The 72,089-nt window shown below is 40.4% G+C and overlaps 3 protein-coding genes and 1 long non-coding RNA gene across 4 annotated transcripts; 3 read left to right on the plus strand and 1 right to left on the minus strand.

Moving 5' to 3' along the window:
- Nucleotides 1-4,033: 4,033 nt before the first annotated feature.
- LOC146673761 (uncharacterized) lies at nucleotides 4,034-5,333 on the minus strand. Its single transcript, XM_085391196.1, has 2 exons — nucleotides 4,864-5,333; nucleotides 4,034-4,548 (listed from the first exon to the last, which is right to left on the minus strand). Exons 1-2 carry the CDS (start codon nucleotides 4,943-4,945, stop codon nucleotides 4,157-4,159), a joined length of 474 nt encoding a protein of 157 aa, XP_085247322.1. The 5' UTR covers nucleotides 4,946-5,333; the 3' UTR covers nucleotides 4,034-4,156.
- Nucleotides 5,334-9,467: 4,134 nt separating this feature from the next.
- LOC146673762 (ladderlectin-like) lies at nucleotides 9,468-36,941 on the plus strand. The gene is made up of 6 exons (XM_085401014.1): nucleotides 9,468-9,564; nucleotides 34,716-34,793; nucleotides 35,067-35,176; nucleotides 35,972-36,106; nucleotides 36,380-36,491; nucleotides 36,635-36,941. Exons 1-6 carry the CDS (start codon nucleotides 9,468-9,470, stop codon nucleotides 36,700-36,702), a joined length of 600 nt encoding a protein of 199 aa, XP_085257140.1. The 3' UTR covers nucleotides 36,703-36,941.
- Nucleotides 36,942-57,736: 20,795 nt separating this feature from the next.
- LOC146673763 (uncharacterized) lies at nucleotides 57,737-58,705 on the plus strand. The gene is made up of 2 exons (XR_014910610.1): nucleotides 57,737-57,833; nucleotides 58,448-58,705. It is a non-coding gene; the product is annotated as an uncharacterized LOC146673763 (long non-coding RNA).
- Nucleotides 58,706-59,072: 367 nt separating this feature from the next.
- On the plus strand, nucleotides 59,073-61,426 carry LOC146673764 (ladderlectin-like). The gene is made up of 6 exons (XM_085402326.1): nucleotides 59,073-59,092; nucleotides 59,173-59,250; nucleotides 59,524-59,630; nucleotides 60,426-60,560; nucleotides 60,834-60,945; nucleotides 61,089-61,426. Exons 2-6 carry the CDS (start codon nucleotides 59,190-59,192, stop codon nucleotides 61,157-61,159), a joined length of 486 nt encoding a protein of 161 aa, XP_085258452.1. The 5' UTR covers nucleotides 59,073-59,092; nucleotides 59,173-59,189; the 3' UTR covers nucleotides 61,160-61,426.
- The last annotated feature ends 10,663 nt before the right edge of the window (nucleotides 61,427-72,089 follow it).

Below are 72,089 nucleotides of genomic sequence, written 5' to 3' on the forward strand. Positions count from 1 at the left end.
GGTCATTTGTTCTGATACGAGCCGTTGGGGAATTGTATAATATTCTTATCCAGTTTATGAAAGAGTTTCCAAAACCAAATTTGTGTAAAGTTGCGAATAAAAATTTCCAATTAACTCTGTCAAATGCTTTTTCTGCATCTAGAGATAATATTATGGTTTCGATGTTTTTATCGTATGAGTAGTCTATTAAATTAAGTAATCTACGAGTGTTTGTTGAGGAGTGCCGACCTTTTATGAAACCAGTTTGGTCAGGATGAATTAAGAGGGGGGTCATTTTCTCTAATCTCTTTGAGAGAGCTTTGCAGATTATTTTAAGGTCTACATTTAAAAGAGAAATTGGACGATAGCTTGAGGGAAATAAAGGGTCTTTGCCTGGTTTTAGCAGGAGACTAATGTTGGCAGAATTCATATTTGGTGGTAGTCTGCCCTTTTCCTCGATTTCCTGCAACATGCTGTGGAATACTGGTGCCAAAATTGTCCAGAATTCTTTGTAGAATTCTGCAGGGAAGCCGTCTGGACCTGGAGCCTTATTATTGGGCATACTTATCAGGGCTTCCTGGAGTTCACTTGGCGTCAGTGGCGAATCCAGTTCCATTGCTTGACTGTCTAGTAATTTTGGAAGAGTTACGTTGTCAAGAAACAGATCAATTTCATTTTTAGATGGGTTTATTTGTGGTGAGTATAAAGTTTCATAGAAATCCCTAAAAATGTTGTTTATTCCTCCAGGATCATATATTGTGTTCCCCGATAAATCTTTAGCAGCACATATAGTTATTTTTTCTTTATTTATTTTTAGCTGGTTAGCTAGAAATCGACCTGATTTGTTACTGTGTTCAAAATTCTGCAAGCGAAGTCTTTGTATAAGGAATTGTGTTTTTTTATTAATAGTTTCATTTAATTCTAGTTTTGTTTTGCATATTTTGTTCAATGTTTCCTGATCTTGGTGGGACGCGTAGGCTTCTTCTAGTGATTTGATGTTTTTTTCTAATTCCTGAATATTTTTGTTTTCTTCTTTCTTTTTGTGTGATGAGAAAGAAATTATTTTACCTCTCATCACAGCTTTCCCTGCTTCCCATAGAACAGAAGCAGATATTCCGGGAGTGTCATTAAAGTCTAAATATGAAGTCCATTCCTTTTTAAAGTATTTAATAAAGTCTTCATCTTTAAGTAGTGATATATTAAATCTCCAGTTTTTACTTGGCGTAGTATTATTCTTGTGCATTAGTGTTAAAGATACAGGAGCATGATCGCTGACAGCTATAGGGTGAATCTCAGTGTCTGAAATGTCACACAGCAGTGAGCTGCTGACCAAAAAATAATCCAGACGAGAGTAAGAGTGATGAACATGCGAGAAAAAAGTATATTCCTTACTGGTGGGGTGAAGAGAGCGCCATGCATCGCAAAGACCAAAGTCGTTCATATACTGTTTGACAGAGGTGTGGACTCGAGTCACATGACTTGGACTCGAGTCAGACTCGAGTCATTAATTTTATGACTTTAGACTTGACTTGAAAAAATGTTCTAAGACTTGTGACTTGACTTGGACTTTTACACCAATGACTTGGGACTTGAATTGGACTTGAACCGGTTTACTTGAAAAGACTTGATATTTTACCCCAAATATAAAATTTAACATGCATATTATATAGAGATTGAAAATGTGACGTCATTCACGGGTAGAACCGCAAAGGATTCTGGGAACTCGTGGCAAGCGGTCAAGCGGTACTAGCGCACGCAGGCTTTCAATTAAAATCAGTTATACAGCGATAAAAAGAAACACAAAAATGTCAAGAAGCTGTTGTATTATTAACTGCAATAGCCGGTCGCATGACAGCCACGCGAAGCCGACGGGTAAAGAGATCGGTTGTTATCGGATTACGTCGTTGAGGAGAAATTGTTCAAGCCATGTTTCCGAAGTAACAAAGACACGACTGGATTGCAGCCATTCAAAGACCAATTATAACGTCCCAGAACACTCCAGCTCACAGGTTAGTCTGCTCCAAGCATTTACACGAAGGTCAGTGTTTTTTAGTAGTTAATACGTCATTTTCATAACATAATTGGTGATATAGGTTACAAGCAAGTCTGGCGCTGAACAGAAATTGTCGCGCTATGCTCCTTTATTTATTGTGCATAAATAGTGAATTGTCCTGACACAATATTGCGTTTCGCTTCTGTTATTATGGTGCATTGACAAAAACATATACTTTTATTCACAGGATAAAACAGTTGTTTTGTATCACTAATTGTCCAGTACGATTACAGCATATATTATTGTCACTGCTACATTTCTGTGACGGGTACCAGAAATTATTTCCACTGCTAATTAATTACCATTGAGCTCAAAGGTCCTATTAATAAACGGTTAACGAATGTGTATTTATGACGACGATTTGTGAGACTGGTAAACTTATGATACGTACGATGGTCTTTACTTTCTACACGGTGCATTTCAAGGTCCTGCACCCATCCGGCGGTAAACTGTACCTGGGCTTGTTGCAGTGACCTGAAGTTACTAAACTTCATGAGTGTATGCACTCACTCCAAGAACCGTATAATTATAAATATGCATATAAATATGCTACGATGAGATAGCTGACTTCATCTAACTAGCAAATGTTGTCCAGGCTACGTTGGTGATACAGTTTTTTTAATGTGTATGATATTTTTGTCATGCGATTTTAAAGCCGGTCCTACAACCGCATCCAAGAATAACATGCAGCTTATCTCAGAACTGTCGGTGAAAATTATTCTTGGAGCTAGGTTTAATTGAGCTGCATTTTAAAGAGGTGCAATTTCACAATTTGTGTATATTTTCTAAGTTCACTATTTTGTCATGTGTTGAGAAAAACACAGATTTTAAAATTACATGGTCTAATATTTACATTTAGCATAACTGCAACATTATTTTTTCATTTTTTTTTTTTTAAAGACTCGAAAGGACTTGAAATTCAAAGTTTCAGACTTGTGACTTGACTCGGACTTTTACACCAGTGACTTGAGACTCGACTCTGACTTGCCTGACATTACTTGAGACTTGACTTGAGACTTGAGGATAAAGACTTGAGACTTACTTGAGACTTGCAAAACAATGACTTGGTCCCACCTCTGCTGTTTGATTATATTTGTGGACTGCCAATTACGCTGAGTTCCTGTTGTGTTGAGCCTATCCATTTCTTCATTTAGTCCAAGGTTGAGGTCACCGCCAAGAATGAGTGTGCAATCAAGGTGTTCAGAGAGTGCACTAAAAAAACCGTGGAAGAATGAGGGTTCATCAACATTTGGACCATATATACTAACAATACATAGTTTTTTGTTCAATATTGATAGTTTAATAATTAGAAATCTACCCTCTGGATCTATAACTGTATCGAGTACTGTAAAATTAACATTTTTATGTATTAAAATTGCTACTCCCCGTTGTCTAGAATTATAACCGGCTGCAAACACGTTAGGAAACTCAGGTGTTTTAAGTTTATTTAAACCTGTGACAGGTTTGTGAGTTTCTTGTAATAAAACAACATCTGCCTGTAGTTTTTTAAGCTGGTTAAATATTTTTAACCTCTTTCCTCTGGTGCCAGCTCCATTTACATTCCATGTGACAAACCTCAGCATGCCCTTAATTGTGCGTGTATGTCTGATGATGTATGCTGGGTGTTTCGTTTAGACAGGTGGAGAGAATATGGAAACATCCCTTGTTTGTAAATAGAAAGAGAAAAAGAAGTGTGGTGAGAGACTCCATAAGTCTGACTATGTGTGTGAATATTCACTAATATGAACAAGCGTGGCTTGCTTATGTGTCCTGCAAGTCTGTGCGTGCTGTGAGGTTGTTGTGAATGTGCTGCCGTTGAGCTGATGTGTTTGCGTGATCGTGTTGTGAAAATATGGAGAAATAGAGGGTGTTGTTTGTAGGTGAGTGGGGAAGTAGGTGACCACAGCAGTGAAAGACAAGAGAAAGAAAGAAACCACATGAACTGTGAGCGACAAAAAAAAAAAAAGAAACGAAACGGAAACATTCCAATTAAAGCAATGACGGAGGGTGACGGTGTTATATCTGCTATGACATCATATTGATATTACTAGCTTAAACTCATGTTAAAGGAGAGAGTGTGAATGAATAAGAAAAGAGTGTAGCGGGTTCTTATCTGGAGTGCAGTTAATATAACCACGGTGTGGTGCCGAGGTCGCGGTAAAGCTGTCCGTCCACGTAGAGCCGTTCCACGGCGATGACAGCACGGGAGCCTTTCTGGATGAAGCTGCGTCGAACTGGGAACAGGACCTTGCGTCGTTCCAGGATCTCTTTGGGGAACTGGTCGTTCACGCTGAAGTCCGTTCCTTTCAGCTCTCTGCCGCGACTCTTCACCTGTTCCTTCTGTTTGAATTGACTGAATTTGGCCACAATAGGCCGTGGTCTCCCGGTCCGCGACCGCGCGCCCCCCAAGCGATGTACTCTATCGAAGTCGATGTTCTTTACGGTGTCCTCCGGCAGCTTCAGGTGGATTTTAATGAAGTTTTTCACCGTTGCCTCTGCGTCCTCTCCGGCAGTTTCTGGAATACCAGAAAACACAAGATTATCTCTCATGCTACGGGCTTGTAGATCGATAACGGACTCTTTTATTTTTTTATTTTCAATCTTTAGCTGGGTCACGTTATCGGTGAGAGATTTAACCGACTCCCATAGCGTGGCATTTTCAGCGGCAAGCGTTTCCACCTGCCGCTGGCTGAATTCCAGGGATTCTCTCAGAGATTTAAATTCCCGGTGTAAAATCTCCACCAGGGACAGCCTCGCATCGAAACTGGACAATCGCTTGTCGATTGACTCCAGGATTTCTGCGATGTCTTTGCCGGCAGGCGATGTTGTACCGGGGGAGTCTGCCTGGCGACTTCTCTTCGATGACGGCGTCTCGATTTTGGACGGGGAAGATGCACTCTGGGCCTTATGCATTACTAAATCTTGAAAACAGCGGTCGATGTAATCTTGGAGAGCGTCTAAACTCTCCCCGTTGTCCTCCAGGGTGTTAGAGATGATAAAACAGATGTTGTTAGTTATATGACAATTGATTAGTATATTTGGTAATACTGAAGCTTGGAAAACCTTTGTTAAACTCTATGCTACCATTTGCTTTTTCTCCGCCAAAATCTCCGGCGTCTGATGTCACCTACAACATCACTTCCCGTCTCTGACTACACCAGGGAATATGCATACATATTATTAAAATTTGGGCTATACTGGTTGTATTGATGTATAGCAACTTGAAATGCTCCCAAAAATGGCACTACAGCATGTAAAAATATAAAGATAAGCTCTGGCGTACTTGGTTCTATGGTAGGTCTTAAAGGGTTAATAGAAACAGAAACATAACGTAATGATTTAAAAAAGTACCTCAGATGCATCAGTTCCTCCTATCCAAGTTTCTTTGTAGCCATGATCACCAGTCAGCTTCAGAATGTGATGGTACTCGCTGTTGCTGTGCACAGATGCAAGGTTTGCACCCATGGACAAGCAGTTTCTCTTCAGTGAAGAGTGACAGAGAGAGGTTTTTAAAGTCACAACGAGGCTACGATGTGTTTTAATCAAGTTTTGAAGACAATACAAATAAGAGAAACTTACCTCAGCTTGAGCCCAACTGATGGATCGTGGAACGTAGACAAAGCAGCGTTGATTGAAAAGAGTCCAACCATAAGGACAACCAGAGGACATGTTGAACCGGTAACTCTTTGCTGGGAACAAATAAATAGCTGTATGTATGTATCTCCAGCTGATATTGTACTGTTTGATTTTTTATTATGACATGTACAATATTGAAAAAAACAAAACAACCATACAAATACCAGCTTGACAATTAAATATTACATTGTGGCGGGGCGTGGCCTGCGGTGCCGTGCAGAGGAGGCGGACGCACCTGCACGGCATCCGCAATCACGCCCCGCCGAATTAAATATTGTACTGGGTCCTGTGGTTGGGTTGTTGTTGTGATAGTGTTGAGCGGGCAGCGGGAGAGCTGCAGCTCTGTGAGTATTGTGGACAGCAACCGTCAAAGCTTTAATAAAAAGCATCAAAATGCCACTGGGTCTGCCGTGGTCGTTTACAGTGGTGCCGAAACCCAGGACGGGAGGCACGGCAGATCCAGGAGTGGGCCAGCAGAGGGAGGACCTGGCGAGAATGGTGGCCGAGCTGGCGGCCACGCAGCAGGAGCAGGCGGCGGTGTGGCGCCGCAGGCGGGAAGAGCTGCAGGACCAGACCGAACGCCACCTGCAGAGGATGGAGAATCTGGCGGCGCTGATCCGGTCCTGCCCGACACCACCGCCACCCCCACCGGCGCTCCCCAATGGCGCTGGAGTGGAGGAGATCCAGTCCGTGCAGGCGCCCGTGCCGGCCCCCAGGTTGCGACCAACTAGCACGCAGCCTGCCACAGCGCCTGTCCCCACACCTCGCGTGGGAGCCGCAGGGGCTCTGCAGGGCCCGGTGCCCGTTCCTGCGCCTCGGAAGAAGGCGGCGGAGCCGGCAGCGGTGGAGGCGGCGCCCGAGGAGCCGCTCCAGCCGGGAGAGACAACAGTGGAGGCGGCGCCCGAGGAGCTGCTCCAGCCGGTAGAGGCAGTGCCGGAGGCGCAGCGAGGGGAGCTGCTCCAGCCGGCAGCGGTGGAGGTGCAGCGTGAGCTGCTCCCACCGGGAGGGGCGGAGAAGCCGCGGGATAAGTCGGTGGTGCACGTGCTAAGGGAGTCCGCGCCACCGAAGCCCGAGGTTAGCGGGGTGAGCAGAGCGGCCTCACCTCCACCAGAGGCCAGTGCCTGCCGGACATCTGCCCAGCCGCCTGCGAGCTGGGGCGCACGACCGTACCAACAGCGCCGCGTCCACCTGCCACGCGGCCGACCTCCGGACCAGCTTCGCCGACGCTGCTGGGTTCGCAGGCGGCCACCTGAACTTACAACTCCCCGTCGCTTGGCCAGGGCCCGGGGGCGCCGACGGTCCGGGCTGATCCCCTCTCCCGCTCGCGGTGGGGGGAGTACGTTCGGCCGGATGGTTCCCCGGCCTCAGTCGGGCGATGGGGGTATGTGGCGGGGCGTGGCCTGCGGTGCCGTGCAGAGGAGGCGGACGCACCTGCACGGCATCCGCAATCACGCCCCGCCGAATTAAATATTGTACTGGGTCCTGTGGTTGGGTTGTTGTTGTGATAGTGTTGAGCGGGCAGCGGGAGAGCTGCAGCTCTGTGAGTATTGTGGACAGCAACCGTCAAAGCTTTAATAAAAAGCATCAAAATGCCACTGGGTCTGCCGTGGTCGTTTACATACATATTTAAGTGATTGACAATATACAGGGCACTTTGACTACCTCACAATTATATATTGTAATTATATCAATGCAGCTGTAAGCTTTTTTTTATTGATTATTAATCATTTTCATCATATTAATTATTTCAAGTAATAGGCAGTTAATTTCAAAACACAAAGTTTCATTAAAAATTGTTATTAATTTTATGATTATTAGTATATTTACAAAGAGAACTGAACAGAACAAAACATGATCACTTAAATACAAGTCAATGCAGATGTGTTTTAGCAGCTGATTCTGCAAGTCTTATCTCTAGTCATTCTAAAGCTGAGGGGACATGATGGCAAAGTATGGTCACCTTTGGATTTCAACGTTCAACTTTTTAATAGCCAGAAGGGCTGATATGAGGCTGACATTTTTGGTATTTAACTTGTGTTCAGACTTAGACAGCTGTGAGAAACCAATATGATTATACAATTTATATTCAATGAACAAGTTTAATGTATTTAAAAGGTCTTTAAATTGGCTTGTGACTGTTTTTATTTTCGTTTTCTTTGGACACCATTTCTACGTCAAAGTTAAATTTCACAATCTCTCTCTCTCTCTCTCTCTCTCTCCCACTCTGTGATATATAAATATACATTTTAAAATGCATTTTTGTTTTTCTTTCATTCCTTAAAATGTGTTCTCTACATTCTAAACTGAGAGTCGCATCATGCATGACACAATTGATTTTCTTTTCTTTATAAATGTGATTAACTCTGGTGAAAATATGGAAATGTCCACTGACCAGTTGGAATTAAACCTCCTGCACCACCGCTGACGTCTTCACGTGGCAGAAATGAACACAGCAAAACAATAGATGGTGACTGATTATTTACACATGTACATACTGACATATATTTACATACTTTACATTATACGGCAATACTCACAAGCAGTGGTCAGAAACATCGATCCACAAAGAAGTGCAGCCACAACCAGGAGCTTCATGGTGTCTCTGTGAAAAAACAGAAGACAATAAGTACTGACAAATCTTTAAAGAAAGGAGAAAATATAATTTAAGAGTTTGTACCAGACCTTTTGTAGAAGGTCTTCTTTCTTTTCAGTGTGAGCCAGTAGCTTCAGTCTTCCACCATAGAGGTGAGAAACAGCTCTGAGACTAGTGTTTATATACTCTTACATTTGTATACTTGCAAAATCAGGAAACAACTTATTTCTTAACCAAAAAAACAACAACAACCAAACAAACAAAAACCCAATTGCCTCATCCCTAATTTGATTTCATGCTGACTTGGTTTCAGATATTTACTGATAGTCAACAGAGAGGTTTCAAAGATTACAAGGATCAAGGATATTAAAATACATTGTAATTAGTGTCATTATCAGTATTTAAAAAGATACAATGCATAACGTCTTCCTCCTGTTCTAAAAGTTAAGAATGTATTGCCACCCCTTGATAACGTAATTGTGACTGAAAATATTGTTGCAGTTAGTTAAATATAAACTGGAAGAAATATCATGTTGTCCTTTGAGATAAAACTGAAGATTTAAACAGTTTTAAATCCATTACACTAACAGAGAACTCTACAACCTGGTAACATGGACTTTAAATACTTACAACTTTAAATAAAGACAGTAGCTGCAGGTTTCATAGATGTGTAATTTATTCTTTTCATTTAATAGAGTAGTAAGGTCTATTATACTATAATATAATAGTGCGCATGTGCCAACCAGCATGTAGCCTGTTACAGTTAGTCCTGCTTTTTCTCATTAGTTTAGCTTTTTTTCCTTACTTGTACTTTTATCTGTTTATTATCTTTCCTTCAATCATGTGGATTGAGAGAGTTTCTGTTCTGCTGGTGGACGCAGAAGTGCTACTTTTGTCGAGGAACGGGACAACACCTATATACTGCATGGACTGTTTACTCGCTGGCCAGACCTGCAGACGTACCAGCTGAAATTTGGAGAAAAACACATCGGGGATGCAGAGGTCAAGGACAGAAGAGAAGGAAGAAGGAGACGGTGAGACAGCGGAGGCTCGAAGCAAGGAGGAGGTATAAACCGTGTCTGCAGTCTATCTTATGGGAAATGATACGATAAATAAATAATAAATAAAATTGATGAGCTCTCAGTGCTTGTACGGAGTCAGAGGGAATACCAGGAGTGTAGTCTTATGTCTTTCACTAAATCATGGATGCACCAGGACATTCCCAACGATAACACATCCTTGGAAGGCTTCCATACTGTTCGGGCAGACAGGGACAGCATCAGTAGTGGTAAGAAGAAAGGAGGTGGGCTTGCTGATTTTGTTATACATAACAATAAAAGAAAGGTTTTGTTGCCCGGATATTGAACTGTGTGCTGTTGGACTCGGGCCGTATCATTTGCCCAGGGAATTTACTCACGTCAGATTGCTGGCTGTTTACGTTCCTCCCTCGGATAACCCCAGAGCTGCATGTGACACTACCCACTCAGCACCCAAGTGCCTTCATTCTGATCTTGGGTGACTTCAACCATGTTACATGGACAATACATTACCACCAGGGGGAGAGAATCTTAGACCTACTGTATGCTAATGCTAAGGATGCATACAGCTCCTCCTCCCTCCCCCCACTTGGAAGGTCAGATCACAACCTGATTCACCTCACCCCCCACTATGTGCCAATGGTGAGGAGGGAACCTGTCACCACGAGGAGCATTACCCACATCACCCACTGCGTGAGTATGTGAGTGGGCTGAGCAGCTCCTTTAGTCAGAGACTGAAACACCCTCGCTGCAGGAAGGAGCGCTTTCGCAGATCATTCATCCCAACAGCAGTTAGACTCTATAACTCCTCAATCACGATGTCATAAGTCACTGGACACTGTGAACATCCACAGTCACCACTTCATGCATAATGGACCTTCCATGACCTTCCAAGCTATATAGTTTATGTCTTCCATATTTCCAACTATATCCATAATCACATACTGTGTATGCTACCATTGTATATAGTGTATTATCTTACTTTTTTCATTGATTGTACTTATTTGTATTTTTGTATTTCCTTCATATATCTGTACCTCAGCTGAGGTGACGCAAAAATTTCCCCTTTGTGGGATCAATAAAGTCTTATCTTATCTTATTAGGAGGTGGTCAGAGGAGGCCTTGGCGGAACTACAGGGCTGTTTCGAGGTGACCGACTGGGAGATACTCTGTGAGCCTCACGCCGAGGACATCAATGGGCTTACTGAGTGTATCACAGACTACATAACTTTCTGCACAGACTCAATTGTTCCAGCTCAGACTGTTCATTGTTTCCCAAATAACACGTTGTGGGTGACTAAGGTAAAGAGGTGAGAAGGGTTCAGGTGTTTCTGAAGGACAAGATCAGAGAGGCTAAGGACAATTACAGGAGGAAGCTGGAGTGGAAACTCCAGCAAAGCAGCATGAGAGAGGTTTCGAATGGCATGAAGACCATCACTGGATTCAGGCCAACCAACAGCAGGGGAGGTAAGGGAGGTGAGAATAGAGCTAATGAGTTGAATTTGTTCTTCAACAGATTCGAAACTGCAGTGACTGCTCTCACCCCCCCCAAAAAAAAAACCTCACCTGTAGTCAGCCTGGAATCCAGAACAACACCACTGTACCTCCCTCTCTCTTCACATAGCGCTGTTGTCTCTTGTGAGAGTCCTGACACCTCAATCGTGCCTATACCCATCTGGACCAGCCGGCGAGCACTGTGAGGGTCATGTTTTTTGACATTTCCAGTGCTTTCAATACCATCAGGCCGACCCTCCTGGGTGATACGTTAGCAGCGATGCAGGTGGATGCTTCTCTGGTGTCCTGGATTGTTGATTACCTGACAGGAAGACCACAATATGTACGTCTCCCACAGTGTGTGTCTGACAAGGTAATCAGCAACACAGGGGCACCACAAGGGACTGTCTTCTCCCCCTTCCTCTTCACCCTCTACACCACAGACTTCAGCCACTGCACAGAGGCCTGCCATCTTCAGAAGTTTTCTGATGACTCTGCGGTGGTTGGATGCATCAGCAGGGATGATGAGACAGAGTACCAGGCTGTGGTCGACTCCTTTGTCACGTGGTGTGAGCAGAATCATCTGCAGCTCAACGTGGCAAAGACCAAGGAACTGATCGTGGACTTCAGGAATGTCAGGAAACACTTGACCCCTGTTTCAATCCAGGGGATCAATGTGGACATTGTGGAGGACTATAAATACCTTGGAGTACACATTGACAATAAACTGGACTGGGCTAAAAACACCACAGCACTTTACAGGAAGGGCCAGAGTCGTCTCTATTTTTTGAGGTGACTGAGGTCCTTCATCATCTGCTGAAGAATGCTCAGGATTTTCTATGATTCTGTTGTGGCCAGTGCGATCCTCTATGCTGCTGCATGCTGGGGGAGCAGGCTGAGTGTCGCAGATGCCAACAGACTTAATAAACTGATCCGTAAGGCCAGTAATGTTGTGGGGATGGAGCTGGACTCCCTTAAGGTGGTGTCGGAGAGGCGGATGTTGTCCAAGATAAAGACAATGTGGGATAATACCTTCCACCCACTCCATGACATGCCGGTCAGTCACAGGAGCATGTTCAGTGAGAGACTGAGAGTACCGAAAAGCACCACTGAACGACACAGGAAAACTTTCCTGCCTGTGGCCATCTCCCTCTACAAGTCCTCCACCTAACACACTGTATACTGCAATAGCTACACCCTTTTTGCACATGTTCTTCTTTCTTATTCAGCTATTTATCAATAAGTGACTTATATGTATATATATGTGCATATGCATGCATACATTGTATATATTGTGCTATTCTTTACTTAGTGTATTGTCTGTCTGTGTTACTGTTTATACTGGAGCACTGTAACCAAAATAATTTCCCTTAGGGATCAATAAAGTATTCTGATTCTGATTACCAACAGCTATATCCACTATGGGGGGAAACTAGTGAGGGAGACCATTAAGACCAAGCTGGGATTCTTGAGTCTAGAGGTTTGGAGAAACTTCCTCCCTTTCTTTCATCACAGCTGTCATGTTGACCCATTGAGAGAGGCATCGTTTCAGAAACATCAGGAAAGCCTGAAGTTTGTCGCAGGCATCACACAGGACTCAAGATCTTCACCACCAACTCCCTGGGAACTCGTCAAAGCTCCACTGTAGACCTGCCCCAGAAGATGAATAACCCAAGATTTCATGAACAGCGTGATAGAGACCTATCCTCTTTGTAATTTCAGAAGTACTCAGATAATCCTCAGAGGATTCAGTCCTGCAGAAAGATATATATTCAATATATATTATCCTCTCTGGTTATTCTGGTATGAATGACTCTGAATTACGTTATGGTAAATAACACACTATTGGCAAAAAAACGTGTGAAATAATTCCAGATTATAGTTTTTACTTCAACATACATGTGAAGACCTTTGACCTAAATAAAGTTTTATTTAATGCTGCTAGAGAGAACATTGTGTCTTCTTCATGCACGTTCAGTATTTAAAACAAGCCGTGAAGATCTGAGATCAGCAGCTTTTTGAAACACCAAACTGAGATACTGTTTGAACTACTATTGCTGATATATAGTCACAGTTACATGGATGTTTAATCGCTTTGACTGTTTGTCTTTAACTTTATCAGTAAAACAGCTGCAGTTACTGTTGTAAGTCCTGAGGTCTGAATCTGAGACCATCTTCTGTAATAACAAAGAGAACAGAATCATCACAAGCTATGAAATATAAAGTGTGTCTCTCAAATCTGAAATAAAGCTAATCCTTCCATGTCCTCACACATCAGGATCTGAAGTTTTACTCTTACATGTTTTTCAGCTGACATTAGCTGTTACTTTATAAAAAAAAAAGCCTTATATACTATCAGATTATCCAGGCTAATATTTATCTTTGAGTAATTGGTGCTTTTTAAATGGAGATCTGCAAAGATGAGATGATGGAAAAAGTTTCCAGTCCTGGCTCAATCTGCTGCTGCATCATGGTCACCAACATAGGTGTCATAACTGGTGTTTGTGCTGCTTGGGTATTTGACAGCAAATATTAACGCTTTAAATTATTTCTCTTGAAGGATGTAAGTTGTACAGAGTACTGCTCATGTAACTTTGTGAACAATTAACAATAATTAGACTGCTTTTTAGCCTGAACATTTTAAACAAACTCAGGAAAACAAACAAACAACAACAACAAAACAAATACAACGAGTCTGCTAAAAAAAAATCACCAGTGGAAAACTTAACCATAAATTTTAACTTAAGCTGCCAAACGGCCGTAGTTGGTTTTAGCACATAAATATTGGACTTTGCTACTTTAGTGTGTAGTTCATTATCAATGAGGGGTTACTGATGTGCAAGCGTGTCTTTTAATTTGGTGTTTCTGTCCTTGCAGATGTGGCAAGAGACAAATTTAAATTTTAAAACCAGCTCTGCACAGGAGCAGAAAGTGTCATGATTCACTATGATAAAGGACCCAAACGCAAGACTCGGAAAAAAGAGGGATGAACAAGAAGAGGCAGTTTCTATTGTGCTGTGAAAACTCAGATGCCAAAATACAGGCAACAGAACATAATAACTGGAAACAAGGAAACTAAACTTGGAAACAGAGAACTAAGAGACTAGAGACTAAGAAACTAACAAGTTACACTTAGAACCAGGAGCATGGAGGAAACACATAATGCTTGTCGTACTCTCACTAATGTAAGGGTACGACACGATAATAAGCAGGTGATGACAGAGGGCTAAATTACACAGCAGAGTTATGAGAAAATGGGAGACAGAAGGGAAACACAGCTGGGCCTAATTAGGCAGGACGAGACAAGGGAAGCAAAACTAGGCACACAACCTAAGCACACTAAACTATAAACAAAAGAGCAAAAGAGACAACACGAAGCGTAGGTACAGAGACACAAACTTAACACTTGTCATTTTGTCTCTGCACACTACCACAGTGGATTGTACATCGAAAAATCAATATGTGACTGAAGTACAGACTTTAGCTTTAACTCAAGAGAAAAAGAACAATCACAGTCACAGTCATTTTTATACACAGTCTCCCATTTTCTCCCATGTTCGTATTTCATTGGACAATTACCTTAAAAGCAGTTTCATGGCCAGATGAGGCCTACTCCCTTATTCATTCATGAAAGTGAACCAGACAGAATACCTGAAGTTGTTTTTAACATGTTGAATTTGGATTGCATAGCTTGTTATTTCACTTTTAATGTTTTTTAAGACATGAGAAATTGATAAGTATGAGAACTACATTTTTCTTGTCATAGAAAAATTAATAAAACTTTCAAGTAAAAAGCAGAACTTTTGAAAAAAAAGTATGATGAAATCTATGATGAAATTCCTTTTGTCAAACAAAACAGAAGTTACAAAACAACATTGTCTAGACATTTGTCTAGACAGCCCCAGTTCCAAGGAAGTTTAATTACAGAAAAAAAAATGTGATTATATAAATAAATACACATAATGCAATAATTGAATGATTTCCAAACTCATGAATCCAGATTTTATGCATAACAAAGCACAGGAAACATACAAAAATGCTTGAACCGAGAAAACTTAACATTATATGAAAAACAACAAATCGTCTTAAATTTAATAGCAACACATCTAGCTCGAAAAGTCAGTGGTACTACAAAAAACAGCTGGCAGCTAATTGGATTAACTGGCAACAGGGTAGTAACATGATATATTCTATAATAATAATAACTTAGAGAGGCAGTTTTCTTAAAAGTAAATCATGTTAGAAATTTTTTTCTCAATGTAATAATACAAATAGATTGAGTCTCTCATCATCTACAGTTATGTTTATCATCAATAGATTTTAAGAATCTAGAGAAATCTCTGTGCTCAAGACAAAGGCCAAAAAAACAAAAAAAAAAAAAAAAACTGCATAGACATGATCTTTGGGCTGTCAGGCAGTGCTACATTGAAAACATTCTGTTCACTGTATTGGAGGATTACTTACAAGGAAAATAGTGTCAGCAGATTTCACTAGGTGATCCACAATTGCTGGTTAAAACTCATGCAAAAAAAAAATCTATATGTGTACATAATCCAGAAAGGCGAATAATTTGGCTCAATAGTTAAATTGAGGCTAAATTGAAAACTGTTCTGTGGTCAGACATATCAGAAGTTGAAACTATTTTTGGAAAACAATAAAACAGGTCAAAGACATGGTTTGGTCCTTTTTGTCATTTATCGTTATTGGACATATGTGAAATTTTTAGTTTGTTTGTTTGTTTTCTGTGGTGCTTTTGTGTCTACAGATATATATAGAGAGAGTTCTTCACCACCACGGGCCTGTTGGGTAATTTAGATCAGCCTTCTGTTGAACCTGTACCATGCTAAGACATGGATGAACTCTTGAATAGACTTAAGGAGTAGGTAGTTTTCGCTTTTAAAAAGCTATTTTTTTTTTTCAAAAAATATGCACATTTATCAGGTAGTTTATTATTTAAAATGTTTAAGACTGATGACAGTCAGTCACAATCAGCCTGAAATGTAATAGTAAAATTATCCATCTGATACCCCCAGACATTGATCCTGTTCATCTGAGAAATTAAGTTTAATCTTACTTCAAAAATGCTGAAATTCTGTTAATTGCTGCTACAATCAAAAGTCGTGTCGTTTTCTTATTATCAGACAACTGAAACTGGGCTGCATTGAAGGGTAGTGTTTAAGGAAGGTACCCAAATTTGTTCATGACAAATCTGAGCAGCTTTTCCTATCGCGACTGGTAAATACATCTTGGTGAATTTTACCTCTGCTTATTGTCTTCTATGGTAAATGGACTGGTTCTACTCCATCTGAGCACTCAAAGTGCTTTATACAACTTGTTCATTCACCCAATCACACTTCTAGGTTTTCAGTGCTACCTAACTAACATTCATACACATTCAAACTCCGATGAATGCATCGGAGAGCAACTTGGGGTGAGTATCCTACCCAAGGATATTTGGCATGCAGACTGGAGCAGACTGGGATCGAACCAACAACCTTCCAGTTAGTAGGTGACCCGCTCTACTGCTAACAACTTATGTATCTGAATGTGACAAATGATAATCCTTTTCCCTGATAAATTTACATGTTAGACATAACACAATACCCTAACATTAGATTAGATTAACTAGATTCTGATTCTGAAGATGAGCGATACTGCGAGGAGTGCTTGGTATTCTGAAGCATTACTAAAAAAAAAAAGTAAAATTGAAAGGTGAATAAATAAAATGTTGGATCTACTAACAATGTGGAATATTTGGTGTTGAATTTAAAACACACAATGACAAAAAGAAATTCAAAGGTACATACAGCAGACGTCGATCAAAACTTAAATGCCAAAAGGAGAGAGGAGGATAGTGTTCCTTCCTAACGGTGAATACATTAAAATACTGTTGAGTTTACCTTCTATTTAGAGTTACCTGCAAGGACGGGTCTACAGATCACACGCATGGCGGTCCACACTTAAGATATCAAATATCAGCAATAGTTTAACAGGGATGCATAGAAACAATACATCAGATAGCTTGAAAGGTGCCGATGAGTTCGGTAATAAATCATTACCTGTAGTTACAATATTCTGATAAACTTCAAACTGCCTACCAAATAGCATTTTTGTCATGTTTTCTTCTTCTTAATCTTTGTCAGCTAAGTAGTCTTAAATCATTTCTTGCAGACAGACCGTTTATAAATCAAAACAACCAATGCTTAAAGAAATTATCAAGAAGTTTCCAAAGGAATACAAGTACACTTTTGAAGCTATTCAGCACATTTTCATTGAACTATCCAAAATTGCTCACCAGGCTGTTATTCCTTTAAATTACAATGCAAGGTATGGACCCTTTTTTGATATGTAGCCATATTGAAAAAACTGAACATTTTGTGAACACCTCAACATTTGTGTTGGCTAGTATTTCGCCAGTATTTGTTTACTTGCTTTTTGTGTGACTTGTAATATTGGTAAAGCATTGCACATCTTGTGCAAGAGGTAGGGTTTCTCTGTGGTTGACAAACTTATCAGTAGCTAAGTTAACAACTATTTAATGCATTCTACCAAAGTCAAGATTTTTATTTCTGGTTTAAGATTTAGCTGCAAATTTGGATAACGTTCATGCAGAAAGAGCATTTTACATCTGACATTATTTGTCAACTATAAGATCATAACTGTCATGGCAGGGCAAGGGGACCCAAATGCAGACAGGGAATGAGACGGAACTCAGTTTCAAACAAAAGGTGAGTCTTTTGTTGTGGCTGATAACATGAGATCAACACAGCAGGTAACCAGGGGCAGAACTAGACTAAAACCTAAACTGAACTCAACTAAACAATGATAACTATGATCAAACTGTGACAACTATGATACCTGGCATGAACATGTTTATGAGCAGGAACATGCTAGTAGCTATAAGACAAAACAAGACTTGAAACACAGGCAGGCCCTGAAGAGACTCATGAGAACACTAGAAACCTGACATGATCTTGAGGGAAGCAAACCAGATGCCCTGACAAATATGGAACGCCAGGACTGCCATAATGAATTAATTAAATACACCATTAAATAATTAATTAAATGTGTCAATAATAAATTAAAATTGGAATTAATTAATTAAATAAATAGTTATGACACATGTAATTAATTAATTATTGACACATTTAATTAATTATTTATGTATTTCACATTTTAATTAATTATTGACACATTTAATTATTGACACATTTAATTAATTATTTATGTATTATTTTAGTATTTATTTATTTATTGTCATTGTTGTTATTTATTTCATTTTGGCAGTCCTGGCGCCTGGCTCTCATCATGAAATAATTTTATCTGTCAGCCTCACCCATCAAACTCAGGGGGCGGGGTTAACGCTGCCCATGCAGCTTCTCTAACATTTGATTGGTTGCCGTGCAAAGTAAGTCAAAACAGGTCGATCCTAGATAATCGATTGCTTGTGTAGACTTGGGGCAGCCAGGTATCCCAGAATGCAGATCAAATCACAGGCAGCAATGGTGGTGGTGTAGTTTTAAAATACCCCGTTTTTCTGTCACCAGCTACACTTTTAACAGTGTTTTAGCCGCGAATGTCGCGCCGTATGTCTGGTCAGGTTGTCAACATAGAACATGTTTGCAAAAGTGCTCAGATGTTTTCAGAGATTTCACTAGCTCTGCTAACAATTAGCATGCAGAGTGCACCGAGGGGGTTACGTTAACCGGTTTGTTTACATATTCCACTCTCCGTGTTCCACATGTTGCATTCGCAGATTCTCATTTTCACCGAACGATCGTCTCTTTCCGCCTGGTCTTGTGTCTCTGTGCTTCTGTAACATAAAGAACGAGCTGACATTTTTCTCACGAAACCAGCGATCAGCTCAACAGACCCTCAGTTTACCTGCATGCATCCTCCTCCTCACCTGTCAGCTGTTTAACACCTGCTGCTAATTCAAGAAACACGCCTACGTTACCTGGTGATAGTCACAGTTTAACTGGGCAGCCGGTGCTCGATATAACGCAATGTCAGCGCATTTTTCTGCACAAGATAAGTAAATATAGTTTTTCCCCGAGCGCAGAGCTGCTGGAGCTTGTTTCCTTACAGAGCACTTCATCAGCGGCTGATGTCCAATCACCGGCACACAGCTTTCAAACCTCAGCTGAGTTTTAGCTCTCAGTGGTTAAACGCTGGACTTCATTCACTCAGGTTCTGTCTGTCGGGTCACGTTTCATAACTGCATAGTTTCACAGACGTTTAATGGTTCACTGGCACATGTGTTAGACTGAACTATCATCTAAATATCATCTGTTTTTTAATAGTTATTCAACTGTATTCTAAGCACCAGCTGTCTGTTAGAATGTGATTTTTTTTCTCTCTCTGTTGGCAGAGGTATAAAAATGCGCAGGAAAATCTGACGTGCATGGCGAACTTCACTGACGATATTTAGGGAGGAATAAACACACATCAAACATAAATGAACCATTTGCCTGTCTCCATAATTGAGAGCATTTTCTCTTCTTATGTCAACACTCTCTCTCTTTTTTTTTTTTTTTTTTTTGCTTTTTCGGTCATGTTATGTTTACCTGTCAAAGGCTTGTTACAAACTATGAAACACATTGTGCAGACTTCTGGATGTTAGAAGAAAACTAATACTGCTCATGAATGAGACTAAAGGCAGGAAGGTGTCCTTTAAAACTAAACATGTTAGTAGGACCTCCCTGTTTATATCATAGTTTATGATATAGCACGTGTATTTCAGTAATAGCCTGCTGATTTCAGTGTAGTGGTGAACAGTCACACAGCTCACGTGGGCGTTATCTGTGATACTCCTTAACTATAATTTATACAAGTTAACTTCAGTTAACCATTCAGACAGTTCTTTTGCAATGAAAAACATAAACACCCATATGCTGCTTATGCAGTAACCATGGTAACCACGGACTCTGAGCGGCTGGATCGACGGAGGTCAGACAACAATTTTACACGTATGATCTTAAAACAGGACACAGCCACTATACGTGCTGGCCTCATATCAAATGTGAAGGCAGACTGAGTCTATGTTTGACGTTTGTTTATATCTAATCTTCCTTTTCAAACATTTAAACAGCAGCGAGTCTGCAGCTGAGGGAATACAAACTCAAATTGTCGGAACAGATTTGCTCGTTTCTTGGATTCATTTGGTGATTTATTAAATGTATAACTGTTATTCTAATCTGCTGCTGAGTCTCTTACACTTTTCTTTATGCTGTATATTTTCACATCTCTGGAATAGTTGGAAGTTAGATAGTCAGCTGGGAAACTTTGTGTTAACTCATGGAGCTGAGGATATCGTGGACATGCTGACCTCGCTCCGTGGTGTACAGAGCGAGGTCAGCATGATTAATATTCACAATAAAAATATTAGCCGAACATCATGAAGTCTGTATGTGTTTCATAGTGTCGAACAACCTTTGTACAGTTAAAGCCAGCAGTTACTACATGACGGAAACACCAACGTTATCTCTTTTATGCGTTTATACACAGGTCACGCTGATTACTGAACAAAAACCCAAAGATCAGATGTTAAACAGATTTATTTGCCCTCTCTCCTCCTTAAACATGTTTTTAATGTTAGTTATAATTCAGAATTGGCGACTGAAACACGTAGGACACATAAGAACATCAGGAAATAAAACACCGATAAATATAACCTCAGTAAAAGAAGTCAGCGGGGGTTACTACAGCTGTGTACCGGGGCCTGCGCTTTGTCGGTGGGATTGCTTGCAAGGCGAGCGGGTCTATCCCACGCTTTGCCGTGAGACTGGGCAGACATCTCCGAAATCATCGAAGCACTGTATCTTGACAAACCGACCAGACACATGAAGATTAAACCACTACATTCTCGGCTAAAAAAATATTAAAACGGTATTTGGTGACACACAAACAGGGTTTTTCAAAGTTCAGTTCTGTTAGCTTCCACATGCCGGTTGTTGTGTGCTAGAAACAATGGCCACCAGGCCAAAGCAATGGTTTTGACTCGATCAGCGTTAACCCCGCCCCCTGAGTTTGATGGGTGAGGCTGACAGATAAAATTATTTCATGATGAGAGCCAGGCGCCAAGACTGCCAAAATGAAATAAATAAATATATCATTAAATAATTAATTAAATGTGTCAATAATTAATTAAATGTGTCAATAATTAATTAAAATGTGAAATACATAAATAATTAATTAAATGTGTCAATAATTAATTAATTACATGTGTCATAACTATTTATTTAATTAATTAATTCCAATTTTAATTAATTATTGACACATTTAATTAATTATTTAATGGTGTATTTAATTAATTCATTATGGCAGTCCTGGCGTTCCATAGGACAAAGACTAAAGGAAAACACATAGACTAAATACACAGGAATAGATCAATGAAGTGGAAACACATGGGAAAACAACTAACACAAATGAGCACCATGACACCACAGAGAAACGCAACACTAAGCATACTGAACATAGAAACGAGACTTTCAAAATAACAGTACACATGACAACACTGGCTTGACAACATGAAACATACAAACCAGAAATTCATGACATACTGACAGAGAAGGCAAGGACAGATTCACACAAGGGGACATAGATGTAAACCTAAACTAGAATAAAACTCAACTAAATCCTAACTGAAGATACCAACACAAGAACTTAACAGCCTGTGACAATAACATTGTTATTTAAAGATTAATAGGTAATTTTTATTTTAGTGTGAGAAGTGGATGTATGTAGATCTGGGTCCGTTCTAGACAGGCATGTATGAGGAGGCAGACAGAAATGTAATGGGGACACATGGTGGTAACAGAGGCAGGAAAGAGGTGGTGGTGGGGTGCTCTGGAAAACTGCTTTTGTTGTGTAATCAGATTGCACTTTGTCAGGCCTCTACTCTAAGACCTGACCAGCTTGGCCCTAAGCTTCTGCCGATCTAGCTCTTAGGGACACTGAGCCACACAGCCCCCCTGACCACGCTAAGGTGGCAATTCCTCAGGGGAAAACTGAAAAATAAAACAATCTCTCGACAAATTATAACAACTAAAAACATGACATGTACCTTGATTGGCTGGCCTATATAAAATATATTCAAACCCAACAATACACTTCCCACTGTTGCCAGTATTAACGAAACTAATAAGGGTAGGCCAAGTTATGAAAAAAAAAAGTAAATTCACCAAGTCTTGAAAAATAAAACTGAAAAAAATTGAATGAAAAACCCCCCAAAATATCCATCCAGATCTTTACAACCATCAACATAAAATTTGTCATGGCTGTGTGCAGGACCAAAAAATGCAGGACTCACTGAGGCAAAGGTGAACTCGAAATAAACAGCTTTATTGCAGGTTGCAGATTGAGGAGACTAACTATACTGGGGGAAAATAAACTAAGAGGCAAGCAAAACAGGTAAACAGAACCCACAGAGTAGTTTGCAGGTGAGCAGACGTTAACAGTGCGACAGCGAGCAAAGGAACACACAGGGCTTATATACACAGAGACCTAATCAGGGAATGGCTAATGACTACTCCATACCATCCTCAAACAGATGGCCTGACTGAGTGCTTTAACCAGACCCTGAAGCAGATGTTGCGCAAGTTTGTGAATGACACTGGTACTGACTGGGATCAGTGGCTGCCTTACCTCCTCTTTGCGTATAGAGAAGTACCCCAAGCTTCTACTGGCTTCTCATCTTTTGAACTGTTATATGGTCATGAAGTAAGGGGGCCCCTCTCTTTGCAAAAAGAAATGTGGGAGGGTGACCGGAGAGGGGCAGGGGCTACTAATGTCATCTCATATGTTATACAGATGAGGGAGCGACTTGAGAAGATGAGAAGATGACTGAGCTTGCCCAAGCTCATATGGTAGCTGCCCAGCAACATCAGAAAGTCTGGTATGATCGGTCAGCTCGGGAGAGGTCATTTGAACCTGGACAAAAGGTACTTCCAAGTGATGACAGTAAGCTGTTAGCTAAATGGCAAGATTCAGCAGAAACTGGGAGCTACCACCTATCGGGTGGCAACTCCAGGTCACTCTCGCTCCAGTAGAGTTTTGCATGTAAATCTCCTGAAGGCGTGGGTGGAGAGGCCGAAGAGAGCAGAAGTTTTTTTGATAAGGGAGATTCATGAGGAGGAAGAGGTAGAGGAGCAGTATCTTCCTTCAGGTGTGCTCCAGCATTTGGACCTTAATCACCTTTTAGAAGAAAAACAGCTTCAGGTGAAAGAGTTATGCATGAAAAATGAAAAACCCCCCAAAATATCCATCCAGGGCCCTATTTCAGGAAGCCGGTTTAGAAAACTCAGAGTGAAAAACGATACTCAGGGTTGAGTAACCCCGAACTGTCCAACTCGGAATATTCGGTTTCAGAAAGGCTGATAACAATTAGTTCAATCAACGCGGAGTTGCTTTAACCCCAAGTTAAGCGCGCGCACGAGGATACATAAAGCCCTGATTAGTGGAGCACAGATTAAGCGAATTACCATGGAGAAGGAGGGAAGGAAGGCGCAGTCAATGTATTTTACAGCGCTTGAGGCCGAAATTCTGATGGCAGCATATGCTGATAACATGCAAATTTTGCAGAAAAAAAGTAACACAGCCTCAGCTGCAAAAGAAAGGGAGCATGCATGGCAAAACATAGCCAACAGAGTCAATGCGTGAGTGTTAATTTAAACATTGATCTAGGGATTTCCACCCATTTAACATGTTATTTTATTATATTTTATTTTGTATTTTATACCTTTTATTTTGTGATGTGATTTGAGCGCAGGTGCAACCCAACAGGCCCCCAACGTTCCTGGCAGCAAGAAAAAATGAAATATAAAAATATAGTCCAAACAGGTAAGGTGTAATTGTATTATGAGCCATAGTGCTTGGTCTGTTTGTCCGATGTAAATCAATTGCAGTTAGAGGCTACATTAATTTCCCCTCTGTAAGCACTTATTGAAATTATCTGAGCACATTATAAGTACATATTTGCTTACTCTGTATGCTCAAATGTGACCCATTATGGCCACTAGAAAAAAAGCGGAGGCCCGAAAAACAGGTGGGGGTCCTCCACCACCACCACTCACAGAGCCTGGCCACTTGGCTTCCACATTTGTGATAATGTTGGCAGCATCACATATGATCTTCACAGTGCAGAGAACACAAATTAGCATCCATTACTATAATGAAATAATTTGTTAGTTTGAAATGCTACAGGGAACTATGTACCTGTACATTAATGCTGTGGAAAGACTTCCTGTTCACATAGTCTCCTTCATTTACTGAAGGAGCAATGATTGGAATGTGAGTGCCATCTATACAGCCAATCACACCTGGGAACCGTGAAAATAAATGTAAAATTTAAGTAGTAGTTCAAGTATCACCACATCATGTATTAAGTTTTGTTCATCCTGCTACCTGCAATTTTGTGGCATCCCTCTTTGATAAATCTTGTGGGTCTATGACCGGGGAACACCACAGACGAGTACAGGAGACGTTTCAGTGCAACTGTAACATTCCTGACTGCCCGACAGACGGTAGCCTTGGAAACGTGCTCAGCATCACCAATATTATACAGAAAGCTCCCGTTTGCAAAAAACCGAAGTGCAATACAAATAATATGTACAGAACTGAGAGAATGTCCGCGATGTGTCACATGCGTAATATATGGCCTGAGGATGTTATCCAAATAACTTATTGATTGTGCTGAGAAACGGTAACGTTCGCACAGGAAATCATCAGGTAATGATAAAATGTCCATACGCGCTCTGATCACTCTCTCCCGGCGGAGAGCTCTGCGGAGTATTTGGGCTTCAAGATCTACTGGCTCTTCAAGGAAGGGACACGCCATGTCTGACACTTCCTACTGTTTCCGACAAAGAGGCGGGGACAGTCAGGGTTAGTTGTAGTAAACCTGCTAGGGGGCAGGTTAGCTTCACGGAGTGTGTCGTCATAGTGACTCACTCAGGCTTCAGCTGAACTCGCTTTGTGAAACCGAAAACCCAGAGTTTTCGTTAACTCAGGGTATACTTACTCAGAGTTTGCACTAAACCGGCTTTCTGAAACAGGGCCCAGATCTTTACAACCATCAACATAAAATTTGTCATGGCTGTGTGCAGGACCAAAAAATGCAGGACTCACTGAGGCAAAGGTGAACGAAATAAACAGCTTTATTGCAGGTTGCAGATTGAGGAGATTAACTATACTGGGGGAAAATAAACTAAGAGGCAAGCAAAACAGGTAAACAGAACCCACAGAGCCGTTTGCAGGTGAGCAGACGTTAACAGTGCGACAGCGAGCAAAGGAACACACAGGGCTTATATACACAGAGACCTAATTAGGGAATGGTAAACAGGAGTGAGATGAAGCTGGGAGAAATAAGGGCTAACGAGACAGGGAGAAGTAAAATTGAATACACTGACGTAAGACATAGACCTTCAAAATAAAACAGGAAATGCACAGACTGGACTCAGAGATGCGGTACAGACAGAACAGAGGGAACACATGGGCAGACACAAAACAGAGGGTGTGCAGAACCAAAGGGTGTAAACCCAAACACACAGTCAGCATAAACTAGAACAAAGGATCATAATAACAACATAATAATAATAATAATGACGAAATGTATTTTCATTGGATTGACTAACTCTCAAATAAATTTGCAAAATAAGGTAAGACTAAAATAAGACCTCTCAACATAACCAACCACAACGGATTGAGAACAAAACATTTTAAGTTATTCCTTTTTTGTCATGTTTTAAGCTTGTTTGTTTTTCAGGGAACTAAACTTGTTTGCAACTGAACAGCTCCACTCTCCTTTATCCTGTTAGTAATCTCACCAGTTGCTGACTTTGATGAAACCTGACACTGGGTCATTTGCATACTAACAGTGTTGGGATGTTTAGCTGGGGGTGGGGGATCTCTGCTCAGTGCTGTGTGAGCAAACACATAAACAAAGCATGGAGGAACACAGCAAACTAGAGTTTAAACTGATTAGCTACTGTGGTAAATCTTCTCAGACAGGTGGTCTGCTTATTTTTTTGGCATCTGAAGGAAAAAACTTTTATTAATAATCAATTATTTGCCACAGCTATCAGTATTTGTCTTCTAAAATTGAGATTTTGAGTTTGCCAACAAATCTAGTGCAGTAAGTGCATTTTTCATAAGTGACAGTAAGTAAAATCAAAAAAAGAACTTACCCCAGATGCTGCTTAACTGTGCCATCCAGAACATGCATGCTAAGCCAACAGCCTGAGAAGATTTATTCATTTTTGCATTTTTGCTCAGCAGGTTTTGATTTAATTTAAGTAAATTTTAATGTGTTATCAAATGAACAGCAGCAGGAGAACAATCCATAAAAAATGGTTGCAGAGTTTCTATGCACCTTTTTTTTCACACTGTTGCCACCTGCTGGAAATGAAACATATTTTTAAATGGCTGTGTGCCATACTGTAACATGATCTAAACAGGAATACAAACTTCATACTACACTTTATTTTATTTTTTTTTTTTTTGTGACCAGGATATGTCCCTCAACGCATATATTAAACGAATATGTAGGACTGCTTTCTTCCATTTATGCAATGTCTATAAAAAAAGCATCTTCACTTTAGGGTGATGCTGAAAAAATAGCTTTTTACGTCTTAGTTATTACTTCAGTGATGGACTTGTTTTAATTTCATCTTGACTAATTTGTATTATCAACCTTTCCTAAAAAGGCATTAACTTAAATGCATTTGGTTTATCTAAGAGTGCTGATAGGGACTAGAAAGAGAGAGAATCCTATATTGGCTTCTCTTTTTTGACTGTTAAATTTAATTTTAAGTTCAAAATCTAGTTTAAAATCCTTCTAATCACATAGAAGGTCTTGAATAATCAGGCCCCATCTTATCTTAAAGATCTCATAATACCATATCATTCTAATAGACCTTGTGGTATACTTGTGACATCTAGAGTATTTAAAAGTAGAATGTGAAGCAGAGCCTTCAGCTTTCAGGCCCCTGTTATATGGGACAAACTTTCACTTTTGATTTTAGAGACAAAGGCCTTCTCTAATTTTAAGATTAGGCTTAAAACTTTCCTTTTTCATAAAGTATATAGCTAAGACTCATCCACTTATTTGCTTGGTCTACTATGGTCCTACAGTTAGCTGATATGTCAACATTTCCTTTGCTGCACGTAAAGTCCTCTTTCTCTTTCTATTGTCCACCTTTGTCCTTTGCCTGCCAACGAAGTCAACGATAGTGGCAGCAACACCACTCCTTTAAAACAGCAAATAATTTATGTCTCAGACATGGATGTACTCTGCATAGTATAAAATGAAATTGAAGAAAAAAGGAGCTTTTGTAAGGACAAACTATTCAAATTTTCATTTCACAGAAAAATTAGCTTGAAAGTATTTCGAATTCAGCATGAAACAGCTCATTGCAAATGGTTTTCTATTTTGATATATACTCTTCTTGATGGTTAAACAAGTTCTCAGAAAGTCAGTAAAATAAATAACAAGAGCAAATAGGTGATGTTCAAGCTGAATAATCATTAGATTTGAGTACAGATAATCTCTAGTGCTAACAACAGGCAAATCCTGTCACCGTCTTGTGACATGTCAAGGGTGCAATGTGGGTTAGCTAATCAGAAGTTTAATTGTCCTGTGGTTGTACTCTGCGGCACCTCCTTTTTGAGCATTTTAAAATGTAACCATAGTGGTCTCGATTACTGTGACTGTGTAGTTTTCAGTCATTCAGGTCATCGTAATTAAGGAGTTTGGAAAGAAAAGTGACTGGACTTCTTGAAGACTCGACTTATTGAGATCATCTTATACAAGATGTGAGTGGGCATTAAAGTGTTTGGGAAGGGATCTCAAAACTGGATTATAGATGGCAGACAGTTGGTGTCATAAACCACCTGCTCTGTTCAAGGGTAGTCGTTCATAGTGGACATAATAGTGGACTTTCAAATCAGCCTGACTTCCCACTTCCTGTATGTAAAGACGGACTACAATAGGTGACACCGGGAAGCCCATGAAAAAACGTTTTTTGTAGAAACCCTCATTCTCAAAGGGCTTTGCGTTCCTCCTGAGTGTTATGCTCCATCTAAAGGTAGAACGTGAAATCTAGTGGGATAACATTGATTCAGCAATTAAAGACATGATAAACACAAAAAACATAACTGGTGTGTACATTTTTTTAACTAACTTTAAGTGTTTTTCTTTTCATCTCTTTTTAATTTAAATTCTCCCTTACTTAAAAAAAATGCCTGCTGACATTTGTCCATGTTCAGGGCTGTATGTAGCTAATTACTGTGGCTGAGCAGTTGTAAAGATATAGATGTGGACGTGTGAAGTAATTGTCATTTTCTGTTAGGTAGTCACACAGTCATGATGTTGGAAAGTTATAGCTAATCCGTCTTTACTGAACTACTTTAGTTTTTGCTCTGATGTCATGAAGACTTCAACCTAGTCTAAAACCCTAACTCTATGTTTTTTTTTTTATGTAAACACTTTTAAATAATCATTTAGAATGACAGCTCCCCATGCAAGCTGATTCTGGGGAACAACTGAAAATAGATTTTGCATTTTCTTAGAGGTCAGGATTAGGGGCATCACCAATGATGTCTTAGACACCTCAGGATTAAACAATAAAGTTTCTTTGTTCATGGCAGGGCTGGTGTTAGATCCTCTCCCATATTCAAACATAAATGGATTACATTTCTTTACTGGCAAAGCCTTGAATAAACATGAACTTTATAAACTGTACTTTGCTTGTGTTGGAGAAAAATCAGGTGATCTTCCAGCAGTTCATTGAAACAGGATGAGGGCGTTGATGTGCCAGTAAAATCGCTGGGTCATTTTTCAAGTTAAATTCATATTACCTTTTCTGTTTTGTGTGTTATGAGTGCATATGAGCTCTTTTCTCATTTTCACCCCTGTGAACAGGCATATTCAGAATTGTATTGTATCGTTTAAATATTTTAGTCTGATACTGTCTTGGAGAAACTGTAATGCACAAAATTTCCTTAGGGATTAATAAAGTATTCAGATTCTTAAGACAAGCTGTCTTTAGGTCCCCACACAGACAGACTGTATCTGCAGATTGAGACCAAGAAGGAAGATCTGAAGGTCATTTTGCAAAGGTTTACTTTCTTTTCAATGAAATGAATGCTCTCAGTATTGGTTTGTAAACTCACTCAAAAGTTACCCCGCTTTAGGTCATTATCAAGGTTAAATGTTAAGGTTCCATGATGAAGATGCTTACTGTCCCTCTGCATGTGTGCACCATGATGGCTTTTGCCCAAATTTCATGTGTGTGTGTGTTTTTTGTTTTGTTTGTTTGTTTTTTAGATTTTACATACAAAATATGTGATTGGGGAATAGTACATCTTAAATGTTTCAATCAGTTTCGTGTTATTTTTAAGTGTTAAGTGTGCAAGACCATTTTATCTTTTAAAAATCAGGTATAAAATGAATGTTAAAAAATCAAAATTAACAAGGTGTGCAAATCAGCAGTGTTTTTAGATTCACAGTGAACAGTCAAAAACAGTTATGAGGTGTGTCATTGAGGTACATTATTTTGTTATTAAATGCATGTACACTGATGTGATATGAGACAGACCACATCAGGTTACAAGTAACGCGTTACTGCCCATCTCTGGTGGGAACACATGGGGAAACAGCTGACTGACAAAGGCTGTATCGCAATTCAGGTTCTGCAGCCTTAAAGTACGCAGCCTTAACGGTCCTCAAGGGCCGCATACTCAAAGACCGCTAAGGCCAGAAGTGCGATGCTTGTTGGCTTGTGAAATAGGACGGTCTAGCCTCCGTCCGCTGCCCATGATACTAACAGCTGGAAACGTGTCATACAGCTTTGTTTGACAGAAATGAAGGAGAACATATTTTGTACATTTGTTTCTCCATGAGCTTTGTGTGATATAATAAGTATCTGAGGCTGAGACCACAGGACTGTAAAACATGATTGTTGGGCTTCATTTCTGTGCTGAACAGTCATTTAAGATTAGCTAGTAAATAACAATTAGCTAATGTTGTTCATGAGTTTAAAGTCATCTCACTTTGGTAATGTAAATATAATATGGCCAATATTAAAGTTATTATATTAATCATTATTAGTCATTACAGCAGTGAACTTGAACTCTGTGTCAAATACTGAGCTTCAGTACAGATTCAAGTTACAGTTATTTATATTTCCTATCACCTTAAATCTTCACTCAAAGACACTCAAGTATCTTTGACAGTGTAGATACAGATGTATTATATATAAGAGACAAATATTGATCTTTCAGAATCAGAATCAGAATCAGAATCAGAATGGGTTTATTGCCAGATGTTGAGGTTTACAACATTAGGAAATTGCTGCGGTGCTTCAGTGCAGACAATAAGAATTAAAGTGCTATGTAGAAAGAAAGATATGTGCATGAGATATACATGAGATATATACATGAGAATAAGAATTATGAGTGCTACGTAGAAAGATATATACATGAGTGCAGGTGGTGATCAGTGCCAAACATGAAATGATGCAGTGACACAGCGTAGGGTCATGTGTTAGTGGCGGGGACAGTCATGTGGTTATTGTTCATGTGTCCAACAGCAGAGGGGAAGAAACTGTTCTTATGGCGAGAGGTTCTGGTGCGAATGGACCGGAGCCTCCTGCCTGAGTGGAGCAGGTCAAACAGACTGTGTCCAGGGTGAGAAGGGTCAGCGCTGATCCGGGCTGCACGCCGCAGTGTCCTGGAGGTGTACAGGTCCTGCAGAGATGGGAGTCTGCAGCCAATCACCTTCTCAGCAGAGCGCACAACACGCTGCAGTCTCTGTTTGTCCCTGATAGTGGCTCCAGCGTACCACACGGTGATGGAGGAGGTGAGGATGGACTCGATGATTGCAGTGTAGAATTGCATCATCGTCCGTGTTGGCAGGTTGAATTTCTTCAGCTGCCTCAGGAAGTACATCCTCTGCTGGGCTTTCTTGATGACGGAGGTGATGGTGGGCTCCCACTTCAGGTCCTGGGTGATGGTGGTACCCAGGAAGCGGAATGAGTCCACAGAGGTGATGGGGGTGTCAGTCAGGATGATGGGGGGGAGTGGGGCTGTGTGCTTCCTGAAGTCCACAATAATCTCCACTGTCTTCTGGGCATTCAGCACCAGGTTGTTGTGGCTGCACCAAGACACCAGACGTTCAACCTCCCTCCTGTAGGCAGACTCGTCCCCGTCCGAGATGAGCCCAATGACGGTGGTGTCATCTGCGAACTTGATTAGCTTGACAGACTGGTGGGTGGAGGTGCAGCAGTTGGTGTACAGGGAGAAGAGCAGAGGAGAAAGAACACAGCCCTGAGGGGAGCCGGTGCTGATGGTCCGGGAGTCCGAGACATTCTTTCCCAGCCTCACGTGCTGCTTCCTGTCCGTCAGGAAGTCAGTGATCCACCGGCAGATGGGATCAGGCACATTCAACTGGGAAAGCTTGCCTCGGAGATGGTCTTCAGTATGTTGGCATTACTAAATTTGGCTCGATGCTTATATATATTTATAAAAAGAAAATGTACGAGCTGTGATAACTGTTTCTGATAAAATGAAGAGTAGAGTATATTAAATATCCCTTTATTGGGTGAGAAAATCAGACCATGTCATAACTGCTTTAAGTCATACAGAATACATATCAGAGACTTAAACAGGCTGACGTCTGCTAAATGGGTCAAACTGGGCAGAAAGTATACAAACACATAACATCCTTATAGAATATGATGTAACACTATAGATCAACTTACCTCAGAATATATAAAGCATATAAACAATTACAGCAATATGATGCAACAAACACAGCAGTGCTACTGATCCAAAATACTCAAAGCTTCATAGAACTGAAACAAACATTTATTTTTAACTCCATTCTGCTGCTGATACATACTTTAGGTTTCTGAATATTAAACTTGTCTCTGCCTTTCATAGTGTGTAACTTGAAGGCCCTGAGTACTTTCTCCCACACTGAAAACACTGGAATGATAAAATTATTTGAACATTACCTAATAAGACTGATTCAAGACAGACAATTAGTTATGTTAAACTTTTCTAGCAGTCCTTCACAAACAGGGAACAGTCTGTCTATTCTCTCCATCTGTGAGCTGCTGCTGGCTCTTCCTCCTCCTCCTCTTCCTCTTCCTCACACACTGCTGAGTTTGTCCTGGTGGATCATCAGGGGTGCAAAGCCTCACAGATGATGTGCAGCAGTGGGTCCCTCAGTCTGTCCTCACTCTGGACACTTGCAGTCGTCACACATGGAAATCAAATGTGTGATAAGGTGCAGGATTCAAACAGAAGTGTAACTTATAAATAAATGTTCATACTTTTATTCCACAATCAGAGAGAAAGAAACAGAGAGAGAGTGCAGGACAGACAGACAGGTGACAGTCTCAGGTGTATACACTGCTACAAAACAGCACCAGAGAAGCAGGATTTAGTGTTTGTGTTATTACGAGTGCTAAACAAGAAGAGTTCCCAGATGGTACAGTGGACTGAATGTCCTTCTGAAAAGGATATACACGAGTGGATCCTCTGCCTTTTTCAACTTCCTTTCCTTCATGAAGGCAGTAGGAGCATCCATGTTCACCATTAAACTGTTTAAAATTCTGGACCAGAGGTCTGGCAACTGAGTCACTCATTAGAATTAGAGGGATTACTTTTGTATTGACACAAACTCCTTTGTCATTTTCCCATGTGAAACCACTGTCCTGTAGATCCACACACTCATCAATGGAAGGTTTTAAGAAACTTTACATGTGAGGCTTCTCATCCCGGAACCATAGTCCACAAAGGAGTACATTATCCTGTGTTGTTTTCAATGGCAATTCATTAATGGTGCATAAAAGGGATTTTTTTTAAAAAGTTGGCACACCATCACAGCTAAATGTTAAGCTGAGGGTTTGAAGGGCCGTTTCTGAACCACTCAAAGCTTTCTGATACAAAAAAACCATTACAAATGTCACCGAGAGAAGTTGTTATGCCTTTTGGTCAGAAGTCAGTAGTTAGTGCATAGTCTGATGAAGTTACATAAGCAAGGTGATAAATAAGTTCAAAGTTAAGAAATATTATAAGTAATTCATGCTAAAAAAAAACAGTTAAAATGTCTGGGTTCGAAATTTGCTCAGAGTGAGTCATCGTTATCACAAGCGATCTTTGTATTGTATGTGCGGAAATGGGAACGAGGGAGCGCTCTAATAATTCACCTATCCAATCTGATTTGCTTTCAAAGTGTTTGTTTCCTCTTTTTTTAAACTGTCTATTTTATGGCTGTTCTTTATTGATCTGTTACCCATTTTAGGTATTTTGTTTTTTAAATACTCCGATATCACCATGAAGCACTTGGGTGTGACACTGAGACCAGTGGAGAAACATACATGGGAACAAGGGAGATAGAAAGAGAACACCGAATGCAGAGACAAGACTAAATGGAAGGGATAAGGCTGACTAAACATGGGGCATGGAAACTCCCCTGTTCCGTGCTCCATGATAACAGAAACCTACGGACTAGAAAACAAAACTAAGAAGACCTAAGAAAACAAATATAAACAGAGGGATCACAACTGTAAACCAAAACAAGGAACAGAACCTTAACCATAGAACATTAAACAACCCAGAATCAAAAGTCCAAACACATTTACACTGGGCCAAAGACCCAGGAGCGTGACATCTTTGTTGACCAGCAGTCAATAAATGAAATTAAACATCCATGAAATTCAAGCTGGGTGGAGAGAATTGCGTAAGGTTGGTAAAGACAGGGTTAGTGAAGCATGGAATCAAAACATACTTAACCCTTTAAGACCTACCATAGAACCAAGTCCGCCAGAGCTTATATTATATTTTTACATGTTGTAGAGCCATTTTTGGGAGCATTTCAAGTTGCTATACATCAATACAACCATTACAGCCTAAATTTTAATAATATGTATGCATTAAGTGCATAGTAATTACATAAATTGCAAAAAAGTGCAATAAACTACAAATAAAATTTTTAAATGGTTTTTGTTTTTTAACATATATTTCTAGTTAGAGAAATTTAAGAGGCTTATCCCTCAAAACTGTTAATACAAAAAAGTTGCACAAATAGTTTCCCACCACAGGAAATTTATTTTGAGTGTCTTCATAGTTTTATTTTTGAAATACACCAATTTCTATACACTGCATGAAAAACGAAAATAAATATTATAGTGCAAATTTGCAAAAAAGCAGCATATGCATCAAAATAAACTATTTCCAGCAGTGCAATATGAGTCCTAAGCATCCCAGAAACGACACAGAAAGTCATAAAGTCAAACATAACCTTTAAAAACACCAGTATAGGCTCATGAGGCCTTGATGGTAAAAAACTACATTTCCGCGAAAATGACGTCACTTCCGGTTTCGGGCAGGTAATGGCGGACATGCGATAGTTCGTGCTGATGGACGTAGGAAGTGTTATGAACAGCTGATCAGATCGGCAAAGTGTGTTTCTGGAATATTATGTTTTTGTTGCTGCAAGTGCTTTTTATGCATTTTTTGCAAAGCTATATGTGGAAGGAAACTGTGACCTAGGACAAGCTGATGGCATAAGATTTAAGTACAACTCCTCCGGTTTCATATGCAAAAAAACCTTATTGCGCTAGCTTACGTGGTTGCAGTGCTACCAGGACTTAAAAATAGTTACGCAAAATGGAGCGTGCCCGCTCCCACCGGCTTTAAAGGGTTAAGTATTTCTAGTTCATTTCTTCCTGGTATTGAAATGTAAATATAAGAAAGTGTATATAAGTGCTCATCTCTACATGAGGGGTGAAGCTACAGGCTGACACTTGAAAGAGGAGAAGACATTCTACAGACAGGTATGTTACAAATATGCTGAGGATCTTCTATCCTTTCTTTATCAAACTGCTAATCACTTTTGTTAATGTGTTTCTTACAGAGACACTAAATATCATCATGAAGCTGCTGACTGCATCTGCACTTCTCTGTGCAATGATGGCTCTGACCGCTGCTCAGGGTAAGTATAAAAGTATGTTACTAGTATCATACTGAATGTTGTGCATGTCAATGGGCTTTAAACAGCTGTCCAAATAATAAGATCTATTTTTAAATACATGTTTTTAAAAATAGAAATCTAAAGGAAGAAAATGACACATTTTCCAGTTGAAATTTCTTGAAAAGTAAAACTATTGCCAATAAAACACAAGTTAATGACCATGATTATAATTATTCCAGTAAAGGGGGAATTGAGTCAGCATTTTGTCACACAATATGTTTGCTTTGTCTTCAGATGAGTGCTATGTTCTCAAGAAGTCCTCATCATGTCCCACTGGTTGGACTGAGTACAACAACAAATGTTACTTCTATGTTTCTACACCCTTACCCTGGGTTGATGCTCAGGTAATAACATCAGGACTCACCAGTTACTGTGACTGTGTTTCTTTGATTCTTTAATATTTGGATAAGACCTTATAATAATAAGTTTTTAATATTATATTAAAGAAATTTATATTGACAATTAGTAAAATTTTATCAAAGCCAATGTACTGTTAAAATTTGTCTAAAATGATAATAGTATGTATTGATCATTATTAATGTTATCATTTATTGAATTTTAATAATGCTATCATTTGTTCTAATATGTATGTATGTCATATATGGCTTTAGTTTTTAACAAGTAAAAAGTAACAATATATTAGTAAACAAGAAATACAAACAAAGAAGCAAACAAACTAAAGTCTCCAGTTTCACGTTCCTACAATTTATGCCATGGATAAATCACCTGTCAATTTTTGCTTCGATTAAAACCAGTTCTTATATGTACTGTGAAATATGCATCCAAGCTTATAATAGCAAATATTATTTTTTTAATTTATAAAAATAATGCTAATTATTGCAGTAAATGGTTTAAGCCACCAACATTAACTGCATGAAATAATTCTGAATGATAAATGATTGTAAATGTATTAATCATTAGTCCTTTCAATATAATAATTTTTTAAAAACGTTATTTTTTATTACTTGTTGAATGGTAAGCTATTAATAAAAGGTCAGATAATTAAAATCAATAATTTTGTCAGTCAATGTAAATATTTCTTAGTATGTTTTATTATTATTTGTATGTTTGTGGTGGTGTAATCATGAAGGTTGTTTTATAAATCTTCTGTAACTCTTCTGTCTTTTTGTTTACTGTAGAGAAACTGTCAGACCATGAGTGCAAACCTTGCATCTGTACAGAGCCTTGGGGAATACCAGCTGATTCAGAGGGTGATATCTGATGGGAGTAGAGCTAATGGACGAACATGGATTGGTGGTTCTGATGGTCAACAGGTATGCCAGTCTGCCAGTTAAAACATAAATCTATCCATTGGATATTTTACTTATTTTTCACTGTTATCTTTTTTTCCATTTCCATATAATTCCATATATCTTGTTTCATATATTTGATATCTTCAGTTTGTATCTACAATGTCGGTAGTAGTGAAAGTAAAGGCAAACCAATAAATGAGAAGGTGTGTCCAAACTTGGTAGTCGATGTATAATGTTAAAGTGTAGTTTCGTTAAAAAATGATTTCTTATTTTTAACTTTTTTCTGTTCTGTAGGAGGGTTATTGGTTTTGGATCGATGGAACACGTTTCCAATACACAAACTGGTGTCGGGGGGAGCCTAACAACTTGGGGGGCAATGAGCAATGCATGGAAATGAATTTTTCAGGTATAATATTGTGCATAATATATACAAGTGCTATTGTCATTATACATAAAACCAAAAAAACCAAAACATTTTTCTCATATATTCTATATTTTTGTGTCCATGCAACAAAAATTTCGGTTAAAGTTGATTTTTGGTGCTTACAGGAGACCTGTGTATGAATGATCAGCCTTGCCAGTCCCAATCCCCTTCTGTCTGCATTAAGAGTAAGTGATGATTCCTGGGCTGACATGAAGACACGTCATCTGAAAAAGAAAGAAATCTTCTCATATATCACTCAAAATATCTGTTTTCACATCTTTACCTTTTTCTTTTGCTGTAACGATGCATAAGGAATGAAGCGACAAGTGACACAAAATAGTGTGATTGTGTCTTTTAAAAGGAGCAATTGAAATGTGTAATGGAAAGAATGCTTTTAGCAAAAACTTAAAAACAAAACTTTTTTTCTCTTCTGCATCATTAAACTATTAAGCATTGAATCAAACTGGTCTGTGAGTATCTGTGTTTTTGTGTAACATTATGTAAGCTTTCAGTTCAGTTTTTAAACACTCACTGATTAGATTAACTCACTGATAGATTAACCCACGTATAAATCTGCTTGAAACTACACTAATTTCTCTTGAAATTACTTTAATCTTTTTAATCTGATGCTGTTTGCTTCTGTGTCCTCCATCTAATTCTTGCTTTTGATGGCATGAGCACACACGAGCATACAATTAGACACACACACACACAAAAACACACACATGATGAGGTCTCTCTTTAAATAAGTCTCCCCTCCTTTGCTTCCCTCTTCCCAAAATTGTAATTTCACCTAATAGTGCTAAATTTCAGAAATAACCAAATATTTTGCTAAAGCTTTTGTACATTGTCATACTTGTTAAGATACAACCTTGCACCCTTTTCACAAACCTCTACACACAAACTGAACTTTTTTTTACAAAACCTCTGCAAATACATAATAAAACCATGCTAGGTTACTTTTATAACAACTTCTGGGTAAAAGTCGTAGGTTATTAGTTTAAATGTTGGTTTAAAAGTCGTGACTCAAGAGTTGGGTTGGCGATGTGCTGGGTTCTTTAATTAACTCCCTGGCTTGAATAGTTCTATTGGGTCATAGGTTCGCTAGCTTTGATCAAATATTGGGCCAAAATTTTACCCAATTGTTTGTGTAGAAGATACGCTTCAGAAGAAGCCACAATATTCTTCTGAAACTGGCATTTTCAACTAGACTGTGATCTGATCAGATATCACTGATTTCTCCTCTACTATGAAATAAAACATGGTAAGCAAAAAGTGAATTCCAACACTCTAAAAATCACTGGGTTATTTTTGATAATTACACTTTACTGGTTTATTCTAGAACTTTGATTAAAGGCCTTTTTACAGACAACAGCTAGCTTGTGATGAAGAAAGATAAAGTTATTTCTACTTAAAAATGCTCGATAATGTCTTTTAAACTTATTATTTGAAATGAGGCTGAGGTTGCTCTGTTTGACAAATTATTTAGAGATTACTACATCTAGAAAATATTTTGGTTTTGCATCTTTTGTTGAATAGATGAATCTCAGGACATGAATCAAATATGACCAAATTAACGAGGGCTCATTTAGCTATGATGGAAGCATAAAATGTTCCTCATTAAGGTGTATGAAATGATCTGAGAGGGAGAGTCCCTCTTGCCACTTGTAATGTTGGGTTGTGTTCAGTGGTTGAGAATAGTCGGTAGAAACCTTAGCAGGATAGTAGGAAGGATACACGATCATACTGGTACTGTCAATTCCACAGCGTATCCTTTAATGCACATTCTCTTCATCAACCATACAAGGCCTTGCAGGAGGTCTCCTCTCTTCGGGAACTCACTCTGCAGGAGGGGGAGATACGGCAGAGGTGGAGGAAGATCTCAGCCTGGGCGTCTATTGTCTTGTGTAGTCTGGAACATGAGTGGATGACGGGTGGGTGCAGTTTTCTCTGTGGTGGGGTCGGGTGGGCTGTCCTGGGCTCTGCGGGGCCAGGCGGCGCTGCCGAACTAGGGCCCCCCTTTCCCTGGCGGGTTGCAGAGTATGGGGTTGCCTACTGGGGTCAGCGGGGGAGCTGGCCCCAGGGAGGGGTCACTTGCCCCTCCCTTCCTTCCCTCCCCATCTCCAGCTGCCTCCCTTTTCCCGCTCCACCACAATCACCCACACATGCAGGGCCTTGGGGTAAAGGTGTATCACCAGGGTGCAGGGAAGGCATCCCCCCTTCTGTCCCCTTCTGGCTGCCTGTGCCTCAATTTTATCCCACAACTTAGACATTAACATTACTCACACTCTCATTATACATACATATAGGATCTTGGGGGTGGGCACGATACACGGAGTCCAAAGTACCATCAGGGTGTACACCCCACCCCTGGCATCGTTGCCCACCTCTCAATTTTAAATACACGTAGACATTGAGGGCTAGCAGGAGGGACCATGCGCTTACCTGCTGCTCTCTGGCAGGTAGCTCCAAGCCCTCCTGGGTTTTAAATGCACCTTAGAACACATATGCATCAACATTACAATGAGCGGGTGGAGGGAGGTTTGGAGTCTTCTCTCACCCCCATTCTCTGCGACCTGCTGGAGCAGGGGGGCTAGGACTAGGAGGAGGAGTTGGCCGTCCGACTGTGGTCTGGAGTGTGGAGCCTTCCTGCTGCTGCGGAGTCGGGGCGGTCTGCCTCCCCCCACCGCAGGGAAAAGGGAAACACCACCTGGGTCTGGGTGCAGTTCCCCCCTCCAGGGGCGGGGGCACCTAGACCCGGTTTGTAGAGTACGCTTGGGGAGTGTGATCGTGTGTACAACGTCTCTTTATGTCTGTCTCCACGTTGGTTGAGTGTGGAGTAAGTGCATATGAGAGCATGAGGGTGGGAATGGATGTTTGTATCTGTGTGTGCCTGTATGTCTGTGTCTATGGCTACGTTCACACTGCAGGTCTTAATGCTCAATTCCGATTTTTTGATCAAATCCGATTTTTTTGTCTGCTCGTTCACACTACAAATAAAATGCGATAGCAAATGCGCTCTAGTGTGAATGCTCAAAGCGCCCCGCATGCGCAAAAGAAGATGTCACACACAAAATCAGAATGTACAAAGACACATAACATACCTATTGATGCACATTTATGTTGCATCAACAACAAAAGTGTATATGAGAGTGCGATGATAAATCTGTCTAAATTTAAACAAGCGAAAGAACTGAACACTAGGTTTAGTTTAACATAAAACTGAAAAAAAGATGAAGTAAAATCTTTCCCTCTGTTACTAATCCCTCTCCCTTTTAATAATCATACAAGGAAAGACCTTTTGATAATCAAATTCTTATCTAACAGTTCTGTTCACTGTGTGCAATGTTAGTGATCATTGTTATTAAAAAGTATAAGAGAATTTGTGCTCTTCTGCACCTTTATGCAAGAAGGAATGTGTCACACATATATAAACAAATGGATATACAGATGGTGTTTTACTGAGCATAAAGACCAAAGCATTGTAAGTGTATATTCTAAAAAGCAGGCAAAACAGAAGTCACCTTAGTAAAGCCAAGGTCACTGTGATGGATGCATGCAACCACACAATTGAGATACTTAGGTAATATTCATTTGGTCTTTTGTCTTATGTTTACGTTATGCTCTAAAGCTTCTGTGATCATAAGTTAACTAATTTGATATTTTGAGTTTACCTGTAATGCATGACAGCACTAAGCTATAGCCCAAATGGTGGCATGTAGTGATGTGACGTTCTGTATCGAGGCTTCGAAGCGTGTGTCGAGTAATGGAGGGGGCGTTTCCGCGAAGCGCGTATCGAGGCTTGCTTCATTTATGGGAGGAGCTGAAAATGATGACGTCCGAAGCCTCGCTGCCCGGCTGTACCACGTGACTGGTTCAGGAAGCGGTTCGAACTTTGCCGCGAGCTATGACAGCGATATAAACCCCTCAGACCCCATTCAAAATGTGGGCGTTTGATGGAGAGCTGCGGTTAGTAAGAGTTAGAGACAGTTTGGAGAGAGTTAGAGACCGTTTGGAAAAAAAAGAAATCGCCTACGACCTGCCACAGTGGAGAAACTGTTGTTTTTAAATAAAAACCAATGATGTGTCCCCTAAACACTAATCACTGTCCTTGCCTCAATGTTACAAAAGCACAACTATGCGCTTACCTGCTGCTCTCTGGCAGGTAGCTCCATGCCCTCCTGGGTTTTAATTGCACCTTAGAACACACATGCATCAACACTACAATGAGCGGGTGGAGGGAGGTTTGGAGTCTTCTCTCACCCCCGTTCTCTGCGGCCTGCTGGAGCGGGGGGGCTAGGAGGAGTTGACCGTCCGGCTGCGGTCTGGGGTGTGGGGCCTCCCTGCTGCTGCGGAGTTGGGGCGGTCTGCCTCTCCCCACCGCAGGGAAAAGGGTAACACCACCTGGGTCTGGGTGCGGTTCCCCCCTCCAGGGGCAAGAGTACCTAGACCCGGTTTGTAGAGTATGCTTGGGGAGTGTGATCGTGTATACAGCATCTCTTTATGTCTGTCTCCACGTCGGTTGAGTGTGAAGTGCACATGAGAGCATGAGGGTGGGAATGGATGTTTGTGTCTGTGTGTGCCTGTATGTCTGTGTCTATATGTCAGGTTGGGTATCAGACGCCACCTCTCTGGGGACATCTCGGGCCCTCCAAGGTTTGGAGGCCTATCTCCACCCACCACCACTTCCCCTGCCGGTGGCGGACTCCCTCAGGTGTCGGTGCGTTGGTGGTTCTTTGTATCTGGGGGTGGGCGTCCGGGTACACACCGACTCACTCCTTGGCGGCCGCTTATTGGGGCTCGCTCGGGCCACTTCGGAGGTGGGGTGCCCCCGGCCTCTTGGCCTGGGGCTCGGTCACTCAGGCGCAGCTGGGGGCCGGCGGAGCTCACGGGCGCGTCACTGCAACTCCCCCTGGCTTCTGCTCGGTGGCTGCTGAGTGAGCCCTCATCTGGGACTCTCCTTAGCTCTTACTGGGACAGTGGCGCGGCTGCCCCTCTGTGGGTCTTCCTTGGTCTCTTGTGTTCTGGGGGCCTCTGGATGTCTGGAGTTTTGATCTCCTCCATACCTGCTTGATACCATAAAGGACAGGGCTGTGGCTCCCCACACTCCCTAGCAGATCATTACATGGAGAAACCTTTGAAATGCAAGCATGCTGATCCACACAGGTATGCACACAGGTGTACACATGGGTATTCACAGACGCGGACTACAGCTTTCTTGGCTGCTGCCTCAAAGCACACTGTGCGCTGTCTATCTTGCGTGCTGCACAATATCGTTTATTATTTAGTAACTATTGATATCTACGGCTAGCTAGTTTATTGTGATGGTGCTTTTTTTTTTATTATTATTATGTTGCTCTTTGTTGTTTGCTGTCTCCTCTGTTTTTTTTTTCTCCATACAGGTGACCCAGGAGTTTTGTTTTTTTTGTTTGTTTGTTTTTTTCTCTCTTCCCCCCCTTCTCACCGTCTCTTCTCCCCTTTGGTTTTCTTTCTTTCTTTCTCTCCCTCTCTTTCTTTCATTCTGTCCCCCTGTCCTATAAAAAAAAAAAAAAAAAAAGGCCAAAACTATAATGATGAGAAGATTAAAAAATATCTTACCTCTGAAGGTTTGGCAAAAGAAAAAAAAAACAAAAAAAAAAAAAACAACAAAAACAAAACAAAAGCACAACCACTGTCCACACCTCACCTCACAGTATATGATCATTTCCATTTTAAGCATTTCCAAATAATCATTTTCCATACTGCCAGCATAAATATACACAGTATACTGCCATCACTACAATATAGATGTTTTACACACTCCTTTTGTTGTTGACATTTACAGGCTGTGTGCAAAATGCCACACTCTTCAAATTCATGCCAACGAATATTTTTACGTCCAGTAGGTGTCCTACTAGAGCAAATGAAGCTTCAAGAAGCTTTGCGTTGGGGTGAACCAATTGGATGAAAAGCTTCAGTGCTTCATGAGGCTTCATCTGCCCATCACTACTGGCATGGACTTTGCTTTGCATTGTTTGTTATTTTATATAGGTATATGTTATATTGATTATATTTTTGCTCTTTCTGAGTTACCTGACCTCCGCTCCAGTCCTTCCTGGTTTGGCTGAAAGAGGGGGCTGAGGGTGGAGCTGGTTTAAATGCAGAAGCCAATAAAGTGGACTGGACCATCTATTGTGATCATGCAGGGGGAATGGGGTTCTTCTTGAATGATGGTTAGCTGTTATCTCTTTAGTTTTCACCTTTGGTGTATATAATGGTTTATTCATTTGCTATATAACTGGAGCTGTTTCTCATTTGGGCAGGTCAGTTTGTTGAGTTATGTTTTTGTTAAGTGGCTTTTGAGTAGCGTTCTGTTAAGTTAACCTCTTTTATGGGCCCACTTGGTTCTTAAAAAGTTTATTTTTGTTATTTTGAATTTTTGTAATCATCTTGTCCTTTTTGGGGTATAATAAAACCCATTTTTTTGAAGATTACATTTGTGCCTGTGTATTCCTGGCTGCTTGGATCATGACAATTGGTGGCAGCAGTGGGATACAGCCAGTTTAAAAAACTACACACACACAAAAAAGGCACAGTTCTTTTTGTTTTTTCCCTCTTTTTTCCCTCTTTTTTCTTCACTCCTTATCAAACCATGCAGAGAGGAACAAGGAGTGTGAGAGTAGTCCGAGGAGATGTACCAAGCCAGCAAATGGGCTCAGAAGGACAAGTCGATGGAGAACAAGAGGAGAATGGAGCTTCTGGAGGGGTAGACAGCACTGAGGGCCAAGGTAAGGAGCCAACGATATTGGATCTGATCTCTCTTCTCCGTTCACATATGGGCCAGCAGGAGGCCAGAGAGGCTAAACAGAAGGAGGAAAGTGCAAAGCAAGAACAACGTTTTAAAGCACTTCAACACCAGTTTCAGTTGTTACAGGTAGAAGTACAAGCCCGCACTTCTCCAGTGCCTGAAGGTCAGGCAGCTGAATCACCTGATCCAGAATCTCCAGATGATGGCATTCTTCCTCAAGCTGGTCCCAGTATATCAGTTACTGGTTCATCAGGCCAGTCCCATTTTCTGGAGCCTAAGTTACAAAAACTCACCGACGAGGATGATATTGAACATTTTTTGATTACCTTCGAACGCATTGTAATGGCCTGTCGGTGGTAGAGACATGATTGGGTTTTTCACCTTGTACCGCTGCTTACGGGCAAAGCAAGAGGTGCATATGTACATATGGATGTTGATGATTCTTTGGATTATGACAAGGTTAAGGCAGCTATTCTTTATAAATATGATATCAATCCTGAGACCTATAGGCAGAAATTTCGATCTCTTGATGTAAACCCTGCAGAAAGCCCTAAAGAGTTGTATTCACGGCTGAAGGAGCTTTATGTAAAATGGGTCCACCCTGAAGATAAAACCGTTCAGGACATTGGGGAAATCATCATCCTTGAGCAATATTTACGAATGCTATCTCCTGAGTTGCAGGTGTGGATAAAAGAGCATAATCCACCCTCTGCTGCAGAGGCTGCAAAGCTGGCTGATGTTTTTGTGCGACAGGGAAAAAGGGACAGCCTTGGAGCTTCATGGCTTGGAAAATAAAGGACAGCCGGAAATCACTCCTGCAAAGACCAGCTGCCAATGTGAGTAAGGCTTCATATAGCCACCCACCCAATGAGTCTCTGAAGTCCCCGGCCAAAACCTTGGTATGCTATCTTTGTGGAATGGAAGGTCATACAAAGCCCATGTGCCCTGAAAACTCAGCTAAATTAACCCAAATGTGCTTTGTGCCTCGAAACAATGATAACTCTGAGGTAAAATTAGACAGAGGGTTAAAGATGACATCAGTTGAGATTAATGGTGATACATTAAAGGCACTAATTGATACAGATAGCACACAGACTCTTGTACACAGATAGTTTGTCCCCTTAAATAGTATTAATATGACTGAGACGATTCCTGTTTGTTGTGTTCATGGAGATGAAAAGCGTTATCCAACAGCGGACCTATACATCAAGGTGCAAGGACAGGTTTATCTCCTGAATATTGGGGTTGCTGATAATTTTCCATTCCCTGTTATATTAGGCCAAGATCTACCTGTGCTGTTTGACCTTTTGGATTATAGCCACACATGCAATGTTGCAGTAACTAGGGCTCAAGCTATGAAGCCAGAAGATGCCACTCAGACCCTTAGTGCTCTGCCATTTTATGAAGCAGAATTAGAGACAGCACCCGGGAAGTTGCGCAAGTCCCGCATGGAGAGAAGGCGAGAGAAATTTCATCATACTATTGTGAAAGCATCTCCCGTCTGTGAGCCTGAAATATCTTTGGACTTTAAAGTCCCAGCTAATATCCCTGAAATGCAACACAATGATCCGGTATTAGCACCCTTTTTTCAGAAAGCCAAAAAGCAAGGACATGAGATGGAACCAGATATTAACAGCAGTCAGGATTTTTTTCTGAAAGATGGCATTCTTTATCGCCGGCAAAGATCACAGGTACAGCTGATGGTTCCTAGTGGAGTCGGGGAGGTGGTACTGAATTTGGGGCACTCTGTGCCGTGGGCAGGACATTTAGGGAAGCATAAAACCATGGCTCGCATTAGGAAGCATTTCCACTGACCGGGCCTGCGTGCTGACGTGGCCCAATTTTGTAAAAGCTACCTTCAGTGCCAAAAGACTTCCATCAAAACCCCCTCCAGAGCTCCACTTCAGCCTTTGCCAGTTATTAGCACCCCATTTGAACGGTTGACGATGGATGTTGTTGGACCTGTTGAGAAAAGCAGGGCAGGAAACTGTTACATGCTGGTAATAACTGATTATGCCACAAAGTACCCTGAAGTTTTTCCTCTGAAATCTATAAAGGCCAAGTCTGTGGCTTTTTGTGTCGTGAAATTTTTCTCAAGGGTGAGATTCCCTCGTGAGATCCTGACAGACCGTGGGACTAATTTTATGTCAACTTTATTAAAGCAGGTCTACCAGCTTCTTGGCATCAAAGGGCTAAGGACTACTCCATACCATCCTCAAACAGATGGCCTGACTGAGTGCTTTAACCAGACCCTGAAGCAGATGTTGCGCAAGTTTGTGAATGACACTGGTACTGACTGGGATCAGTGGCTGCCTTACCTCCTCTTTGCGTATAGAGAAGTACCCCAAGCTTCTACTGGCTTCTCATCTTTTGAACTGTTATATGGTCATGAAGTAAGGGGGCCCCTCTCTTTGCTAAAAGAAATGTGGGAGGGTGACCGGAGAGGGGCAGGGGCTACTAATGTCATCTCATATGTTATACAGATGAGGGAGCGACTTGAGAAGATGACTGAGCTTGCCCAAGCTCATATGGTAGCTGCCCAGCAACATCAGAAGGTCTGGTATGATCGGTCAGCTCGGGAGAGGTCATTTGAACCTGGACAAAAGGTACTTCCAAGTGATGACAGTAAGCTGTTAGCTAAATGGCAAGATTCAGCAGAAACTGGGAGCTACCACCTATCGGGTGGCAACTCCAGGTCACTCTCGCTCCAGTAGAGTTTTGCATGTAAATCTCCTGAAGGGGTGGGTGGAGAGGCCGAAGAGAGCAGAAGTTTTTTTGATAAGGGAGATTCATGAGGAGGAAGAGGTAGAGGAGCAGTATCTTCCTTCAGGTGTGCTCCAGCATTTGGACCTTAATCACCTTTTAGAAGAAAAACAGCTTCAGGTGAAAGAGTTATGCAGCTCTGGGGTGGGAGGACTGATGTTATTGAACATGACATTATATTAAAGGATGGAGCGTCTGTGAGACGTATGAGTTATAGGATTCCAGAGCACCATGACACCACAGAGAAAAGTAACACTAAGCACACTGAACATAGAAACGAGACTTTCAAAATAACAGTACACATGACAACACTGGCTTGACAACATGAAACATATAAACCAGAAATACATGACATACTGACAGAGAAGGCAAGGGCAGATTCACACAAGGGGATATAGATGTAAACCTAAACTAGAATAAAACTCAACTAAATCCTAACTGAAGATACCAACACAAGAACTTAACAAATTTTCAATATAATATCAGAGGTCACAAATACAAAAATAAACACAAAATGCTGGGTCTCAGACTCAGCCTCTGACAATAACATTGTTATTTAAAGATTAATAGGTAATTTTTATTTTAGTTTGAGAAGTGGATGTATGTAGATCTGGGTCCGTTCTAGACAGGCATGTATGAGGAGGCAGACAGAAATGTAATGGGGACACATGGTGGTAACAGAGGCAGGAAAGAGGTGATGGTGGGGTGCTCTGGAAAACTGCTTTTGTTGTGTAATCAGATTGCACTTTGTCAGGCCTCTACTCTAAGACCTGACCAGCTTGGCCCTAAGCTTCTGCCGATCTAGCTCTTAGGGACACTGAGCCACACAACCCCCCTGACCACGCTAAGGTGGCAATTCCTCAGGGGAAAACTGAAAAATAAAACAATCTCTCGACAAATTATAACAACTAAAAACATGACATGTACCTTGATTGGCTGGCCTATATAAAATATATTCAAACCCAACAATACACTTCCCACTGTTGCCAATATTAACGAAACTAAGAAGGGTAGGCCAAGTTATAAAAAAAAAAGTAAATTCACCAAGTCTTGAAAAATAAAACTGAAAAAAATTGAATGAAAAACCCCCCAAAATATCCATCCAGGGCCCTATTTCAGGAAGCCGGTTCAGAAAACTCAGAGTGAAAAACGATACTCAGGGTTGAGTAACCCCGAACTGTCCAACTCGGAATATTCGGTTTCAGAAAGGCTGATAACAATTAGTTCAATCAACGCGGAGTTGCTTTAACCCCAAGTTAAGCGCGCGCACGAGGATACATAAAGCCCTGATTAGTGGAGCACAGATTAAGCGAATTACCATGGAGAAGGAGGGAAAGAAGGCGCAATCAATGTATTTTACAGCGCTTGAGGCCGAAATTCTGATGGCAGCATATGCTGATAACATGCAAATTTTGCAGAAAAAAAGTAACACAGCCTCAGCTGCAAAAGAAAGGGAGCATGCATGGCAAAACATAGCCGACAGAGTCAATGCGTGAGTGTTAATTTAAACATTGATCTAGGGATTTCCACCCATTTAACACGTTATTTAATTATATTTTATTTTGTATTTTATACCTTTTATTTTGTGATGTGATTTGAGCGCAGGTGCAACCCAACAGGCCCCAAACGTTCCTGGCAGCAAGAAAAAAATGAAATATAAAAATATAGTCCAAACAGGTAAGGTGTAATTGTATTATGAGCCATAGTGCTTGGTCTGTTTGTCCTATGTAAATCAATTGCAGTTAGAGGCTACATTAATTTCCCCTCTGTAAGCACTTATTGAAATTATCTGAGCACATTATAAGTACATATTTGCTTACTCTGTATGCTCAAATGTGACCCATTATGGCCACTAGAAAAAAAGCGGAGGCCCGAAAAACAGGTGGGGGTCCTCCACCACCACCACTCACAGAGCCTGGCCACTTGGCTTCCACATTTGTGATAATGTTGGCAGCATCACATATGATCTTCACAGTGCAGAGAACACAAATTAGCATCCATTACTATAATGAAATAATTTGTTAGTTTGAAATGCTACAGGGAACTATGTACCTGTACATTAATGCTGTGGAAAGACTTCCTGTTCACATAGTCTCCTTCATTTACTGAAGGAGCAATGATTGGAATGTGAGTGCCATCTATACAGCCAATCACGCCTGGGAACCGCGAAAATAAATGTAAAATTTAAGTAGTAGTTCATCACCACATCATGTATTAAGTTTTGTTCATCCTGCTACCTGCAATTTTGTGGCATCCCTCTTTGATAAATCTTGTGGGTCTATGACCGGGGAACACCACAGACGAGTACAGGAGACGTTTCAGTGCAACTGTAACATTCCTGACTGCCCGACAGACGGTAGCCTTGGGAACGTGCTCAGCATCACCAATATTATACAGAAAGCTCCCGTTTGCAAAAAACCGAAGTGCAATACAAATAATATGTACAGAACTGAGAGAATGTCCGCGATGTGTCACATGCGCAATATATGGCCTGAGGATGTTATCCAAATAACTTATTGATTGTGCTGAGAAACGGTAACGTTCGCACAGGAAATCATCAGGTAATGATAAAATGTCCATACGCGCTCTGATCACTCTCTCCCGGCGGAGAGCTCTGCGGAGTATTTGGGCTTCAAGATCTACTGGCTCTTCAAGGAAGGGACACGCCATGTCTGACACTTCCTACTGTCAGGTTTCCGACAAAGAGGCGGGGACAGTCAGGGTTAGTTGTAGTAAACCTGCTAGGGGGCAGGTTAGCTTCACGGAGTGTGTCGTCATACTGACTCACTCAGGCTTCAGCTGAACTCGCTTTGTGAAACCGAAAACCCAGAGTTTTCGTTAACTCAGGGTATACTTACTCAGAGTTTGCACTAAACCGGCTTTCTGAAACAGGGCCCAGATCTTTACAACCATCAACATAAAATTTGTCATGGCTGTGTGCAGGACCAAAAAATGCAGGACTCACTGAGGCAAAGGTGAACGAAATAAACAGCTTTATTGCAGGTTGCAGATTGAGGAGATTAACTATACTGGGGGAAAATAAACTAAGAGGCAAGCAAAACAGGTAAACAGAACCCACAGAGTCGTTTGCAGGTGAGCAGACGTTAACAGTGCGACAGCGACCAAAGGAACACACAGGGCTTATATACACAGAGACCTAATTAGGGAATGGTAAACAGGAGTGAGATGAAGCTGGGAGAAATAAGGGCTAACGAGACAGGGAGAAGTAAAATTGAATACACTGACGTAAGACATAGACCTTCAAAATAAAACAGGAAATGCACAGACTGGACTCAGAGATGCGGTACAGACAGAACAGAGGGAACACATGGGCAGACACAAAACAGAGGGTGTGCAGAACCAAAGGGTGTAAACCCAAACACACAGTCAGCATAAACTAGAACAAAGGATCATAATAACAACAAAATAATAATAATAATAATGCCGAAATGTATTTTCATTGGATTGACTAACTCTCAAATAAATTTGCAAAATAAGGTAAGACTAAAATAAGACCTCTCAACATAACCAACCACAACGGATTGAGAACAAAACATTTTAAGTTATTTCTTTTTTGTCATGTTTTAAGCTTGTTTGTTTTGCAGGGAACTAAACTTGTTTGCAACTGAACAGCTCCACTCTCCTTTATCCTGTTAGTAATCTCACCAGTTGCTGACTTTGATGAAACCTGACACTGGGTCATTTGCATACTAACAGTGTTGGGATGTTTAGCTGGGGGTGGGGGATCTCTGCTCAGTGCTGTGTGAGCAAACACATAAACAAAGCATGGAGGAACACAGCAAACTAGAGTTTAAACTGATTAGCTACTGTGGTAAATCTTCTCAGACAGGGGGTCTGCTTATTTTTTTGGCGTCTGAAGGAAAAACTTTTATTAATAATCAATTATTTGCCACAGCTATCAGTATTTGTCTTCTAAAATTGAGATTTTGAGTTTGCCAACAAATCTAGTGCAGTAAGTGCATTTTTCATAAGTGACAGTAAGTAAAATCAAAAAAAGAACTTACCCCAGATGCTGCTTAACTGTGCCATCCAGAACATGCATGCTAAGCCAACAGCCTGAGAAGATTTATTCATTTTTGCATTTTTGCTCAGCAGGTTTTGATTTAATTTAAGTAAATTTTAATGTGTTATCAAATGAACAGCAGCAGGAGAACAATCCATAAAAAATGGTTGCAGAGTTTCTATGCACCTTTTTTTTTCACACTGTTGCCACCTGCTGGAAATGAAACATATTTTTAAATGGCTGTGTGCCATACTGTAACATGATCTAAACAGGAATACAAACTTCATACTACACTTTATTTTATTTTATTTTTTTTTGTGACCAGGATATGTCCCTCAACGCATATATTAAACGAATATGTAGGACTGCTTTCTTCCATTTATGCAATGTCTATAAAAAAAGCATCTTCACTTTAGGGTGAGGCTGAAAAAATAGCTTTTTACGTCTTAGTTATTACTTCAGTGATGGACTTGTTTTAATTTCATCTTGACTAATTTGTATTATCAACCTTTCCTAAAAAGGCATTAACTTAAATGCATTTGGTTTATCTAAGAGTGCTGATAGGGACTAGAAAGAGAGAGAATCCTATATTGGCTTCTCTTTTTTGACTGTTAAATTTAATTTTAAGTTCAAAATCTAGTTTAAAATCCTTCTAATCACATAGAAGGTCTTGAATAATCAGGCCCCATCTTATCTTAAAGATCTCATAATACCATATCATTCTAATAGACCTTGTGGTATACTTGTGATATCTAGAGTATTTAAAAGTAGAATGTGAAGCAGAGCCTTCAGCTTTCAGGCCCCTGTTATATGGGACAAACTTTCACTTTTGATTTTAGAGACAAAGGCCTTCTCTAATTTTAAGATTAGGCTTAAAACTTTCCTTTTTCATAAAGTATATAGCTAAGACTCATCCACTTATTTGCTTGGTCTACTATGGTCCTACAGTTAGCTGATATGTCAACATTTCCTTTGCTGCACTTAAAGTCCTCTTTCTCTTTCTATTGTCCACCTTTGTCCTTTGCCTGCCAACGATGTCAATGATGGTGGCAGCAACACCACTCCTTTAAAACAGCAAATAATTTATGTCTCAGACATGGATGTACTCTGCATAGTATAAAATGAAATTGAAGAAAAAAGGAGCTTTTGTAAGGACAAACTATTCAAATTTTCATTTCACAGAAAAATTAGCTTGAAAGTATTTCGAATTCAGCATGAAACAGCTCATTGCAAATGGTTTTCTATTTTGATATACACTCTTCTTGATGGTTAAACAAGTTCTCAGAAAGTCAGTAAAATAAATAACAAGAGCAAATAGGTGATGTTCAAGCTGAATAATCATTAGATTTGAGTACAGATAATCTCTAATGCTAACAACAGGCAAATCCTGTCACCGTCTTGTGACATGTCAAGGGTGCAATGTGGGTTAGCTAATCAGAAGTTTAATTGTCCTGTGGTTGTACTCTGCGGCACCTCCTTTTTGAGCATTTTAAAATGTAACCATAGTGGTCTCGATTACTGTGACTGTGTAGTTTTCAGTCATTCAGGTCATCGTAATTAAGGAGTTTGGAAAGAAAAGTGACTGGACTTCTTGAAGACTCGACTTATTGAGATCATCTTATACAAGATGTGAGTGGGCATTAAAGTGTTTGGGAAGGGATCTCAAAACTGGATTATAGATGGCAGACAGTTGGTGTCATAAACCACCTGCTCTGTTCAAGGGTAGTCGTTCATAGTGGACATAATAGTGGACTTTCAAATCAGCCTGACTTCCCACTTCCTGTATGTAAAGACGGACTACAATAGGTGACACCGGGAAGCCCATGAAAAAACGTTTTTTGTAGAAACCCTCATTCTCAAAGGGCTTTGCGTTCCTCCTGAGTGTTATGCTCCATCTAAAGGTAGAACGTGAAGTCTAGTGGGATAACATTGATTCAGCAATTAAAGACATGATAAACACAAAAAACATAACTGGTGTGTACATTTTTTTAACTAACTTTAAGTTTTTTTCTTTTCATCTCTTTTTAATTTAAATTCTCCCTTACTTAAAAAAAAATGCCTGCTGACATTTGTCCATGTTCAGGGCTGTATGTAGCTAATTACTGTGGCTGAGCAGTTGTAAAGATATAGATGTGGACGTGTGAAGTAATTGTCATTTTCTGTTAGGTAGTCACACAGTCATGATGTTGGAAAGTTATAGCTAATCCGTCTTTACTGAACTACTTTAGTTTTTGCTCTGATGTCATGAAGACTTCAACCTAGTCTAAAACCCTAACTCTATGTTTTTTTTTTTTTATGTAAACACTTTTAAATAATCATTTAGAATGACAGCTCCCCATGCAAGCTGATTCTGGGGAACAACTGAAAATAGATTTTGCATTTTCTTAGAGGTCAGGATTAGGGGCATCACCAATGATGTCTTAGACACCTCAGGATTAAACAATAAAGTTTCTTTGTTCATGGCAGGGCTGGTGTTAGATCCTCTCCCATATTCAAACATAAATGGATTACATTTCTTTACTGGCAAAGCCTTGAATAAACATGAACTTTATAAACTGTACTTTGCTTGTGTTGGAGAAAAATCAGGTGATCTTCCAGCAGTTCATTGAAACAGGATGAGGGCGTTGATGTGCCAGTAAAATCGCTGGGTCATTTTTCAAGTTAAATTCATATTACCTTTTCTGTTTTGTGTGTTATGAGTGCATATGAGCTCTTTTCTCATTTTCACCCCTGTGAACAGGCATATTCAGAATTGTATTGTATCGTTTAAATATTTTAGTCTGATACTGTCTTGGAGAAACTGTAATGCACAAAATTTCCTTAGGGATTAATAAAGTATTCAGATTCTTAAGCCCAGCTGTCTTTAGGTCCCCACACAGACAGACTGTATCTGCAGATTGAGACCAAGAAGGAAGATCTGAAGGTCATTTTGCAAAGGTTTACTTTCTTTTCAATGAAATGAATGCTCTCAGTATTGGTTTGTAAACTCACTCAAATGTTACCCAGCTTTAGGTCATTATCAAGGTTAAATGTTAAGGTTCCATGATGAAGATGCTTACTGTCCCTCTGCATGTGTGCACCATGATGGCTTTTGCCCAAATTTCATGTGTGTGTGTGTTTTTTGTTTTGTTTGTTTGTTTTTTAGATTTTACATACAAAATATGTGATTGGGGAATAGTACATCTTAAATGTTTCAATCAGTTTCGTGTTATTTTTAAGTGTTAAGTGTGCGAGACCATTTTATCTTTTAAAAATCAGGTATAAAATGAATGTTAAAAAATCAAAATTAACAAGGTGTGCAAATCAGCAGTGTTTTTAGATTCACAGTGAACAGTCAAAAACAGTTATGAGGTGTGTCATTGAGGTACATTATTTTGTTATTAAATGCATGTACACTGATGTGATATGAGACAGACCACATCAGGTTACAAGTAACGCGTTACTGCCCATCTCTGGTGGGAACACATGGGGAAACAGCTGACTGACATGAACATAATGGCAGGACAGTGAAACTAAATACAATGAACAAAGGCTGTATCGCAATTCAGGTTCTGCAGCCTTAAAGTACGCAGCCTTAACGGTCCTCAAGGGCCGCGTACTCAAAGACCGCTAAGGCCAGAAGTGCGATGCTTGTTGGCTTGTGAAATAGGACGGTCTAGCCTCCGTCCGCTGCCCATGATACTAACAGCTGGAAACGTGTCATACAGCTTTGTTTGACAGAAATGAAGGAGAACATATTTTGTACATTTGTTTCTCCATGAGCTTTGTGTGATATAATAAGTATCTGAGGCTGAGACCACAGGACTGTAAAACATGATTGTTGGGCTTCATTTCTGTGCTGAACAGTCATTTAAGATTAGCTAGTAAATAACAATTAGCTAATGTTGTTCATGAGTTTAAAGTCATCTCACTTTGGTAATGTAAATATAATATGGCCAATATTAAAGTTATTATATTAATCATTATTAGTCATTACAGCAGTGAACTTGAACTCTGTGTCAAATACTGAGCTTCAGTACAGATTCAAGTTACAGTTATTTATAATTCCTATCACCTTAAATCTTCACTCAAAGACACTCAAGTATCTTTGACAGTGTATATACAGATGTATTATATATAAGAGACAAATATTGTTCTTTCAGTATGTTGGCATTACTAAATTTGGCTCGATGCTTATATATATTTATAAAAAGAAAATGTACGAGCTGTGATAACTGTTTCTGATAAAATGAAGAGTAGAGTATATTAAATATCCCTTTATTGGGTGAGAAAATCAGACCATGTCATAACTGCTTTAAGTCATACAGAATACATATCAGAGACTTAAACAGGCTGACTTCTGCTAAATGGGTCAAACTGGGCAGAAAGTATACAAACACATAACATCCTTATAGAATATGATGTAACACTATAGATCAACTTAGCTCAGAATATATAAAGCATATAAACAATCACAGCAATATGATACAACAAACACAGCAGTGCTACTGATCCAAAATACTCAAAGCTTCATAGAACTGAAACAAACATTTATTTTTAGCTCCATTCTGCTGCAGATACATACTTTAGGTTTCTGAACATTAAACTTGTTGCTGCCTTTCATAGTGTGTAACTTGAAGGCCCTGAGTACTTTCTCCCACACTGAAAACACTGGAATGATAAAATTATTTGAACATTACCTAATAAGACTGATTCAAGACAGACAATTAGTTATGTTAAACTTTTCTAGCAGTCCTTCACAAACAGGGAACAGTCTGTCTATTCTCTCCATCTGTGAGCTGCTGCTGGCTCTTCCTCCTCTTCCTCTTCCTCACACACTGCTGAGTTTGTCCTGGTGGATCATCAGGGGTGCAAAGCCTCACAGATGATGTGCAGCAGTGGGTCCCTCAGTCTGTCCTCACTCTGGACACTTGCAGTCGTCACACATGGAAATCAAATGTGTGATAAGGTGCAGGATTCAAACACAAGTGTAACTTATAAATAAATGTTCATACTTTTATTCCACAATCAGAGAGAAAGAAACAGAGAGAGACTGCAGGCCAGACAGACAGGTGACAGTCTCAGGTGTATACACTGCTACAAAACAGCACCAGAGAAGCAGGATTTAGTGTTTGTGTTATTACGAGTGCTAAACAAGAAGAGTTCCTAGATGGTACAGTGGACTGAATGTCCTTCTGAAAAGGATATACACGAGTGGATCCTCTGCCTTTTTCAACTTCCTTTCCTTCATGAAGGCAGTAGGAGCATCCATGTTCACCATTAAACTGTTTAAAATTCTGGACCAGAGGTCTGGCAACTGAGTCACTCATTAGAATTAGAGGGATTACTTTTGTATTGACACAAACTTCTTTGTCATTTTCCCATGTGAAACCACTGTCCTGTAGATCCACACACTCATCAATGGAAGGTTTTAAGAAACTTTACATGTGAGGCTTCTCATCCCGGAACCATAGTCCACAAAGGAGTACATTATCCTGTGTTGTTTTCAATGGCAATTCATTAATGGTGCATAAAAGGGATTTTTTTTAAAAAGTTGGCACACCATCACAGCTAAATGTTAAGCTGAGGGTTTGAAGGGCCGTTTCTGAACCACTCAAAGCTTTCTGATACAAAAAAACCATTACAAATGTCACCGAGAGAAGTTGTTATGCCTTTTGGTCAGAAGTCAGTAGTTAGTGCATAGTCTGATGAAGTTACATAAGCAAGGTGATAAATAAGTTCAAAGTTAAGAAATATTATAAGTAATTCATGCTAAAAAAAACAGTTAAAATGTCTGGGTTCGAAATTTGCTCAGAGTGAGTCATCGTTATCACAAGCGATCTTTGTATTGTATGTGCGGAAATGGGAACGAGGGAGTGCTCTAATAATTCACCTATCCAATCTGATTTGCTTTCAAAGTGTTTGTTTCCTTTTTTTTAAACTGTCTATTTTATGGCTGTTCTTTATTGATCTGTTACCCATTTTAGGTATTTTGTTTTTTTTACTCCGATATCACCATGAAGCACTTGGGTGTGACACTGAGACCAGTGGAGAAACATACATGGGAACAAGACTGACGGGGAGATAGAAAGAGAACACCGAATGCAGAGACAAGACTAAATGGAAGGGATAAGGCTGACTAAACATGGGGCATGGAAACTCCCCTGTTCCGTGCTCCATGATAACAGAAACCTACGGACTAGAAAACAAAACTAAGAAGACCTAAGAAAACAAATATAAACAGAGGGATCACAACTGTACACCAAAACGAGGAACAGAACCTTAACCATAGAACATTAAACAACCCAGAATCAAAAGTCCAAACACATTTACACTGGGCCAAAGACCCAGGAGCGTGACATCTTTGTTGACCAGCAGTCAATAAATGAAATTAAACATCCATGAAATTCAAGCTGGGTGGAGAGAATTGCGTAAGGTTGGTAAAGACAGGGTTAGTGAAGCATGGAATCAAAACATACTTAACCCTTTAAGACCTACCATATAACCAAGTCCGCCAGAGCTTATATTATATTTTTACATGTTGTAGAGCCATTTTTGGGAGCATTTCAAGTTGCTATACATCAATACAACCATTACAGCCTAAATTTTAATAATATGTGCAATAAACTACAAATAAATTTTTTAAATGGTTTTTGTTTTTTAACATATATTTCTAGTTAGAGAAATTTAAGAGGCTTATCCCTCAAAACTGTTAATACAAAAAAGTTGCACAAATAGTTTCCCACCACAGGAAATTTATTTTGAGTGTCTTCATAGTTTTATTTTTGAAATACACCAATTTCTATACACTGCATGAAAAACGAAAATAAATATTATAGTGCAAATTTGCAAAAAAGCAGCATATGCATCAAAATAAACTATTTCCAGCAGTGCAATATGAGTCCTAAGCATCCCAGAAACGACACAGAAAGTCATAAAGTCAAACATAACCTTTAAAAACACCAGTATAGGCTCATGAGGCCTTGATGGTAAAAAACTACATTTCCGCGAAAATGACGTCACTTCCGGTTTCGGGCAGGTAATGGCGGACATGCGATAGTTCGTGCTGATGGACGTAGGAAGTGTTATGAACAGCTGATCAGATCGGCAAAGTGTGTTTCTGGAATATTATGTTTTTGTTGCTGCAAGTGCTTTTTATGCATTTTTTGCAAAGCTATATGTGGAAGGAAACTGTGACCTAGGACAAGCTGATGGCATAAGATTTAAGTACAACTCCTCCGGTTTCATATGCAAAAAAACCTTATTGCGCTAGCTTACGTGGTTGCAGTGCTACCAGGACTTAAAAATAGTTACGCAAAACGGAGCGTGCCCGCTCCCACCGGCTTTAAAGGGTTAAGTATTTCTAGTTCATTTCTTCCTGGTATTGAAATGTAAATATAAGAAAGTGTATATAAGTGCTCATCTCTACACAGCAAATTCAAAAGTGTTAAATTTTTTGGTGTTAATAGTCTTCTTGCAAAAGTAGAGTTAATTTCACTCTAAGCAGAATCACATTCTTTTAATGTAACTCTGAGGCGTAAAATGATAGTAGTTAAAATAGAGTGTTAAAAATGAGTGTTTCTCTGTCAAATCTGGAGGTGTTACAATGGAAACATTAACTCTTGACCTCTTAACTCTGAACTCCTAGAGGGGCTATGACACCAATAGAGTGAATTCACAGACTCCGCCCCCAGCACGGCTCCAATCGAAGCTGAAGTGAAGCCGTTTCAGAACATTTTGCTCTACATATTTGAGTTGTTTGCCATGCTTGGTAAGTCATTTTTTCAAAGATTGTTTCAATTATTATTATGAGCTTTTACTTCTGTGGCTCTTTGGAGTTGAGACAAAGCTGTGTGGAAGGCATTAGCCATGTTGCTCGCTGATAGCATAATATTCTGTTTTAGCTAGCTGAAAGGTATTGTTTGCGGGCAAATACCACAGCCTTGAAAAAAAGCTTGCATGTGAATTTTCAGTCAAACTTTTGGTCAAATACACCTAAAACAATGTCTAGAATGTGAAATGTTGGTATAATGGTGCTACTTGAAGCCTGAAAACGATCGCCCATAAAAAATAAATAAATAAATAAAATTAAAAAAAAAACACGAGCAAACAGCAGTAGCAGACGTCCTGACTGGATTCTACGTTAGCATAGATCCCTCCAGAGTTTTGTGCACACGGTTTAGGTAAAAATGAAAAAGGTTGAGGTTTTACATTTAGTTCAGTATTACCTGTTGCCTGTGTCTTTGTCTTTTGGGAAAATACTTTACACAAGTAATGGCTCAAAGAGGATTCCTTTTTTTTTATTTTTTACTGTGCTGCAATTGTTTACTGGATTATTTGTGCCATTAATTAATGTCAACTAATTTTTATTCGATCTCCGCACAGGATATGCTTGTGAAGATGGAATATGGGGGAGAGCAGAAGTGCGTTGAAGTTCCACAAAGGGATGAATGAAGGACATGCATATTGTATTGAAGAAATAAGTGATGAGAATGCTGTTATTTGCATTTACCAGCTCACCTATGTCAGACCTTTTGATAAACAAAATTCTAATGAAAGTGAGAACATGTATACTGTTACATCTTTCAGAAAATGTTTTGAAATTGTGGTGCACAGTTCAGAATAAATGTTTTTCAAAAACCATTGCGTCTTTTTAGTAAATGTTTATTTCCAAAAGAAATTTCTAGAAGTTCAGAACAGTAAAATTCCCGCTTTTTAGAATGAATTAGAAGATAACTCTTACGTAGTTAAACTAAAATACTCTTTGAGAGTTAATATATAAACTCTTAACACCAAGTGTTAAATTATCAACTCCAGACAGATTTGGTGTTTAACACTAAATCAGAGTTAACGTACCAACTCTCCAAAAAGAGTTAAATTAACACTCTCTGGTGTGGACCCATATAGACACTTTAATAGTGTTGAAATCAAATCCGACAGTGTTAATTTGGACATGCTGGATTTGCTGTGTACATGAGGGGTGAAGCTACAGGCTGACACTTGAAAGAGGAGAAGACATTCTACAGACAGGTATGTTACAAATATGCTGAGGATCTTCTATCCTTTCTTTATCAAACTGCTAATCACTTTTGTTAATGTGTTTCTTACAGAGACACTAAATATCATCATGAAGCTGCTGACTGCATCTGCACTTCTCTGTGCAATGATGGCTCTGACCGCTGCTCAGGGTAAGTATAAAAGTATGTTACTAGTATCATACTGAATGTTGTGCATGTCAATGGGCTTTAAACAGCTGTCCAAATAATAAGATCTATTTTTAAATACATGTTTTTAAAAATAGAAATCTAAAGGAAGAAAATGACACATTTTCCAGTTGAAATTTCTTGAAAAGTAAAACTATTGCCAATAAAACACAAGTTAATGACCATGATTATAATTATTCCAGTAAAGGGGGAATTGAGTCAGCATTTTGTCACACAATATGTTTGCTTTGTCTTCAGATGAGTGCTATGTTCTCAAGAAGTCCTCATGTCCCGCTGGTTGGACTGAGTACAACAACAAATGTTACTTCTATGTTTCTACACCCTTACCCTGGGTTGATGCTCAGGTAATAACATCAGGACTCACCAGTTACTGTGACTGTGTTTCTTTGATTCTTTAATATTTGGATAAGACCTTATAATAATAAGTTTTTAATATTATATTTAAGAAATTTATATTGACAATTAGTAAAATTTTATCAAAGCCAATGTACTGTTAAAATTTGTCTAAAATGATAATAGTATGTATTGATCATTATTAATGTTATCATTTATTGAATTTTAATAATGCTATCATTTGTTCTAATATGTATGTATGTCATATATGGCTTTACTTTTTAACAAGTAAACAGTAACAATATATTAGTAAACAAGAAATACAAACAAAGAAGCAAACAAACTAACGTCTCTAGTTTCACGTTCCTACAATTTATGCCATGGATAAATCACCTGTCAATTTTTGCTTCGATTAAAACCAGTTCTTATATGTACTGTGAAATATGCATCCAAGCTTATAATAGCAAATATTATTTTTTTAATTTATAAAAATAATGCTAATTATTGCAGTAAATGGTTTAAGCCACCAACATTAACTGCATGAAATAATTCTGAATGATAAATGATTGTAAATGTATTAATCATTAGTCCTTTCAATATAATAATTATTAAAAAACTTTACTTTTTATTACTTGTTAAATGGTAAGCTATTAATAAAATTTCAGATAATTAAAATCAATAATTTTGTCAGTCAATGTAAATATTTCTTAGTATGTTTTATTATTATTTGTATGTTTGTGGTGGTGTAATCATGAAGGCTGTTTTATAAATCTTCTGTAACTCTTCTGTCTTTTTGTTTACTGTAGAGAAACTGTCAGACCATGAGTGCAAACCTTGCATCTGTACAGAGCCTTGGGGAATACCAGCTGATTCAGAGGGTGATATCTGATGGGAGTAAAGCTAATGGACGAACATGGATTGGTGGTTCTGATGGTCTACAGGTATGCCAGTCTGCCAGTTAAAACATAAATCTATCCATTGGATATTTTACTTATTTTTCACTGTTATCTTTTTTTCCATTTCCATATAATTCCATATATCTTGTTTCATATATTTGATATCTTCAGTTTGTATCTACAATGTCGGTAGTAGTGAAAGTAAAGACAAACCAATAAATGAGAAGGTGTGTCCAAACTTGGTAGTCGATGTATAATGTTAAAGTGTAGTTTCGTTAAAAAATGATTTCTTATTTTTAACTTTTTTCTGTTCTGTAGGAGGGTTATTGGTTTTGGATCGATGGAACACGTTTCCAATACGCAAACTGGTGTCGGAGGGAGCCTAACAACTCGTGGGGCAACGAGCACTGCATGGAAATGAATTCTTCAGGTATAATATTGTACATAATATATACAAGTGCTATTGTCATTATATATAAAACCAAAAAAACCAAAACATTTTTCTCATATATTCTATATTTTTGTGTCCATGCAACAAAAATTTCGGTTAAAGTTGATTTTTGGTGCTTACAGGAGACCTGTGTATGAATGATCAGCCTTGCCAGTCCCAATCCCCTTCTGTCTGCATTAAGAGTAAGTCATGATTCCTGGGCTTACATGAAGGCACGTCATCTGAAAAAGAAAGAAATCTTCTCATATATCACTCAAAATATCTGTTTTCACATCTTTACCTTTTTCTTTTGCTGTAACGATGCATAAGGAACGAAGCGACAAGTGACATAAAATAGTGTGATTGTGTCTTTTAAAAGGAGCAATTGAAATGTGTAATGGAAAGAATGCTTTTAGCAAAAACTTAAAAACAAAACTTTTTTTCTCTTCTGCATCATTAAACTATTAAGCATTGAATCAAACTGGTCTGTGAGTATCTGTGTTTTTGTGTAACATTATGTAAGCTTTCAGTTCAGTTTTTAAACACTCACTGATTAGATTAACTCACTGATAGATTAACCCACGTATAAATCTGCTTGAAACTACACTAATTTCTCTTGAAATTACTTTAATCTTTTTAATCTGATGCTGTTTGCTTCTGTGTCCTCCATCTAATTCTTGCTTTTGATGGCATGAGCACACACGAGCATACAATTAGACACACACACACAAAAACACACACATGATGAGGTCTCTCTTTAAATAAGTCTCCCCTCCTTTGCTTCCCTCTTCCCAAAATTGTAATTTCACCTAATAGTGCTAAATTTCAGAAATAACCAAATATTTTGCTAAAGCTTTTGTACATTGTCATACTTGTTAAGATACAACCTTGCACCCTTTTCACAAACCTCTAAACACAAACTGAACTTTTTTTCACAAAACCTCTGCAAATACATAATAAAACCATGCTAGGTTACTTTTATAACAACTTCTGGGTAAAAGCCGTAGGTTATTAGTTTAAATGTTGGTTTAAAAGTCGTGACTCAAGAGTTGGGTTGGCGATGTGCTGGGTTCTTTAATTAACTCCCTGGCTTGAATAGTTCTATTGGGTCATAGGTTCGCTAGCTTTGATCAAATATTGGGCCAAAATTTTACCCAATTGTTTGTGTAGAAGATACGCTTCAGAAGAAGCCACAATATTCTTCTGAAACTGCCATTTTCAACTAGACTGTGATCTGATCAGATATCACTGATTTCTTCTCTGCTATGAAATAAAACATGGTAAGCAAAAAGTGAATTCAAACACTCTAAAAATCACTGGGTTATTTTTGATAATTACACTTTACTGGTTTATTCTAGAACTTTGATTAAAGGCCTTTTTACAGACAACACCAGCTAGCTTGTGATGAAGAAAGATAAAGTTATTTCTACTTAAAAATGCTGGATAATGTATTTTAAACTTATTATTTGAAATGAGGCTGAGGTTGCTCTGTTTGACAAATTATTTAGAGATTACTACATCTAGAAAATATTTTGGTTTTGCATCTTTTGTTGAATAGATGAATCTCAGGACATGAATCAAATATGACCAAATTAACGAGGGCTCATTTAGCTATGATGGAAGCATAAAATGTTGCTCATTAAGGTGTATGAAATGATCTGAGAGGGAGAGTCCCTCTTGCCACTTGTAATGTTGGGTTGTGTTCAGTGGTTGAGAATAGTCGGTAGAAACCTTAGCAGGATAGTAGGAAGGATACACGATCATACTGGTACTGTCAATTCCACAGCGTATCCTTTAATGCACATTCTCTTCATCAACCATACAAGGCCTTGCAGGAGGTCTCCTCTCTTCGGGAACTCACTCTGCAGGAGGGGGAGATACGGCAGAGGTGGAGGAAGATCTCAGCCTGGGCGTCTATTGTCTTGTGTAGTCTGGAACATGAGTGGATGACGGGTGGGTGCAGTTTTCTCTGTGGTGGGGTCGGGTGGGCTGTCCTGGGCTCTGCGGGGCCAGGCGACGCTGCCGAACTAGGGCCCCCCTTTCCCTGGCGGGTTGCAGAGTATGGGGTTGCCTACTGGGGTCAGCGGGGGAGCTGGCCCCAGGGAGGGGTCACTTGCCCCTCCCTTCCTTCCCTCCCCATCTCCAGCTGCCTCCCTTTTCCCGCTCCACCACAATCACCCACACATGCAGGGCCTTGGGGTAAAGGTGTGTCACCAGGGTGCAGGGAAGGCATCCCCCCTTCTGTCCCCTTCTGGCTGCCTGTGCCTCAATTTTATCCCACAACTTAGACATTAACATTACTCACACTCTCATTATACATACATATAGGATCTTGGGGGTGGGCACGATACACGGAGTCCAAAGTACCATCAGGGTGTACACCCCACCCCTGGCATCGTTGCCCACCTCTCAATTTTAAATACACGTAGACATTGAGGGCTAGCAGGAGGGACCATGCGCTTACCTGCTGCTCTCTGGCAGGTAGCTCCAAGCCCTCCTGGGTTTTAAATGCACCTTAGAACACATATGCATCAACATTACAATGAGCGGGTGGAGGGAGGTTTGGAGTCTTCTCTCACCCCCATTCTCTGCGACCTGCTGGAGCAGGGGGGCTAGGACTAGGAGGAGGAGTTGGCCGTCCGACTGTGGTCTGGAGTGTGGAGCCTTCCTGCTGCTGCGGAGTCGGGGCGGTCTGCCTCCCCCCACCGCAGGGAAAAGGGAAACACCACCTGGGTCTGGGTGCAGTTCCCCCCTCCAGGGGCGGGGGCACCTAGACCCGGTTTGTAGAGTACGCTTGGGGAGTGTGATCGTGTGTACAACGTCTCTTTATGTCTGTCTCCACGTTGGTTGAGTGTGGAGTAAGTGCATATGAGAGCATGAGGGTGGGAATGGATGTTTGTATCTGTGTGTGCCTGTATGTCTGTGTCTATGGCTACGTTCACACTGCAGGTCTTAATGCTCAATTCCGATTTTTTGATCAAATCCGATTTTTTTGTCTGCTCGTTCACACTACAAATAAAATGCGATAGCAAATGCGCTCTAGTGTGAATGCTCAAAGCGCCCCGCATGCGCAAAAGAAGATGTCACACACAAAATCAGAATGTACAAAGACACATAACATACCTATTGATGCACATTTATGTTGCATCAACAACAAAAGTGTATATGAGAGTGCGATGATAAATCTGTCTAAATTTAAACAAGCGAAAGAACTGAACACTAGGTTTAGTTTAACATAAAACTGAAAAAAAGATGAAGTAAAATCTTTCCCTCTGTTACTAATCCCTCTCCCTTTTAATAATCATACAAGGAAAGACCTTTTGATAATCAAATTCTTATCTAACAGTTCTGTTCACTGTGTGCAATGTTAGTGATCATTGTTATTAAAAAGTATAAGAGAATTTGTGCTCTTCTGCACCTTTATGCAAGAAGGAATGTGTCACACATATATAAACAAATGGATATACAGATGGTGTTTTACTGAGCATAAAGACCAAAGCATTGTAAGTGTATATTCTAAAAAGCAGGCAAAACAGAAGTCACCTTAGTAAAGCCAAGGTCACTGTGATGGATGCATGCAACCACACAATTGAGATACTTAGGTAATATTCATTTGGTCTTTTGTCTTATGTTTACGTTATGCTCTAAAGCTTCTGTGATCATAAGTTAACTAATTTGATATTTTGAGTTTACCTGTAATGCATGACAGCACTAAGCTATAGCCCAAATGGTGGCATGTAGTGATGTGACGTTCTGTATCGAGGCTTCGAAGCGTGTGTCGAGTAATGGAGGGGGCGTTTCCGCGAAGCGCGTATCGAGGCTTGCTTCATTTATGGGAGGAGCTGAAAATGATGACGTCCGAAGCCTCGCTGCCCGGCTGTACCACGTGACTGGTTCAGGAAGCGGTTCGAACTTTGCCGCGAGCTATGACAGCGATATAAACCCCTCAGACCCCATTCAAAATGTGGGCGTTTGATGGAGAGCTGCGGTTAGTAAGAGTTAGAGACAGTTTGGAGAGAGTTAGAGACCGTTTGGAAAAAAAAGAAATCGCCTACGACCTGCCACAGTGGAGAAACTGTTGTTTTTAAATAAAAACCAATGATGTGTCCCCTAAACACTAATCACTGTCCTTGCCTCAATGTTACAAAAGCACAACTATGCGCTTACCTGCTGCTCTCTGGCAGGTAGCTCCATGCCCTCCTGGGTTTTAATTGCACCTTAGAACACACATGCATCAACACTACAATGAGCGGGTGGAGGGAGGTTTGGAGTCTTCTCTCACCCCCGTTCTCTGCGGCCTGCTGGAGCGGGGGGGCTAGGAGGAGTTGACCGTCCGGCTGCGGTCTGGGGTGTGGGGCCTCCCTGCTGCTGCGGAGTTGGGGCGGTCTGCCTCTCCCCACCGCAGGGAAAAGGGTAACACCACCTGGGTCTGGGTGCGGTTCCCCCCTCCAGGGGCAAGAGTACCTAGACCCGGTTTGTAGAGTATGCTTGGGGAGTGTGATCGTGTATACAGCATCTCTTTATGTCTGTCTCCACGTCGGTTGAGTGTGAAGTGCACATGAGAGCATGAGGGTGGGAATGGATGTTTGTGTCTGTGTGTGCCTGTATGTCTGTGTCTATATGTCAGGTTGGGTATCAGACGCCACCTCTCTGGGGACATCTCGGGCCCTCCAAGGTTTGGAGGCCTATCTCCACCCACCACCACTTCCCCTGCCGGTGGCGGACTCCCTCAGGTGTCGGTGCGTTGGTGGTTCTTTGTATCTGGGGGTGGGCGTCCGGGTACACACCGACTCACTCCTTGGCGGCCGCTTATTGGGGCTCGCTCGGGCCACTTCGGAGGTGGGGTGCCCCCGGCCTCTTGGCCTGGGGCTCGGTCACTCAGGCACAGCTGGCTGCCGGCGGAGCTCACGGGCGCGTCACTGCAACTCCCCCTGGCTTCTGCTCGGTGGCTGCTGAGTGAGCCCTCATCTGGGACTCTCCTTAGCTCTTACTGGGACAGTGGCGCGGCTGCCCCTCTGTGGGTCTTCCTTGGTCTCTTGTGTTCTGGGGGCCTCTGGATGTCTGGAGTTTTGATCTCCTCCATACCTGCTTGATACCATAAAGGACAGGGCTGTGGCTCCCCACACTCCCTAGCAGATCATTACATGGAGAAACCTTTGAAATGCAAGCATGCTGATCCACACAGGTATGCACACAGGTGTACACATGGGTATTCACAGACGCGGACTACAGCTTTCTTGGCTGCTGCCTCAAAGCACACTGTGCGCTGTCTATCTTGCGTGCTGCACAATATCGTTTATTATTTAGTAACTATTGATATCTACGGCTAGCTAGTTTATTGTGATGGTGCTTTTTTTTTTATTATTATTATGTTGCTCTTTGTTGTTTGCTGTCTCCTCTGTTTTTTTTTTCTCCATACAGGTGACCCAGGAGTTTTGTTTTTTTTGTTTGTTTGTTTTTTTCTCTCTTCCCCCCCTTCTCACCGTCTCTTCTCCCCTTTGGTTTTCTTTCTTTCTTTCTCTCCCTCTCTTTCTTTCATTCTGTCCCCCTGTCCTATAAAAAAAAAAAAAAAAAAAAAAAAAAAGGCCAAAACTATAATGATGAGAAGATTAAAAAATATCTTACCTCTGAAGGTTTGGCAAAAGAAAAAAAAAACAAAAAAAAAAAAAAACAACAAAAACAAAACAAAAGCACAACCACTGTCCACACCTCACCTCACAGTATATGATCATTTCCATTTTAAGCATTTCCAAATAATCATTTTCCATACTGCCAGCATAAATATACACAGTATACTGCCATCACTACAATATAGATGTTTTACACACTCCTTTTGTTGTTGACATTTACAGGCTGTGTGCAAAATGCCACACTCTTCAAATTCATGCCAACGAATATTTTTACGTCCAGTAGGTGTCCTACTAGAGCAAATGAAGCTTCAAGAAGCTTTGCGTTGGGGTGAACCAATTGGATGAAAAGCTTCAGTGCTTCATGAGGCTTCATCTGCCCATCACTACTGGCATGGACTTTGCTTTGCATTGTTTGTTATTTTATATAGGTATATGTTATATTGATTATATTTTTGCTCTTTCTGAGTTACCTGACCTCCGCTCCAGTCCTTCCTGGTTTGGCTGAAAGAGGGGGCTGAGGGTGGAGCTGGTTTAAATGCAGAAGCCAATAAAGTGGACTGGACCATCTATTGTGATCATGCAGGGGGAATGGGGTTCTTCTTGAATGATGGTTAGCTGTTATCTCTTTAGTTTTCACCTTTGGTGTATATAATGGTTTATTCATTTGCTATATAACTGGAGCTGTTTCTCATTTGGGCAGGTCAGTTTGTTGAGTTATGTTTTTGTTAAGTGGCTTTTGAGTAGCGTTCTGTTAAGTTAACCTCTTTTATGGGCCCACTTGGTTCTTAAAAAGTTTATTTTTGTTATTTTGAATTTTTGTAATCATCTTGTCCTTTTTGGGGTATAATAAAACCCATTTTTTTGAAGATTACATTTGTGCCTGTGTATTCCTGGCTGCTTGGATCATGACAATTGGTGGCAGCAGTGGGATACAGCCAGTTTAAAAAACTACACACACACAAAAAAGGCACAGTTCTTTTTGTTTTTTCCCTCTTTTTTCCCTCTTTTTTCTTCACTCCTTATCAAACCATGCAGAGAGGAACAAGGAGTGTGAGAGTAGTCCGAGGAGATGTACCAAGCCAGCAAATGGGCTCAGAAGGACAAGTCGATGGAGAACAAGAGGAGAATGGAGCTTCTGGAGGGGTAGACAGCACTGAGGGCCAAGGTAAGGAGCCAACGATATTGGATCTGATCTCTCTTCTCCGTTCACATATGGGCCAGCAGGAGGCCAGAGAGGCTAAACAGAAGGAGGAAAGTGCAAAGCAAGAACAACGTTTTAAAGCACTTCAACACCAGTTTCAGTTGTTACAGGTAGAAGTACAAGCCCGCACTTCTCCAGTGCCTGAAGGTCAGGCAGCTGAATCACCTGATCCAGAATCTCCAGATGATGGCATTCTTCCTCAAGCTGGTCCCAGTATATCAGTTACTGGTTCATCAGGCCAGTCCCATTTTCTGGAGCCTAAGTTACAAAAACTCACCGACGAGGATGATATTGAACATTTTTTGATTACCTTCGAACGCATTGTAATGGCCTGTCGGTGGTAGAGACATGATTGGGTTTTTCACCTTGTACCGCTGCTTACGGGCAAAGCAAGAGGTGCATATGTACATATGGATGTTGATGATTCTTTGGATTATGACAAGGTTAAGGCAGCTATTCTTTATAAATATGATATCAATCCTGAGACCTATAGGCAGAAATTTCGATCTCTTGATGTAAACCCTGCAGAAAGCCCTAAAGAGTTGTATTCACGGCTGAAGGAGCTTTATGTAAAATGGGTCCACCCTGAAGATAAAACCGTTCAGGACATTGGGGAAATCATCATCCTTGAGCAATATTTACGAATGCTATCTCCTGAGTTGCAGGTGTGGATAAAAGAGCATAATCCACCCTCTGCTGCAGAGGCTGCAAAGCTGGCTGATGTTTTTGTGCGACAGGGAAAAAGGGACAGCCTTGGAGCTTCATGGCTTGGAAAATAAAGGACAGCCGGAAATCACTCCTGCAAAGACCAGCTGCCAATGTGAGTAAGGCTTCATATAGCCACCCACCCAATGAGTCTCTGAAGTCCCCGGCCAAAACCTTGGTATGCTATCTTTGTGGAATGGAAGGTCATACAAAGCCCATGTGCCCTGAAAACTCAGCTAAATTAACCCAAATGTGCTTTGTGCCTCGAAACAATGATAACTCTGAGGTAAAATTAGACAGAGGGTTAAAGATGACATCAGTTGAGATTAATGGTGATACATTAAAGGCACTAATTGATACAGATAGCACACAGACTCTTGTACACAGATAGTTTGTCCCCTTAAATAGTATTAATATGACTGAGACGATTCCTGTTTGTTGTGTTCATGGAGATGAAAAGCGTTATCCAACAGCGGACCTATACATCAAGGTGCAAGGACAGGTTTATCTCCTGAATATTGGGGTTGCTGATAATTTTCCATTCCCTGTTATATTAGGCCAAGATCTACCTGTGCTGTTTGACCTTTTGGATTATAGCCACACATGCAATGTTGCAGTAACTAGGGCTCAAGCTATGAAGCCAGAAGATGCCACTCAGACCCTTAGTGCTCTGCCATTTTATGAAGCAGAATTAGAGACAGCACCCGGGAAGTTGCGCAAGTCCCGCATGGAGAGAAGGCGAGAGAAATTTCATCATACTATTGTGAAAGCATCTCCCGTCTGTGAGCCTGAAATATCTTTGGACTTTAAAGTCCCAGCTAATATCCCTGAAATGCAACACAATGATCCGGTATTAGCACCCTTTTTTCAGAAAGCCAAAAAGCAAGGACATGAGATGGAACCAGATATTAACAGCAGTCAGGATTTTTTTCTGAAAGATGGCATTCTTTATCGCCGGCAAAGATCACAGGTACAGCTGATGGTTCCTAGTGGAGTCGGGGAGGTGGTACTGAATTTGGGGCACTCTGTGCCGTGGGCAGGACATTTAGGGAAGCATAAAACCATGGCTCGCATTAGGAAGCATTTCCACTGACCGGGCCTGCGTGCTGACGTGGCCCAATTTTGTAAAAGCTACCTTCAGTGCCAAAAGACTTCCATCAAAACCCCCTCCAGAGCTCCACTTCAGCCTTTGCCAGTTATTAGCACCCCATTTGAACGGTTGACGATGGATGTTGTTGGACCTGTTGAGAAAAGCAGGGCAGGAAACTGTTACATGCTGGTAATAACTGATTATGCCACAAAGTACCCTGAAGTTTTTCCTCTGAAATCTATAAAGGCCAAGTCTGTGGCTTTTTGTGTCGTGAAATTTTTCTCAAGGGTGAGATTCCCTCGTGAGATCCTGACAGACCGTGGGACTAATTTTATGTCAACTTTATTAAAGCAGGTCTACCAGCTTCTTGGCATCAAAGGGCTAAGGACTACTCCATACCATCCTCAAACAGATGGCCTGACTGAGTGCTTTAACCAGACCCTGAAGCAGATGTTGCGCAAGTTTGTGAATGACACTGGTACTGACTGGGATCAGTGGCTGCCTTACCTCCTCTTTGCGTATAGAGAAGTACCCCAAGCTTCTACTGGCTTCTCATCTTTTGAACTGTTATATGGTCATGAAGTAAGGGGGCCCCTCTCTTTGCTAAAAGAAATGTGGGAGGGTGACCGGAGAGGGGCAGGGGCTACTAATGTCATCTCATATGTTATACAGATGAGGGAGCGACTTGAGAAGATGACTGAGCTTGCCCAAGCTCATATGGTAGCTGCCCAGCAACATCAGAAGGTCTGGTATGATCGGTCAGCTCGGGAGAGGTCATTTGAACCTGGACAAAAGGTACTTCCAAGTGATGACAGTAAGCTGTTAGCTAAATGGCAAGATTCAGCAGAAACTGGGAGCTACCACCTATCGGGTGGCAACTCCAGGTCACTCTCGCTCCAGTAGAGTTTTGCATGTAAATCTCCTGAAGGGGTGGGTGGAGAGGCCGAAGAGAGCAGAAGTTTTTTTGATAAGGGAGATTCATGAGGAGGAAGAGGTAGAGGAGCAGTATCTTCCTTCAGGTGTGCTCCAGCATTTGGACCTTAATCACCTTTTAGAAGAAAAACAGCTTCAGGTGAAAGAGTTATGCAGCTCTGGGGTGGGAGGACTGATGTTATTGAACATGACATTATATTAAAGGATGGAGCGTCTGTGAGACGTATGAGTTATAGGATTCCAGAGCACCATGACACCACAGAGAAAAGTAACACTAAGCACACTGAACATAGAAACGAGACTTTCAAAATAACAGTACACATGACAACACTGGCTTGACAACATGAAACATATAAACCAGAAATACATGACATACTGACAGAGAAGGCAAGGGCAGATTCACACAAGGGGATATAGATGTAAACCTAAACTAGAATAAAACTCAACTAAATCCTAACTGAAGATACCAACACAAGAACTTAACAAATTTTCAATATAATATCAGAGGTCACAAATACAAAAATAAACACAAAATGCTGGGTCTCAGACTCAGCCTCTGACAATAACATTGTTATTTAAAGATTAATAGGTAATTTTTATTTTAGTTTGAGAAGTGGATGTATGTAGATCTGGGTCCGTTCTAGACAGGCATGTATGAGGAGGCAGACAGAAATGTAATGGGGACACATGGTGGTAACAGAGGCAGGAAAGAGGTGATGGTGGGGTGCTCTGGAAAACTGCTTTTGTTGTGTAATCAGATTGCACTTTGTCAGGCCTCTACTCTAAGACCTGACCAGCTTGGCCCTAAGCTTCTGCCGATCTAGCTCTTAGGGACACTGAGCCACACAACCCCCCTGACCACGCTAAGGTGGCAATTCCTCAGGGGAAAACTGAAAAATAAAACAATCTCTCGACAAATTATAACAACTAAAAACATGACATGTACCTTGATTGGCTGGCCTATATAAAATATATTCAAACCCAACAATACACTTCCCACTGTTGCCAATATTAACGAAACTAAGAAGGGTAGGCCAAGTTATAAAAAAAAAAGTAAATTCACCAAGTCTTGAAAAATAAAACTGAAAAAAATTGAATGAAAAACCCCCCAAAATATCCATCCAGGGCCCTATTTCAGGAAGCCGGTTCAGAAAACTCAGAGTGAAAAACGATACTCAGGGTTGAGTAACCCCGAACTGTCCAACTCGGAATATTCGGTTTCAGAAAGGCTGATAACAATTAGTTCAATCAACGCGGAGTTGCTTTAACCCCAAGTTAAGCGCGCGCACGAGGATACATAAAGCCCTGATTAGTGGAGCACAGATTAAGCGAATTACCATGGAGAAGGAGGGAAAGAAGGCGCGGTCAATGTATTTTACAGCGCTTGAGGCCGAAATTCTGATGGCAGCATATGCTGATAACATGCAAATTTTGCAGAAAAAAAGTAACACAGCCTCAGCTGCAAAAGAAAGGGAGCATGCATGGCAAAACATAGCCGACAGAGTCAATGCGTGAGTGTTAATTTAAACATTGATCTAGGGATTTCCACCCATTTAACACGTTATTTAATTATATTTTATTTTGT

The sequence above is a fragment of the Rhamphochromis longiceps genome, linkage group LG3 (assembly GCF_057381845.1).
Source record: "Rhamphochromis longiceps isolate RC_006_pf linkage group LG3, R_longiceps_female_GT1.1, whole genome shotgun sequence".
In the NCBI taxonomy this organism is placed as follows: domain Eukaryota; kingdom Metazoa; phylum Chordata; class Actinopteri; order Cichliformes; family Cichlidae; genus Rhamphochromis; species Rhamphochromis longiceps.

Excerpts from the sequence above, each read along its gene's own strand:
- LOC146673761 (XM_085391196.1), bottom strand. The coding sequence starts at position 4,945 with ATGCATAAGGCCCAGAGTGCATCTTCCCCGTCCAAAATCGAGACGCCG. Across the intron at positions 4,549-4,863 it reads TCGCCAGGCAGACTCCCCCG|AAACTGCCGGAGAGGACGCA; the intron begins GTACAACATCGC and ends CTGGTATTCCAG.
- LOC146673762 (XM_085401014.1), top strand. The coding sequence starts at position 9,468 with ATGCACCAGGACATTCCCAACGATAACACATCCTTGGAAGGCTTCCAT. Across the intron at positions 9,565-34,715 it reads TAGTGGTAAGAAGAAAGGAG|AGACACTAAATATCATCATG; the intron begins GTGGGCTTGCTG and ends TGTTTCTTACAG. Across the intron at positions 34,794-35,066 it reads GGCTCTGACCGCTGCTCAGG|ATGAGTGCTATGTTCTCAAG; the intron begins GTAAGTATAAAA and ends CTTTGTCTTCAG.
- LOC146673764 (XM_085402326.1), top strand. The coding sequence starts at position 59,190 with ATGAAGCTGCTGACTGCATCTGCACTTCTCTGTGCAATGATGGCTCTG. Across the intron at positions 59,631-60,425 it reads TACCCTGGGTTGATGCTCAG|AGAAACTGTCAGACCATGAG; the intron begins GTAATAACATCA and ends TGTTTACTGTAG. Across the intron at positions 60,946-61,088 it reads CATGGAAATGAATTCTTCAG|GAGACCTGTGTATGAATGAT; the intron begins GTATAATATTGT and ends TGGTGCTTACAG.